A 57,270-nucleotide genomic window follows, 5' to 3' on the forward strand; every position below is an offset into this window, starting at 1 on the left:
GTGCCAAGCAAAGCAAACAGCTGGGGATGGAGAATTAGGACCTTCCCATCAACCTTAAGAGGCTTCGAGGACAGCCGAAGGGTCTGGTGAGGCCACCACAATCGCCGGCCACCATGCTGCCTGATTGGCCTCACCCCAGGCCCGACCGTTTCTTTGTACTTCACCCTAAAGGGTCTGTTTCACGATGGAGAGGCTGGTGACAATAACAGGTTCACGGCTCTCTAGATGCAATGCCAACCATCCCCCAGCTCTGAAAATCAAAAGCCTTTTCATACATTTGGTGCCAGAACTCCTGTCCCAGTCAGCGTGGATATTCATACATTGTGTTGCCTTGCAGAAATACCAGTGTGTTCTGTTATTGGGTGTAACCTCAGACCCTGCGGAGAATATTGCATAATACACAGTACAGGCGACATATTAACGTTTCTATATCTGAAAAATTCAGGATTCTGAATGACATCTGACCTCCAGGGTTTGGTTATAGGGTTCCAGACCTGTAGTAACTAATTTGTTACCCACAAGGCATGGTGCTAAGGGGCTTTATACAGAGGATTTCATGAATGCCTTACACTCCAGCTGTATGATCCTCGCTCTACAGATCAAGAGCCTCAGCTGGGGAGGGAGTACATTGCCCGTGGCCAGACAGATGGAGGTGGCGGAGTCTGCCCACGAACCTGGGGAGCGCTACCTGGCATGAAGTGAATACGGATGGTGGTCTGCACCGTGCAAAGGAGCTGTACTGTGTTCCTCATCGCAAAGCCTCAAAATAACTCCATAAGGTAGGCATTATTGCTCCCATTTGACAGAACAGAAGACTGAGGCTCAGAGACATTGAGTCACTTGCCCAAGGTCACAGAGCAGGTAACGTAGGCTGGGACTTGAACCCAGCCTCATTTAACTCCAGAACCCCTGCTCCCACCACTATAGCATCCTTCCTTCCTTCCTACTGTCATTCATTCACTCATTCAAGAAATCTTAGTGAGATTTCCCACACAGAATATAGAATTTGGAAGGAATCAGTGTGTGTGCTGCATTGTGGTGGCCGCATGTATGCCATTTGGCCATCAGAGCGGGTGTCCTGGCTTTCTGTCGGCAAGCAAGGTCCCTGTCACTGGGGATACAGGAAGTGTGAGGGCAGTGATGTGGGCAAGAGGGGGTCAGAGCTGAGTCGGCGGGGGTGCAGCACAAGGAGATGTGGGAGGCGAGATCTCTGTGAACGCTGCGAGCCAGGCTTCCCGTGGATCAGGGCTTTCAGAGGAGTGGGCGGTCCCCACTGAACCCCAGAGCTCACCCACCAGCTCAGACAAGACACTTCCCACAGTCCCCACTCCTGGGCCACCTGAGGGTCAGGAGCTTCCTCTCCAGGCTTCCTCTCCTTTTCTGCTCCAGGCTTCCTCTCCAATCTGCCTTTCCAGGGACCCTGGCCTTTCGTCCCCTGGAACCTGCCCCTACCCTGCCCCAAGGCCTCTCCAGTGGGGAGGATGGATTACTTATCATCACCCTGAAGGAGTTCTTCCCCTCCTGCCCCTCACCTCCTCCTCTTTGCTTCACGGGCCCTCCTGTCCTCCCTGGCCCACCCCCGGGCCCACCTGTGGCTCTGGTTAGCACTGCTCAGGGGATGCTTATTTGGGGAGTGGGGCCTGCTAGGGCATGTGGGTATAGGGGCCAAAGGTAGAGTAACCTGTGCAACATCTGGTATTGTCCAGCCGATGAGAGAAGTCACTTCATGGAGGGAGGCACAGGAGACAAGATAAATGAAGTCCCTTCATGCTGATGGATGCAAAAATATGGATTTAAAACAATTTTTTTAATGTTTATTTATTTTTGAGAGAGAGAGAGACAGAGTGTGAGCAGAGAAGGGGCAGAGAGAGAGGGGGAGACACAGAATCTGAAGCAGGCTCCAGGCTCTGAGCTGTCAGCCCAGAGCGTGATGCGGGATTCCAACTCACGAACTATGAGATCATGACCTGAGCCGAAGTTGGAGGCTCAACCAACTGAGCCCCCAAATATATGGATTTTTTTAATTTAATTTTTATTTTTTTTTAATTTATATCCAAATTCATTAGCATATACTGCAACAATGATTTCAGAAGTAGATTCCTTAATGCCCCTTACCCATTTATCCCATCCCCCCTCCCACAACCCCTCCCATAACCCTCAGTTTGTTCTCCATATTTATCAGTCTCTTCTGTTTTGTCCCCCTTCCTGTGTTTATATTATTTTTGTTTCCCTTCCCTTATGTTCATCTGTTTTATCTCTTAAAGTCCTCATATGAGTGAAGTTATATGATTTTTGTCTTTCTTTGACTGACTAATTTCACTTAGCATAATCCCCTCCAGTTCCATCCACGTAGTTGCAAATGGCAAGATTTCATTCTTTTTGATTGCCAAGTAATACTCCATTGTATATATATACATATACCACATTTTCTTTATCCATTCATCCATCGACGGACATTTGGGCTCTTTCCATACTTTGGCTATGTTGATAGTGCTGCTATAAACATGGGGGTGCATGTGTCCCTTCGAAACAGCACACTTGTATCCCTTGGATAAATGCCTAATAGTGCAATTGCTGGGTCGTAGGGTACTTCTATTTTTAGTTTTTTTAGGAACCTCCGTACTGTTTTCCAGAGTGGCTGCACCAGCTTGCATTGCCACCAACAATGCAAAAGAGATCCTCTTTCTCTGCATCCTCGCCAACATCTGTTGTTGCCTGAGTTGTTCATGTTAGCCATTCTGACAGATGTGAGGTGGTATCTCATTGTGGTTTTGATTTGTATTTCCCTGATGATGAGAGATGGTGAGCATTTTTTCTTGTGTCGGTTGGCCATCTGGATGTCTTCTTTGGAGAAGTTCTATTCATGTCTTTTGCCCATTTCTCCACTGGATTATTTGTTTTTTGGGTGTTGAGTTTGATAAGTTCTTTGTAAATTTTGGATACTAATGCTTTGTCTTATATGTCATTTACAAATATCTTCTCCCATTCCATCGGTTGCCTTTTAGTTTTGCTGATTGTTTTCTTTGCTGTGCAGAAGCTTTTTATTTTGATGAGGTCCCAGTAGTTCATTTTTGCTTTTGTTTCCCTTGCCTCCAGAGATGTGTTGAGTAAGAAGTTGCTGCGGCCAAGGTCAAAGAGGTTTTTGCCTGCTTTCTCCTTGAGGATTTTGATGGCTTCCTGTCTTACATAGAGGTCTTTCATCCATTTTGAGTTTATTTTTGTGTATGGTGTAAGAAAGTGATCCAGGTTCATTCCTCTGCGTGTCGCTGTCCAGTTTTCCCAGCACCCCTTGCTGAAGAGACTGTCTTTATTCCATTGGATATTCTTTCTTGCTTTGTCAAAGATTCGTTGGCCATACGTTTGTGGGTCCATTTCTGGGTTCTCTATTCCGTTCCATTGATCTGAGTGTCTGTTCTTGTGTCAGTGCCATACTGTCTTGATGATTACAGCTTTGTAGTATAGTTTGAAGTCTGGGATTGTGATGCCTCCTGCTTTGGTTTTCTTTTTCAAGATCACTTTGGCTATTCGGGGTCTTTTCTGGTTCCATAAAAAATTTTAGGATTATTTGTTCTAGCTCTGTGAAGAATGCTGGCGTTATTTTGATAGGGATTGCATTGAATATGTAGATTGCTTTGGGTAGTATCGACATTTTTAACAATATTTGTTCTTCCTATGCAGGAGCATGGAATCTTTTTCCATTTTTTTGTGTCTTCTTCAATTTCTTTCATAAGCTTTCTATAGTTTTCAGTGTATAGATTTTTCACCTCTTTGGTTAGATTTATTCCTAGGTATTTTATGGTTTTTTGTGCAACTGTAAATAGGATCTATTCCTTGATTTCTCTTTCTGTAGCTTCATTGTTGGTGTATAGGAATGCAACCGATTTCTGTATGTTGATTTTATATCCTGCAACTTTGCTGAATTCATGAATCAATTCTAGCAGTTTTTTGGTGGAATCTTTTGGGTTTTCCATATAGAGTCTCATGTCATCTGCGAAGAGTAAAAGTTTGGCCTCCTCCTGGCCTTTTATTTCTTTGTGTTGTCTGATTGCAGAGGCTAAGACTTCAATACTATGTTGAATAACAGTGGCGAGAGTGGACATCCCTGTCTTGTTCCTGACCTCAGGGGGAAAGCTCTCAGTTTTTCCCAATTGAGGAATGATATTAGTGTTGGGTTATTCATATATGGCTTTTATGATCTCGAGGTATGCTTCTTCTATCCCTACTTTTTTGGGGGTTTTTATCAAGAAAGGGTGCTGTATTTTGTCAAATGCTTTTTCTGCATCTATTGAGGGGATCATATGGTTCTTGTCCTTTCTTTTATTGATGTAATGAATCACGTTAATTGTTTTGCAGATATTGAACCAGCCCTGCATCCCAGGTATAAATCCCACTAGGTCGTGATGAATACTTTTTTTTAATGTATTGTTGGATCCGGTTGGCTAATAACTTGTTTAGGATTTTTGCATCCATGTTCATCAGGGAAATTGGTCTATGGTTCTCCTTTTTAGTGGGGTCTCTGGTTTTGGAATCAAGGTAATGCTGGCTTCATAGAAAGAGTTTGGAAGTGTTCCTTCCATTTCTATTTTTTGGAACACCTTTAAGAGAATAGGTGTTAACGCTTCCTTAAATGTTTGGTAGAATTCCCCTGGAAAGCCATCTGGCCCTGGACTCTTGTTTTTGGGCAGATTTTTGATTACTAATTTGATTTCCTTACTGGTTATGACTCTGTTCAAATTTTCTATTTCTTCCTGTTTCAGTTTTGGTAGTGTATATGTTTCTAGGAATTTGGCTATTGCTTCCAGATTGCCCATTTTATTGGCATATAATTGCTCATAATATTCTCTTATTGTTTTTATTTCTGCTGTGTTGGTTGTGATCTCTCCTCTTTCATTCTTGATTTTATTTATTTGGGTCCTTTCCTTTTTTCTTTTTGATCAAACTGGCTAGTGGTTTATCAATTTTGTTAATTCTTTCAAAGAACCAGCTTCTGGTTTCATTGATCTGTTCTACTGTTTTTTTGGTTTCACTAGCATTAATTTCTGCTCTAATCTTTGTTATTTCCTGTCTTCTGCTGGCTTTGGGTTTTGTTTGCTCTTCTTTTTCCAGCTTCTTAAGGCATAAGGTTAGGTTGTGTATCTGAGATCTTTCTTCCTTCTTTAGGAAGGCCTGGATTGCTATATAGTTTCCTCTTATGACTGCCTTTGCTGCATCCCAGAGGTTTTGGGTTGTGGTGTTATCATTTTCATTGACTTCCATATACTTTTTAATTTCCTCTTTAACTTCTTGGTTAGCCCATTCATTCTTTAGTAGGATGTTCTTCAGTCTCCAAGTATTTGTTACTTTTCTAAATTTTTTCTTGCAGTTGATTTTGAGTTTCATAGCACTGTGGTCTGAAAATATGTATGGTATGATCTTGTTTTTGTACTTACTTAGGGCTGATTTGTGTCCCAGTATATGGTCTATTTTGGAGAGCGTTCCATGTGCACTGGAGATTTATTCTGCTGCTTTAGGATGAAATGTTATGAATATATCTGTTAAGTCCATCTGGTCCAGTGTGTCATTCAAACCCATTGTTTCTTTGTTGATTTTTTGATTAGACGAGCTGTCCATGGCTGTGAGTGGGGTGTTGAAGTCTCCTACTATTATGGTATTACTATCGATGAGTTTCTTTATGTTTGTGATTAACTGATTTATATATATGGGTGCTTCCACATTTGGCACAGAAATGTGTACAATTGTTGGGTCTTCTTGGTGGATAGACCCCTTGAATATGAAATAATACCCTTCTGCATCTCTTGATACAGTCTTTATTTTAAAGTCTAGATTGTCTGATATAAGTATGGCTACTCTGGCTTTCTTTTTTGACCATTAGCCTGGTAGATGGTTCTCCATCCCCTTATTTTCAATCTGAAGGTGTCTTTAGGTCTAAAGTGGGTCTCGTGTAAACAGCATATAGATGGATCTTGTTTTCTTATCCATTCTGTTACCCTATGTCTTTTGATTGGAGCATTGAGTTCATTGACGTTTAGAGTGACTACTGAAAGATATGAATTTATTGCCATGATGATGCTTGTAGAGTTGGAGTTTCTGGTGATGTTTTCTGGTCCTTTCTAATCTTTGTTGCTTTGGTATTTATTTATTTATGTATTTATTTCTGTCTATATATACATATTTTTTCATCTTTTCTCCCCTCAGAAAGTCCCCCTTAAAATTTCTTGCAGGCTGGTTTAGTGGTCACAAACTCCTTTAATTTTTGTTTCTCTGGGAAACTTTTTATCTCTCCTTCTATTTTGAATGACTGCCTTTCTGGATAAGAATTCTTGGCTGCATATTTTTCTGATTCAGCACACTGATTATATCTTGCCATTCCTTTCTGGCCTGCCAATTTCTGTGGATAGGTCTGCTGCAAACCTGATCTGTCTTCCCTTGTAGGTTAGGGACTTTTTTTTTCCCCTTGCTGCTTTCATGATTCTCTCCTTGCCTGAGTATTTTGTGAATTTGACTATGATATGTCTTGCTGATGGTCGGTTTTTGTTGCATCTAATGGGAGTCCTCCGTGCTTTCTGGATCTTGATGTCTGTGTCTTTCCCCAGGTTAGGAAAGTTTTCCGCTATGATTTGCTCATGTAACCCTTCTACCCCTATATCTCTCTCTTCCTTTTCTGGGACCCCTATGATTCTGATATTGTTCCTTTTTAATGAGCCACTGATTTCTCTAATTCTTAAATCGTGCTCTTTTTAAAGATTTAAGATTTTTTAAATCTTTTTTTCTGGTTCATTATTCTCTATAAGTTTGTCCTCCACATCACTGATTCTCTGTTCTGCCTCATCCATCCTTGCCACCGCGGCATCCTTCTGTGATTGCAGCTCAGTTATAGCATTTTTAATTTCATTCTCACTAATTTTTACTTCTTTCATCTCTGCAGAAAGGGATTCTAATCTATTTTCGACTCCAGCTAGTATCGTTATTATTGTGATTCTAAATTGTGGTTCAGACATCTTGCTTGTATCTGTGTTGGTTAAATCCCTGTCTGTCGTTTCTTCATGCTCTTTCTTTTGGGGTGAATTCCTTCATTTTGTCATTTTGAAGGGAGAAAAGGAATTAATGAGGTAGAAAAATTAAAATAAAAAAATATTAAAATTAAAAAAATGTTAAAATTAAAAAATTAAAAACACACACACACACAAAAACCAAATAAATGGGGGCGCCTGGGTGGCGCAGTCGGTTAAGCGTCCGACTTCAGCCAGGTCACGATCTCGCGGTCTGTGAGTTCGAGCCCCGCGTCGGGCTCTGGGCTGATGGCTCAGAGCCTGGAGCCAGCTTCCGATTCTGTGTCTCCCTCTCTCTCTGCCCCTCCCCCGTTCATGCTCTGTCTCTCTCTGTCCCAAAAATAAATAAACGTTGAAAAAAGAAATTAAAAAAAAAAAACCAAATAAATGATGCTAGATTCTAGGTGTGTTTTTCTCTGGGTGTTGAAAGTGGTTTGACAGATTAGAGGGAAAAAAGGGGGGGGGAGAAAAAAAAAATCATTTGAGAATTTGAAAAAATGAATACACTGAAGTAGACTACAATGAGATGATGGGAGTAAAATAGAATTTGAAAAAATATACACAAAAGTAAAGAATGAAGTAGAAAAAATTAAAGAAAAGTAATAAAAATTAAAAATAAATATGAATCTTTTCTTCTTCTGTATTCAAGAAAAAGAAACAAGAAAGAGAAAAAAAGATTAAAAAAAGAAAGAAAAAGAAAAGGAAACCGTTTGAAAATCTGAAAAAGTGAATACACTGTAGACTAAAATAAAATGATGGAAGTAAATAGAATTTGAAAAAAGTTACATAAAAGCAAAAAATATAGTAAAAAAATTAAAGCAAAATACTTTTAATAGAAATTGAAAGTAAAAATGAAGTTTTTCTCTCTCATTCAAGAAAAAGAAAAGAAATGAAAAAGGGAAAAAAAGAAAAAGAAAGAAAGAAAAAGGAAATCATTTGAAAATTTGAAAAGGTGAATACACTTAAGTAGACTAAAATAAAGTGATGGAAGTAAAATAGAACTTGAAAAAATTTACACAAAAGTAAAAAATATAGTGATAAAAATTAAAAATATTTTTAATGAAAATTGAAAATAAAAATGAGTTTTTCTCTTTCTGTATTCAAGATAAAGAAATGTAAAAGAAAAAAAAAGAAAGAAAATTGAATAGATGGACCTGCTAACAGATTGAAGTAGGACAGAAATTGCTTCGTTTTCCCCTAGAAGTCAGTCTATGTAGTGCTTTAGAGTCCATAAATTAAGCAGGTGGTGAGACTTGTGTTGAAGAGCGAGGTTGGCGCAGTTGGGTGGGGTCAGTGTAACGGCTCCGCTCTCCACTAGATGGCGCTGCTGGCCTACTGGAAGGAGCGTTGCGGTGCTTGTAGGTGCGCATGCGCATCCGCTGGAGCGGTTAAAATGGCGTCACCCAGCCACCCAGCCTGTTCTCCTGGGTCAGCAATTGTGCATCCGTCCTCTGTCTTCAGCTTTCGTCCACTCCCTGCTCTTTCACTCTCCGTGACCAGGTCCCCGGCAGTACCTCTCTCCCGAGTTTTGTCTCCGATGCGGCTGTTTTCCCCGGCCCCTTACTTCCGAAGGACCTTGACTTCGACCCGTTCCGCCCCTCTGCGGGAGGGTCTCACCGACCAGTGGCCGAATGAGCAAGGGCCGAATGTCGGCCGCAGCCAGGAACGCTTGCTGGGCCCTGCTGCTGCCGGTGCCCTGAGACTGTGGCCAGGTGCCGCCCGCCCCAGAAAAAGTTCACAAGACAGTGTAGCAGCAGCATTTCAGGGATTATGGAAAATCACAACATGCATCCGGCACCAGGCTTCACCCTTAACGACATTGTTCCAGCACCAGCGAATGTGGCCGCCTTCCGGGGTCTGCCGGGACCAGGTGGCTTCAACAGTCTCTACCAAATGTCCTTCCAGCAGTGGAACCGCTTTTCCCCCACGTGGCCCATGAACCTCCCGGACCCCACTCTGCTCCTGGGGATTCGCCCTTCCCACCAGAGCACCGCCAGGTATGGAGCCGCGGAGTTGCAGCTTTTGCGCTCCCCTTGTTTACAGTCTTAATAGAATTAAACCCTCTCCTTTCTCCCCTTTTAGTTTAGTCCCTGCAGCTGTTTCCAATTTTCCACTTTCTCTCCAGCTGCTTTTGGGGAGGGGTGCTTTTCCCGTATTCTCTCCCCCACCCCCCCACCCCCCGCCCCAGTCTCCGTCCTCTCTTGGCTCACAAAAGCACCTCCCTTCCTGCACCTTCTCGCTCCCCAAGTTCACTTCTCCATGCCGCGTACCTGAATTCTGTGGTTCAGGTTGTGCAGATTGTTGTGTTAATCCCCCAATCAGTTTTCTAGGTGTGTAGGATGGTTTAGTGTTGGTCTGGCTGTATTTCATGGACGCGAGACACACAAAAAACTTCCATGCTGTTCCGCCATCTTGGCTCCTCCCCAAGAATATGATTTTTAAAGTTTCTTGTGTGTGTCTCCCCAGCATCATTTTCTAGAGGATCATTTATACCACAGACCCCGCATAACACCAAGGAACAAGGGCCTCACCTCCACATGTCCACGTGACTGACACAGGGCGTAACCAGGGAGGCTAGTGCATAAAGGCAAATCCAATGGTGAATGCTTCTTGCACAATTGATTGCCTCATTCTAGTGAACATTTAAAACACACACACTCACACCAGGCATCTTGCTGACTTTTGTGGTGGGAAGGAATAGATACATTCTTTCTTTGCCCTGCACACATTGAAGCTCTGTCCCCACACAAAGACACATCTAGCCCTGGGGGGTGACAGTGGTGGATGTGTAATTTGGATCAGGTCGTCCAACCCGCCCTCCTAGGAAGGCTTCCTGTGCTGCCCAGGCTGCATATGCTATTACCCAGACTCCCTTGCAGCCCAGCAGGTCTCGGGATGCAAATTAGATGCCACTATTTGGATGCACTCATGGGACGGTTGGAGAGTGAGGTGGAGGACGTCTTCTTGCTCCTCTCGGCTATTTTCGGTCACCGGCTCTGTGGTGACTGAGGTGGCTGCGACAGTGACCGTGGCATCCTGAGCCTCGGACCGGAGCTCAGCTTCTGGCTCCGGAATTCACAGCTCCAGTAGCAGCCTCCAAGGCTGTGCAGTTCCCTGAACTCTTCCTCCAGGCCCAGCCTGGACCCTGCTCCTCTCCTCCTCCCAAGGATTTGGTTTTTTTTTTTAACTTTTGACATAATTACAAATTCATAGTGGTTGCAAAGATAGTACGGGGAGGTCCTGTGTATCCTTCATCCAGTTTCCCCGAGTGGTTACGTCTTCCGTAAGTATCGTACAATACCAAAACCACGAACTTAACACTGCCATACTGTACGTGCATGGTTCCATGTCACTTTGTCACGTGTAGGTCCCTTAAGTCCCACGGCAATCGACACACGAAACTGTTCCAGCACTACAAAGGTCTCCCTCCTGCTACCCCTAGGTAGTCACACCCACCCCTTTTATTCTCACCCACCCTAACCCCCGGCAACCACAAACCTGTTCCCCATCTCTACCTTTTTTGTCATTTTGAGAATGGTATCGAAATGGAATCACACAGTATGTAAACTGTGGAGACTGGCTTTTTTCACTCAGCCCAATGCCCCTGAGATCCGTGCAGATTGTTGCTCTTATCAATAGTCTGTTCCCTTTTTTTTATTACTGTTCCTTTTTATTATTTAGTATCCCGTGGTGCAGAGGGACCACAGTTTGTTTACAGCTCACCCACTGAAGGACAGCTGGGTCATTTCTAGTTTGGGGCTAATACAATTAAAGCTACTCTAACATTCTCATGCAGAATTTTTTCCCTGGGGTAAATGCCCACGAGTGCAGTTTCATGGTGATATGTTTAATTTCCTAAGAAACCGCCAAGCTGTTCCCAGACTACATTTTACATTCCTATCAGCAATGCACACGAGACAACCAGTTGCCCTGCATCTTTTCAGGCATTTGGCTTCGTCCCTACTTCTTACTGGAGCCGAGGCATGTGTGAGGCTTCCCTCCCACCAGTGCCTCTGGTTTCCACTCGGACAACAGGAGCAAGGGGCACAGGGATTATTAACCTTCCCCGCCTCACACTTTCCATCAGTTGGAAGAAGGTAGTGTTGCCAAATATTTGTTCCACGAAATTCAAGTTGGAGTATTTTGTATTTTGTTTGCTACACCTTAGCCATCCTAGAAAAAGGCTGACCTAGCTGAACCTATGAAGTCTGATTGCACAACATCCTGGCACAGGTTATTTCCATAGGATGTAAGCTCCCAGAAGGCAACTGCCCCTTTTCGTGCTTTTTATTCCCCAAGTCAGACAGAATTATCTCAAATTCTAAATTAGCTGTGTGGCTTCATGAGGTTTCCTTTGGGAGGAGAAATGAAAACTCCTTTATTTATTTCTTTTTTCTTTTTTTTAAAATATAATTTATTGTCAAATTGGCTTCCATACAACACTCAGTGCTCATCCCAACAGGTGCCCTCCTCAATGCCCATCACCCACTTTCCCCTCTCCCCCACCCCCCATCCACCCTTAGTTTGTTCTCAGTTTAAGAGTCTCAAGTTTAAGAGTCTCTTGTGGTTTGCCTCCTTCCCTCTCTGTAACTCCTCCTCCCCCCTGGTCTTCTGTTGATTTTCTCAGGATCCACATATGTGTGAAAACATACGGTATCTGTCTTTCTCTGCCTGACTTATTTCACTTAGCATAATACCCTCCAGTTCCATCCACGTTGCTACAAATGGCCAGATTTCATTCTTACACCATATACAAAAGTAAACTCAAAATGGATGAAGGACCTGAACGTGAGACAGGAAAACTTTTTTTAAAGGCCATGGAGTCCGGCAGCCAGTATGGCTCCTGAAGGGAGACGTCACAGCGCCTTTCCGCATGTGGGTGCGGCCTTGGTCTCTGCCCGTGGTGCTGACCAGGAGGGCCTGGTCAGACTGTCACCATCTTCAACCCCGGGGAGAGGGAGAGAGCAGGGCCGCACCCCCCGCGGGAGGAACAGCAGCGTGTCATTGCCTCCCTTCCACTCTCTCCAGCATCTGAAGAGGACTATGTGTGGGCCTGATGCTACCCTCCTGTCTTGGGAGGGGGAGGCCCTCACGAAGACACCCTCCATGGGGCCATACGCGCTGTTGGGAGACGCCTGGGGCAGAGGCAGGTGAACCTAGCCTGCCTGACCACACAGGGGTGGCCGAGAGGGGCGGCCAGGACTAGACAGGGGCTGAGGAGCACCCCTCCGGTGTCTGCTTTGCATCAGGTGTCCAGGTGTGCTCCCCTCCCAGCCTCACACTGGCCTGCTGCCACCCCCTCTCCCCCACAGCCAGCAAGGTGACCTCAGAGCTGGCTCACGGGGTGCGGAGGGAGCCGCTGGTTATTGTGAAGGGCTTGTCGGAGGGGCTTCCTGAGCACCCCAGATCCCAGCTCTCACGCTGCCCTTCCCTTCCCCTGATCCTTTGATGGGCCGTGTTAAGACACAAATTTAAAACAAACAGTAATGACAAAATGTTAATACCCTTAATGTTAAATGCGCTCTTATGACTCCCATATACTAACAAGCAATTCTTGCCTACTAAATCTCCAATGTTTAGAAAAACCACAAATATGGGGCACCTGGGTGGCTCAGTCGGTTAAGCATCCGACTTCGGCTCAGGTCATGATCTTGCGGTTTGTGAGTTTGGGCCCCGCGTCGGGCTCTGTGCTGACAGCTTGGAGCCTGGATGGAGGCTGCTTCAGATTCTGTGTCCTCCTCTCTGCCCCTCTGCCGTTTGCACAGGTTCTCTCAATCTCTCTCTCTCTCTCTCAAAAATAAACATTAAAAAAAATTTTTTAACTGCAAATATGGGGATGATGGAAATAATCTACATCTTGCAAGGGCGTGGGGGTACAAAGAAATATGTATGAGTGAAACTCACGGAACTCTACACTGAAGATTTTTGCACTTCAACTACATGGCAATGGGAAAGAATGAAATATGGCCCTTTGTAGCAACGTGGATGGAACTCGAGAGTGCGATGCTAAGTGAAATAAGCCATACAGAGAAAGACAGATACCATATGTTTTCACTCTTATGTGGATCCTGAGAAACTTAACAGAAACCCATGGGGCAGGGGAAGGAAAAAAAAAAAAAGAGGTTAGAGTGGGAGAGAGCCAAAGCATAAGAGACTCTTAAAAACTGAGAACAAACTGAGGGCTGATGGGGGGTGGGAGGGTGATGGGTATTGAAGAGGGCATCTTTTGGGATGAGCACTGGGTGTTGTATGGAAACCAATTTGACAATAAATTTCATATATTAAAAAAAAAAGATCTATGCACTTCACTGTAAATTAACTAAACATCAATGAAAGAAATATGTTAAAAACAAAAAGAAGAAGCAAAAGAAAAAACAGTCAGTGCTGTCGAAGGGCCTGGGCTGGGCTGTTGGGCACATAGGTCCAGGTTCGTGCCAGGTAACAGATGCTGTGATCTGGGGAAAGGGTATCCATTTTTTTTGTGAGCCCGTCCAATGGAATGGTCTACAGCCAACCAGAATCTTGTTTTCAGAGAATAACTTTCAGTGACATGGTGAAGTGTTCATGTTATAATGTTAAGAGAAAAAAAAAACCAGAGTTATAAATTTGTGAAAAGCCATTTGGACACAGGCAGAAATCCATCATTTCACTGAAACAGTGAACCATTCATGGCACCTCTTCTACATCATGATCCACGCACATAAACACCCACACAGAGCCACTAGCCTGTGGGCAACCCCGTGCAGGAGCAGAGTATCAGGCCATGACGGGGGCACGGCTGGGGTTTGGGGGATGCGGCAGGCCCTAATTACCAAGGAGCTGGAGGAGACACACACTGAATTTTCCAGAAGAGTTGCCCCTTGAGCCAAGGTTGTTTCTTTTTAGTTAAGGTATAATGTACGTAAAGTATATAAAGTGCACGAATCTCAAGTATAAGCTGATGACTGCTTACACGGATAATCGCTGTGTGACCACCGCCCAGCTCGACATTCCCAACCTCCCCAGTTCCCTTGTGTCCATCTGTCTTTACCCTTCCCAGTAGTGATTCTGACTTCTACTGCCATAGATTTTTCTTCTTCTTCTGGCACTTCATGGAAATGGAATCGTACAACATTTATTCTTTCACTCAACATTGTATCTGTAAGATTAACACTGCTGCGTATACCCAGATTTCTTTTTTTTTTTTTTTTTTAATTGCTGTGTCCTTGGCATGAATCTACCTGTTGATAAAACTCTGGGTTTAATTTCTGGCTGTGTAGAGCCGTGAAGATTTTATACATGTCTTTTTGATGACATAAGTACTCGTTTCTCTTGGGTATACTTAGCAGTGGAGTTGCCAAGATACAGGGTAACGATGTGTTCAGCTTTAGTGAAAACCCACCAAATGGTTTCCAAATAATTGGGTCATTTTACCTCCACACTGGCGGTGTGTGAAACTTCCAAATGAACTGAATCTTTCTGTGTGGATGAACGTGGCAGTTGGAGAAGGTGGCATATGGAGGCTACAGTTAGGGACAAAGATACTCTGGGTAAGAGGAATGTCAGGGAGGCACAGGTGGCCGTGAGAATGTGCCACTTTAGATCTCTTACTCTGAACCCACCACCAACCGGCACCGAGGCCATGCTTCCCACAGCAGCCCTCAGCCAGTGACCAGGCTACTCATCTAATTCACTTTGGCTCCAGAACTCCTGATCGGCTTGGTGCGACAATCTGAGAACTGAGCTACAGCCTGGGACTCTACCTCCTGGACCCCCTTTCTGTCCCTCCCAGGAGTCAGACTTGCAACAGGTTCTCTTCTCTCAGGACACAGTTGATCTTAGCTGTTTCCACGGAAGCCAGACAAAGGTGGAATGTCAGGTGTGCTATTTGGCAAAACTGCTCACAGTAAAACTGACGTCTGACAGATAAGCTACATCTGCACTGGAAGGGCTGTGAATGAACTAAAATATCTGGTGGGACGCCAGAGCTGGGGGCTCCCCTGAGTGCAATGGCTTTAGAATCCGGGATGTTCCTTGAGGGCCCTGGGAACTAAGACCGTTGTTTGAAAGAGAATGGCTCCTATGGGGCTTCTAAACCAGTGGCCCCAACTACTGACGTGGGTCTTGCCCCGTCACCCTCAAGCAGGCACTTGCGGAACAGGGCGAGGATGGCCCCGGGGCTGCTGTGAGGGCTCCTCCTGCAGAAGAAAAGTGCTCTACGCTGTTCTGCTGAACGTCCTGTCCTATGTCCTTCTAAGGGGACCCGATGCCAAGTGTGGTCTGCTGTGGTCTTGGGAGTCCTCTTCAGCCTAAGAAAACCCCCTGGTGGACACTGCTCTTGCTCACCACAGCCCTGTCCCTCCCGCTTCCAGCCTCGTTGCCCCACTTAGCCGGAAATGCGATATCCGTCCAGCGATCAAGAGGAAATCCAACCAGCCTGTCTCACGTCACAGTCCTCGGTGCTTTCCCATCACCACGTCGCCTCGGGTGACAGCTGAGGTTAAAGAGCATGTGGGTACCGACTAACAGCCCGCTTCTGCTGTCCAAAAAAAAAAGACTGGACCAAGATGTTTATAATCATTTAATGAATGTTCCACACACACCTTCACTGTGCTACAGGTGAATTTCATGATGACGGAAGCTGATGAACCACCCACCCAAGCAACCACGTGATCTACTCACAGTTTCCAAACACCTGGAGATCAACCAGAAGGATTCCGTAGGGAACGGCACGATTACTCGGCCAGAGGCTCCTTAGGGTTCCTACTTTCCTTCTTCCTCCTCCTCCTCCTCCTCCTCCTCCTCCCGCTAAGGACCTTCTCCACCGTCTGGATGCTCAGGATGGGAGAAGGGGGCTGGGAGGGTCCCATCGTACCAGGGCAAAGAGGACTGTGGACCCCACACTCCAGATGCAGTAAGATGACATGGGGGCACAAGCCTGGGGCAGGCCTGCTCAATAAATAAACAATTCCCAGAAGCCACCACACGGGGCTAGTGGGCCCAGGGCCACTGAGCTGGAGGAGCCACGCCCCCACCCAGGCCTGGCCACGGCACGCTCGCTACGTGTTGCACACCAGCACATCTGCAAAGGGTCCCAGGAGGATCTTGTTGAAGATGCAGCGGACCCACACCAAGTAGGTAGTGAAAGGCTTGATGTTCTCGGTGAAGGTGTGGTTCTGCAGGGCCAGGATGTAAGGCACATAGGTGTTCTCGCCCTGCTCCTGGAGCCACACCTCGTACTTCACCTCCCTCACCTTCAGGTACTTGAGGTTCCACGGGATCTGCCAGGACACGGTGAGGCGCGCCTCGGAGGCGCCCTGCACTGACGCCTGGCACCGCGCATCCCGGACCTTGCCTGGGTAGAGGCCGACAGTCCACTTCTGCTTCCGCGGCCCCGGCCGGCCCTTTACGACGCGCCGTATGGTCTGGATGAGGGATGGGATGTCCACCCTGGTGTCCTGGTAGATTCGGAAGAGCCACTCAGGGTTCCGGCAACAGAGATGCCGCGGGACCTCGCGGCTTTGCAGGATACGGGCCTGCTCCGCCCGGTCTAGGTGAGCGATGCCCCCCTGGTCCCAGGGCCGTTCAGGGTGCGTGACTGTGTTCTCCGACATCATGTTCCGCCAGGCTACGTACTGGAGGTCCATGCCAGGCAGCGTGGCCAGCGTCTTATAGGGCGTATAGTGGTCGGGATTGACAGCATACGGGAAAAGCTCGACCACAGTGGCCCCACGGGGCAGGAAGAGGGCAGTGACCAGCTGGGCCCCGTGCATGCTGACCAGCATGGAGGCGTTGCTGACCAGCCGCACGACATCTGCAAAGGCGTGGTCCTCCAGGGACACCGTCACCGTCTTCATCTGGAACTCCTGGGCCAGGGCCAGCAGCAGCTCTGCCTCGTTCAGGATGAGTCTGTTCTGGGTACGGCTGAAGACCAGAATGTAGTCTTCGCCTAGGGGAGCCCCTGCCCGGCTCACGTTCAGCTTTTCCATCATGAACCGTGCGAACTGCCGGATCTCGTTGCCCGAGACCAGGACGTTAGCCTTCGGGCCCTGGGGCTGGACGAAGCCATACTGGTACCACGTGGTGACCTTGGAGAGACCCACGAAGGCATGGGAGAAGCACAGCAGCCGGCCCAGGGTCCTGAGCTGTGCCCGCAGGAGTGGCTGCTTCGGGCTGAGGAGCTTGTAGAGCTCAAAGTGTGCGCCCTCGCTCCAGCCCTCCATGAAGAAGAGCCGGGCCTCGTGGGCCAGGCCGGGGAACTGCCTCAGGGTGTAGAAGAGAGGCAGCAGGTCGTCGTGGAAGACGTGCATGAGGTTGTCGGGGTTGAACCGGTTGGCGAGGAGCGCCACGTCGGGCACGAACACGGGCTTCGGCATGAAGCGCAGGGCGGCGGCCGGCAGCTCCACGAAGTTGAAGTACTGGGTGTTGTGGTCCTCCACGGTGGACAGGTCGAGCAGGGCCGGCTGGAAGCGCCGGGAGCCCAGGTTGGGCAGCATGACGGACGCGTTGCCGTGGAAGAAGATGAACTCCTCGGCCTCGCTGGAGTAACACAGCCACTCGAAGCGGCAGAGGCGGTCAGTGTGCGTGCGGCCCGTGCACACCATGTGTGTGCCGCCCTCCACCAGGGTCTGCAGCGCCCTGGGGTAGTCGATCCTCAGCGCGGGGCCCGGCTCTGGGGCCTGGCGGCCGAGGGCCAGCTCCTCCTCCAGAGCGGCCGCATGCTCACGCAGCCGCACGTGCTTCCACAGGACCGCTGCCAGCACGGACACCAGGAGGGCGTTGAACACCGCCGACAGGTGCATCCTAATGCCACCACGGGGCCCTAGTGACAGGACAGCCCCCGGGGAGTGCCACAGGCCTGGCGGGCTCCACCCATCTCTGCGGGCACGCTGACGATCGGCAAAAGCCTGCGGGAGACAAGGAAAAGGGAAAGGTGTCGGCACGGTCTGTCTGCGGTCACCTTAGGCTCCTGCGGCGTGTCGGGCACTGTGCCTGCCACAACGCTGGATTCTCTTTTTGTTTTGAGAGCGAGCGTGTATGCGGGCACCGATCAGGGGAGGGGCAGAGGGGGGGAGAGAGAGTCTTAAGCAGACTCCAAGTTCAGCGTGGAGCCCCACCCGGGGCTGGATCTCACGACCCTGAGGTCATGACCCGAGCCAAAGTCAAGAGGCGGGCGCTTCACCGAATGAGCCCCCCGGGCGCCCCGGCACTGGATTCTTGAACCATCTTGCGCGTTCGAAGGTGTGGTAGATTAGACAGCCGTTCCAAATATTCACTGCCTCCCTTCCCCTCTGCCTCCACAGGGGGAGTATACATCCCTGCATCTTGACTTTGGGCTTGACCGCATAACTTGCTTTGGCCAATGAAGTGTTAGCAGAGAAGGCATAATCGGAGCCTTGAAAAGAGCTCGACCTCTTTATACCTATGATATTGCCGTGAGAACGTGTTCAGCCTAACCTCCGGTCCCAGGAGGAGTGACACGCGTGTGGAGCAGCGCTGCTCCGGCCAAGCCCAGTGTAGCTCATCTGACCCCCAGGTTCAGAACCAAGATCATCAGAACCACCGGTCAATGCAGGGACGTCTGAGCTGGGTAAGTGCTTATTGTTGTCCATCACGGAATCCTGCGGCTGTTTATTATGAAGCACCACTATGGCCACAGCTAACCAGAGGACCTGTGATGAGAGGCCACGGGGAAAATCCCGGGTAGGGACCTGGCATTGCTGGACTTTTCCTTACGTGGGACTGAAGGCCTGTGAGTGTCGCTGCCAGGCTGTACCCCAGGACCCCAGTATGCCCCTTCTTAGGACACACAGCAGGTGCACCTGCGAGATACGGGGGACCCTCTGCTCTTGTTTAAAGCTCCCGTTTGGAAATCATGCCTTTCAGAGTCCCATGAAAGGATGGGTAGGTTTGTGCCCCCTCTGTGGTCCAGTAATAGAACTGTGTCTGCACGTCACCACTGACACCCCGACAGAGAGGCCTGGCTGGGCTACACCACCTGCTCCGTTTTTCTGCGCTCCGGGGAAGGGTGACACTTGCTGTGAAGCCCAGGACGGCTCAGACTGACGGATCTCACGCTCAGGCCTCACAGGAGGAGCACGCGTAACACCTGATGCCTACACGGCACTGCGCTGGGGATGGACGGAGCTGCCCCTTGATTCCCTTGGGGCTAGCTTTGGACTCTTGGTGTCCTGCAACTTCCCTCTCCCTGCGATCACAAAGATCAAAGTGCAGTCCTGCTCAGAAAGAGGCAGTGGCTTAGGCTGGGTTCCCTCAGAATTGGAATCAGGGATAAGGGTTGGAGTCAAAATAGTTTGAGAAATTATCCCAAGAAACCTGTGTAGGAGAGTAGGGAATTAAGAGGGACAAGGAGTGAAGCCAACAGAGGGCACATCAATGAGCCCGTCGCTACTCTGCGAAAGCCAGGCTACTCATCTACCAACTCCTACCCAGCATCAGTTGACGGTCATTCCTGGGGACACTGTCTCTTCCAGCCTATCCTCATCTAAGGGTTGAGCACGCACACATTCGTACGTATGCACATTATATTCCCCACCAAAACATTTCACAAAGATTACTCTGACTAGCTATAATGTACTCCAGTGTTTCCTTTTCCAGCCCGATATTCTATTCTGTTTTAAAAGGTGGGGAAGGGGGGTGGGTGGGTGTTCACCTTAATTGATTTTACAGCCTAACAGGGTCGGCAATTTGCTGTTTAAAAAATACTGGTCTAGACCACAAATTCTCAAACCTGCCTGGTTGTCGACATCCCCAGAGGCACTCACTAAAACTGTATATTCCCAGGCACAGATCCTGGAGGTTCTGATTCAGTAACAGGTCTGGAGTATGGCTCAGGCATCTTTTCTTTTTCCTGTCTTCTTGCAGATTATTTGAATTAATTTTTATCTATATATACTGTTTTTGAGTGTATTTCTTGGTACAGATTCTCTAGTGGTTGTTTTAGGCATCATACTATTGACATGCAACTTCGCACAGTCTACTAGTATTGACATTTTACATCTCGACTAAGTAAAGAGACCTTATCTGTGTTGGGCTCTTTTACCCTTCTCCCTTGCAATCATCTTCAACATTTCCTCTACAGACATTAAAATCCACATCAGACAGTATTACAAATTTGGTTTCAACTGTCAAATGTCATTTTCTCGAGAGGGAAAGGAAAGCCTATTACATTTACACATATTTTTATTCTTTCCATTCTTTCTTTGTCCCAGGTTTTCTTTGGTTATCATTTCTTTTCTTTGGAGAACCTCCCTTCGTTACCATTGTAGGGAAGTTTGCTGAGAACAAATTCTTAGTTTTCCCTCAAGTGACAAAGTCTTGATTTCACCTTCATTCCTAAAGAATATTTTCACTGGGACAGAACTCTGGGGTGACAGTTCTCTCTGCACTCTGGCCTCCACATTTCTGATGAGAAATCTACTGCACCTAAACTGCCATTCCCCTGGACATAATGCATCCTTCCTCTCATGTGGCTCTGAAGAGTCTGGTTTTCAGAAGCCTGATGATTATCAGGTGTCCTGGTGTGGGTTTCTTTGGGTTCACCCTGTTAGGGCTTCATTCACTCTTGAATCTGTAGGTTTGTATCTCTCACCAAATTTGGGAAATTTTCAGCCATTGTTTCTCTGATACTTTTTCAGCCTCCAGGTACATGAATGTTAAATATTATATATATATAATTGTAAATATTTATTATATATATAATTATAAATGTGTGTGTGTGTGTGTGTGTGTGTCTTTTTAGGTCTCTAAGGCTCTCTTCAATTTTTTTCCAGTCTATTTTCTCTCTGTTGTTTAAATTGGATAATTTCCATTGTTTGTTTTCATGTTCACTGATTTTTTTTCTTCTGTCATATCCATTCTCCTATTGAGCCATTCCAGTGATTTTTTACATTTTGGTTACTACACTCTTCGGTTCTCAAATCTCCATTTTGTTCTTTATATGTTTCCTTTCTTTGCTGAGACTTAGCCTGGGCATTTGGGGTATAATGTTATGATACTCTGGAGCTTATATTAAACCTTCTATTTTAGCAGGTTTTTGCAAGAACCATGCTAGTGGGGGAAGGAAAAGGACACCGTTGGATGAGAGGAAATCCACGCTCCCCGTGTGGCCTCCACCAACAGCACCCTGGCAGGGAGAGTGAGAGACACAGCAGAACCATGGAGTAGGAAATCTCAGCTCCTCAGCTGGCCTCTAATGACACCCAGGGGGTACCTCATCATCACTGGATGGGGGTTGAAGTCTAGGCTCCAGTGACACCTCAAGGGGACTGTCGTGGTGGGGGGAACATCTTGTTACCTCTGGGTGGTGGTAAAGGTCCAGGTTCTCATCCAGACCCATCGGGGGAGGGTAGGTTGGGGTGCTGAAGGTGGAGGTGGGTACCTGGTTGGTTACCACAAAGCAAGGATGGATGTCTAAGCTGTCCATTCAGCCTTTACTAGAACCAGGAGGGAGGGGAGAAGCAATTTTCCTTGGTGTTTTGCAGGAATAGGGTGTTACTCTCCAAAAGGTTTGTTTCGTTAGGCTGTTCCTTTTCCAGTCCTTTGACGAGACAGAGAGAGCGAGCTTTCCTTGGGGCTTTTTCTGGTCGATGCTCACTGGCATTTCTGGGTTGTGGGCTTCTTTGGCACCCAGTCTGGGATACATAGGAGGCAAATAGAAAATCCAAGGAACTCAGTACTGTGTTCTTCTCTCCACCTTTCAGTCTTCTGATGTTTTATACACAATGTCCTGTATTTTTAGCTGTATTAGTGGATGGGTAGGGATAAATGTGTCTACTCTGTTTGGACCAGCACCCAAAGTCTCATTGGTATCTGCTTTTTTACTAAGCTCCCAGGTGATTCTGGGCGGTACAACCACATTTGAGAAACACCAAGTGGCTCTTAACCAAAGAACTAGGCCATGAATCCCAAGAGCCCCCAAAGTCTTAATGTATTCCAGCATCAGTTCAAAATTGTAAGTCCAAAGTCTCATCACCATGGGATATGGTGAACGAGGGCTTCCTGGAGCCTTGAGTACCTAGTGGTTTGCAGACCCTCATCCTTGGGGGCCGAGGGTGGTGGTAGGCAACAAGGACACGAGGCCAGGGTCATGGGCCCCCACTTACCTCCACACAAAACCAAGCACCTTTAATTTCATATATTTAGAGGTACTCTAGGGGGTTGAATAATGTCTAAATTCAGGTCTACCCAGAACCTCAGAATGTGATGTTATTTGGAAAATGGGTCTTTACACACACAATTATTTAAGGATCTTGAGATGAGATCATAATGGATTAGGGTGGACCCTAAATCTAATGAAAGTGTCCCTAGTGACAGAAAGTGACAGAAAACACAGAGGAACGGAGCAGGCAGCCACGTAAAAACAAAGACAAGCGATTGGAATCATGTAGCTATAAACCAAAGACCACCCAGGACTACCAGGAGCCACCAGAAGCCAAAAAGGGGAAGGGTTCTCTCTTTGAGCTTTTTTTTTTTTTTTAATGTTTTATTTATTTTTGAGAAAGAGAGAGACAGAGTGCGAGCAGGGGAGGAGCAGAGAGAGAAGGAGACACAGAATCTGAAGCAGGGCCCAGGCTCTGAGCGCTTAGCACGGAGCCCCACACGGGGCTCAAACCCACAAACTGGGAGACCATGACCTGAGCCATAGCTAGACAATCGACTGAGTCACCCAAGTGCCCCTACCTCCTCGAGCTTTCAGAGGGAACACGGTCCTGTCAATACCTTCGTTTTAGACTGTTGGCCTCCAGAACTGTGGGAGAATAAATTTCTGTCATTGTAAGCCAAGTTTCTGGTAAATTTGTTACAGCAGCACTTGGAAACTCATACGAGTACCACAAAAATTTATTTAAAAAACGGAGTTCTGGGGGGCCTGGGTGGCTCAGTTCATTAACGTCCGACTCTTGATCTCCGCTCAGGTCATGACCTCATGTTCCAGGAGATCAAGCCCTGCGTTGGGCTCTGCGCTGGCAACACGGAGCCTGCTTGGGATTCTCTGTCTCCCTCTCTCTCTCTCTGCCCCTCTCCAACTCATGCACATGCTCTCTATCTCAAAATAAATAAATACACTTAAAAAAAAAGAATAAAAACAGGGCTCTTTGTTCTTAGGAAGGCATTCCACTGTTATTAATTTTTTTAAGTTTACTTTGAAAGAGACAGAGAGGCGTGAGTCGGAGAGGGCAGACAGGGCAGAGACAGAATCCCAAGCAGGCTCCACACTGCCAGCACAGAGCCTGATGAGGGGGACAGGTAGCACACCTCGGTCTCAGGGCACCGACCGCACCAAGAAGTCTGACCAATTGGTCTGCTCTGTTGGAGACCCCTGATCTCAGGAATTATCACATCACACCCTACACCAACCTGGCTCTGAGTTCCTGCCGCATTACCGGTGGTCGGTGGCTCCCAGAGAAGGATGTGTGCTGTCCAGGCAAGTTTAAGGCTAAAAAGCCAGACAGACTCGGGTTTAAACCCCAGCTCTGTGACTTCACGGCACGGCCTTTCTGAAGTCAGGTTCCCCGTCAGCAAGAGCGAGAGCACAGCACCCACCTCACAGGGTTGTGGAGAAGGTCAGAAATGGTGTATTCGTTGAACCTCATGAATACTGATAGCTGACTGCTTGTCACGTACAAAAACAGCAATTTCACGCAATTAGGGTCAACCTAATAAGTGTCTAGCAGAGGGGAAAAGGGAAAAAATTGAGGCACCAGATGGTTAATAAAGGGCCACAGGGGTGCACAATGAAGTTTGGCATTTTAAAACATTTTGGACACACTTGGCTGCCTTCGTCTGACTCGAAGCAAAAGATGATTGGTGCTGAGGCGGGAACTGTCACTTTTCATTACAGTCATTTGAAACAAAGGATTTTAAATCTAAGAGGATTCCTCCCACAGATGGGGACTGAGATAGGACATGCTGTCCTCTGTTGGCATCTTGGGCCAGAGTCCATCACCAACTCTCTACTTGGGCTTCCAAGTCTAGTGCATTAATAAAGGACAGAGGGGGCACTATTTCTACCCAGGATCCATGCTCCTTTCCTCTTCCTACTAAAACCCCAGGTTTGTTCAGAAAGCCACCCCTCCCCCTGATACCCAGGAGGTGCAGAGCAAGCCAAGACCTACCTCCCACCTCCAGAGGGCTGATCAGCAGAGAACAAGCCTCTGGGGCCAGTTACTGGCCCAGCATAGCATGCTACCTGAGTAGAACCAAGTAGAACGGAGGGAAGGAGTCACACCCCATGTTCCCACCCACTGGACACAAAAGAAGGTGCTGTCCCATGGCCGCTGCCTGCCATCTGCTGACCAGCCTGAGAACAAGGATGGCACGATGGAGGAGAGACAGGAAGGACCCTAGTGACATCTCAGAGCTCTATAACTTGGACTTCCTGCTGTGAACTTTCCTTATTATGGAAGCTGGTTTGGGTCGGGGTTTTGGTTCCTCTAAACTAAGAATAATTCAACTTTGTTGTTGTACATGTTGTGTGGAGCAAACACATGGGGGTCTGACCTGTGCCTTCTGTTTCTGAGCTGTGCTCTAACCTAGTGGGGCTGTTTGGTATCAGTTTCCCCATGACCCTTCTAACTTGGGTAAACAAAGCCCTCCAAGAAACTCTTGTATTAGAAATTAGAAACTATGGGGCACCTGGGTGGCTCAGTCGGTTAAACATCTGACTTTGGCTCAGGTCATGGTCCTGCAGTTTGTGAGTCTGAGCCCCACGTTAGTCTCTGTGCTGCCAGCTCAGAGCCTGGAACGTTCCTTGGATTCTGTGTCTCCCTCTCTCTCTGCCTCTCTCTCAAAAATGAATAAACATTAAAAACTTTTTTCTAAAAAAGAAAAATCAGCGAAGGCCAGAATGTCAATGGCCTTGGTGCTAGGTCAAGAAATCTGAACTCTATCCTATAGGCAATGGGGAGCTACTGTAAGTCTTTGAGCAGAGTAGCCCAGAGATGGGGGAGAACAGAGGTAGAAAACCCAATGACAAGTTCCCAGCCTCAGTGTCCCTCCACTCAGTGTGGGAGAGGCAAGCCTAGGAGTTAGAATGGGGTGCCTGGAGGGGGAGCTTGGCATGAACGGAGTACAAAGAGCATGTTCCTTATGGCAGTTCAAGTCCCGAAGTCTGCAGATGACTAACTTTAAGCAAATTCCTGTGGATTTGAACCCTGTGGATTTAAAGCTACTCCCTTAACAAAGCTCCCACTCATTCAATCCCATTGGGCCTTCTTGGTCTGTAAGGAAGAAGGCAAAGTCACAGCTATCCTGAGAGCCCACAAACTTCATGTCCTTCATGCAGGTCTTCAAGGCTTTTGTGGAACAAAGGCAGAGAACTTCTGGTCCAGCCCCAGAGTGACGGAGAGGACACAAGCCGCTGCCTTCTTAGCTGGGTTTTGCCTGTGCTCCGGTCAGCCCTTTTAATCTCCAGGAGAGGATCTCTGCAAGCCCAGAACACTACGGCCAAGAAATCTGCTTAAACGTCAATGTTTCCCTGTCTTTTCAAACTTAAGTACCCACCAATAAAGAAGAGAAACTCTTTAATGCTCCATACTCAACTGTAAAGTCCAGTATCCCCTTCTTCCAAGAATCCCCTATTCGTCATGACTCTCTTTACAATGTCTACCCCCAAGATTGAAGGATTTCATCAACCTTTACCTCCTGAAGTTGGTATTTTATATCTGCATCTGCATACGTAGAATCATACTGCTGCATATACTTTTTCAAAAACATGTGCCCCCTCCTGGAAATTCCCTACCCAGCCCCACCAGCTAAGAACTACTTTGCTATTAGGCTGAATCACATTAAGTTGCTGGTACTTGACCAATTCTGACCAGTGTCCCTGGTTCTTCTGTGGGAACCAACTATCCTAACCACATGGACAGTGTCCATACCGCTGGACGGACAGTTCCGAGGCTGCTCAGAAGAGAAAACCTGTGTCCTCACATGCCCATAGCAGGAGTTCTGACATCTCTCTAGGGGGTAAGAAGAGAAAAAAAGGACACAGAAAGAGCCAGGGGGAGGGAGAGTTAATTCATCCATAATGTCAGGAGAGGGAAAGAACTGAGAAAGGAAAGGAAGGGACAAAAAAGGGCTTAAGAAGGGAATGCAGAGGCCGATGAGCAGGGTGTCTCACTGGGGAGCTGGAGAGGTGGCCCTGAGGGCCTCAGCTCAGATCTGGGTCAGGGAACTGAAGAGGGACTCAGGCTGGCACAACAGGAGGGATGTGAGCAGAACAGCTGGGGGTGGGGGTGGGGCGGCAGGAGTGCACTCACACGCAGGCAGCTCCTAGTTCTGACCAGCGGGAGAGCCTGGGAGCAGTGACGGCATAGCTGGCACTCAGGTGGCACTCAGGTATTGATTCCTAGTATCATCCTCTACTAAGGAACCAGGGCTCTGTGAAAAATAACTGCGTCCAGGGCTGGGGCAGGGAAAGTACAAGATGAGCTTGGAATATCTCGTAGTGCCAGAATGTAAGGAAGTTCTCAAAAAATGATGAGGACATATCAAAAAGGCACAAGGAGGCCCCAGCGGCTAGATCTGGGACAATGTAACAAAAAGCAATAGGTATTGGGGCGCCTGGGTGGCTCAGTCGGTTAAGCGTCCGACTACGGCTCAGGTCATGATCTCACGGTCCGTGAGTTCGAGCCCCGCATCGGGCTCTGTGCTGACGGCTCAGAGCCTGGAGCCTGCTTTGGATTCTGTGTCACCCTCTCTCTCTGCCCCTCCCCCACTCATGCTCTGTCTCTCTCTCTCTACATATATCAAAAATAAACATTTAAAAAAATTTTTTTAAAGCAATAGGAATGGATTAGAGCCCAGAGAACACAATAAATATTCAAGAGTCAATACTGATATGAATACACAATTGAGTAAATAAATAAGGACAAAGGAACAGATCTTTCTTACAGTAGAATTCCAATTAGTCAATGTAGAAGCAGTGACGGAAACAGAAAATCACCATTTGGCCAACATCACAGTAATAATGGTTCCAGGCAAGATCCACTGCCGGACTGCTAAAATTAGTGCGTGGAAATATGACGAGAACTAGGATATTTGCATAGTCTCAAACTGTCTCCCTGTGAGATACATATCTATTACGAAGGCAAAAATAGAACTTTTACGGCACAGGAGCCTGGCAGACAGCCCCTGAAACAAGTAATCGACGTTACCATCACCAGTAATAACTTACTGACCTCATGTACCCCTTGACAATGATGCACTGAGGAGGGCACCTCACTTCTGTCATCTTCTTACCCAAACACACGACCTCGATCTATAGTTCTAAATAGGGAAATTTGGTCTAGCTCCACTGTTAGCTCTGAATATAATATAGAGAAGTTAATAGAGAAAACATTAAACCCAAATTGAAGGACATTCTACAAAATACCTGACCAGGACTCGTCAAGAGTGAAGGTCACAAAAGACCAGGAATGACTGAGAAGCTGTAAAATACCTGACCAGGACTCGTCAAGAGTGAAGGTCACAAAAGACCAGGAATGACTGAGAAGCTGTCCCAGATTGAAGGAGACTAAGGAGACACGCCAATTTTTTAAATTGTTTTAAAATTATTATTTTTAAATTTAAATCCAAGTTAGTTAACATATCGTATAATGATGATTTCAGGAATAGAATTTAGTGACTCATCACTTACATATAACACCCAGTGCTCATAGACACGACAATTAAACACAAGGTAGGATCTTGCACCAGAAAAAGGACATTAGTGGGAAAACTGGCAGAATTTGAATAAGGTCTGTAGTTTAGGTAATGGTGCTATGTTAATTTCCTGGTTTTGATCATTACACTGTGGTTATGTAAGATTTAACATCAGAGGAAGCTGAGTGAAGCATTTTCTGTAACTTTTCTGTAAGTCTAAAATTACTTAAAAAGTCATAAAAAGTTAGAAAACTTAAGAAACAAGAGAACATTAGTGTTTATAGGTAAAATGACATGTATGTGGTTTGTTCTGAAATACTCCAGCAAAAAAAGCACGGAGGCAGATGGACCAAGATGGTAGCAAATTGATAATAGTGAAAGATGGTGATGACGGCCTTTCTGTGGTCCTCTTTTGTGTCTGACATTTTCCGTAATAAAAAGTCAAAAAGTTAACAATAAAGAATCAAATAAATCCCTGCTGCAAATGACAGAATTCTAAGGAATGGATAAGTAATAAGTGAATATTTAGAAAATATAAGATAAACAGAGCCCTCCCTGGAGAGATGGGAGGCAGATGCACGGGGCAGGCGCTGATGCGGGTTTTGTTCTGATCACAGACGGGAACTTGTCCAACAGCAGCTAAGGCTGCAGCGGACACACCCAGGGAACGTCAGGGAGCAAGAGCTGCAGGGACACGAGGAAAGACCAACCTCTAACCTGCACGGGCACCTCTCTAGGTGGGTGTGTGCCACCTGCCCCTCCGCTAGGCCTCCCTGTGGCAAAATGCGAGCTTGGCAGCAGGCAGGTGGGGAGTGAGGTGGGGCCACAAGAGGAAGGAGGCCGGGGCTCTCCTCTGGACCTGTGTGAGCAGTAGCCAATCCCAGGGAGGCCCTAAGCTCAGAACTGGGATCAAGCTTATGGGAACTGGAAACATGGGGTTCAGGACGTGGTGAGGCAACCAGGCAGAGGCCAGCCTTTGAGCCTGGGGAGGAGAGAGGACTATGTCTAGGTAGATGCTAAGTGACCACCCCCTTCCCTGCCGGGCCAGAAGGATGCTGACAGAAGACAGGACAAATACAGACTGGACCACGGGGCCCTTCAGGCTCGCAAGTTGCCTTCCAAGGAGGAAAATGGGAAGGAAGGTTTGCTGGGGATGGGCAGAGCATTTCGCTAGAAATCGTGCGGTGGTTAAAGCATGGGGCCCAGAGGCCAGACTGCATGGGTTTCTAACTTAACCATGTTCAGGCCAGGCAGCCTGCACCAACATCTGATGAGAAGAGTTGCATAAATACCCCACTCCTGTGGAATTGTTGAATCACTATATTGTATACCTGAAACTAATACAACACGGTATGTTAACTATACTGGAATTAAAATACGAATGAAAGAAAAGAAAGAAAAGAAAAGAGAAAAGAAAAGAAAAGAAAAGAAAAAGGAAGGAAGGAAGGAAGGAAGGAAGGAAGGAAGGAAGGAAGGAAGGAAGAAAGAAAGAAAGAAAGAAAGAAAGAAAGAAGAAAGAAAGAAAGAAAACCCCATCCTCCCCAGGTAGTAGAGTTCGGAGGCACGTTCTACACCGGCACCAGAGTTCCCTGACAGATTAGGCGGTTGCCCACACCATAATCGGCCTGAGGCATGCCCCTTTTCCCTTCCTGGTCTCGGTTCTTCACGCCCTTATTCATGTTTATTGGGATGCAGTTCAAATAATCTACTTCTCCTTGAATCTTTGTCTCAGGATCTGCTTCTGGGGGAACATTAACTAACCCAGTTATTACTGTATTTTGCCACTGTGAAGACAGATGACAAGCCACCCTTGCATTTTCACCTGCTGTGAAGTAGCCAAAGTGCAGTAGGAAAAAACCAACAAGTACTTGGCCAGTCAATGGTTATTGTAAAGTATCTTTCAGTCTGTTTCCCACACTCCCTCTGTGTCCCCTTTCCCCGGATCCCCCAAATGCACTGCAGCAGCCCGCATAAGCCAGGAGAACTCAAGGATCGGGCAAAATGCTCAGAAGAGTTTTCAAAAGATAACAGTGGAGGCACAGAGCATGTCAATCAGACCCCTAGCACTAAACAACATAAAAGAGGCCTTTCTCCATCACCATTTCAAAATGTTTCTGGATGAAAAAACTCCAGGAGGAAATTCAAAGTGGTGGAGAATAACTGGGCCAAGTTTGCTTACCAGAAAACGGAGCCGGTGATGTCCCCTTTCTCCAGGCCAATTTTCAGTGCTCCTGGAAAGGGCACTAGTCTCAGTGACAATAAGGCAGTGGTAGGGAGACCGGGACGGTGAGGGAGAACTCAGGTCACCCTCCTTGGCACTGGGGACTAAGAAAGACACTCAGCCAAGCTGCTGCCTTCTGCGGGACTGCGGCTCGCCAGATGGGCTGACAGGGCGTACTGTGTCCAGTCCTGATGTCTGACCCACTGTTTAGTGCCACTCTGTGCGCCAAGAGCCTACTCAGAATGATGATCAGGGATGAGAACTTCAGACTGAAGGCCTCCATGCCCGACTCTGTCACCTGGCTCTGCTGAAATGGGTGGAGGGGCCAGAATCCCAGCATCACAAGGTACTTGCAGTGACAGGACGCTCCCTCACACGCCGAAGCAGTCCATCCTCCTTTGTACTTACTCTCCTGAGACCTCACGGCTCAAAGACAGAGCTGGAATTCACCCCTCCTTCACCTGCTGTCTCTAATCCTCTCTCTCCGAGTGAACCCGCTTCTGAGCAGGGGGCAGCCTCCACCTCGTCTGCAGTCAGATGTGGAAAGCACCACACACCTATTGGTTCCCGCTGTCCCAGTGCCGTTCGGCGTCCCTTACGTGCATGCACGACCCCACTGATTCTTTCCTCACCACCATGTGGCATGATGGTTCACTCTGTCCCCATTTTTTCTTTCCAGAAACAGTCTCAGTGGCAGGGCCACTGGTCAGGACCTGTCCACAGGTCAGGACTTGACCCCACACATTTCCACCTGGACTACCTCTCAGAGATGAGAGCTGCCCCAGTGGGGTCTTGTCATGAGGCTCCTTGGACAAGGAAGAGGAAAGACGGTAGCCCTCAGAGGCACAGGTCACCCAGGATAGTATATTTTGTCTCCTCCTAGTGCCCCCTGAAAAATGTCCTGTCCATCTAGGATCTGTGGGTGGGTATGAAGGTCCGGTGATCTGTGAAGGGCCAGGGAAACCACCCCCGTCTGAGCAGAGCCTCCAATGGGATGGGATCTGGGGAGGCCGGAGGGTCTCTGACATGGGCCATTCCACACAGAGAATAAGAAAAGAAAAATAAACCCTTTTCCTGCTTGGGCAAGGCTAAGGGCAAGGCCTCCAGCCTGGCCCTTGCTCCAAGCCTGCCTTGCCTTCAGGGGTTCCCAGAGCCTCTAGGTACAACATCCCATTTGGTGCTCCCCTCAACCCTATGAAGTATCATTATTCCCAATTCTCTGGTGAGGAACCTGAGGTCAATGAGGTTCAACGACTTGCCCAAGGCCATGCAAGTGTGAAGTCTAGATATTAACCTAGCGTCCTCTGACTCTAAAGACTGTGCTCAAAACCATCAAGACACAGAAGACCTGGTTTTAATTGAAGTATGGCAGGGAATGAAGAAGAAAAAGAAACACGGCATTCAAAGGACTCAAATCAGGGAGGGGCATGCCCAATTAAAGGCCCACACATCCCACCCTGCTCAAAGGCCACACTCCAGCCTGGGCTGGCTGGGTGGGGCTGGTGGCTAAAGGACTCTGTCAGAGAGTACTCGCCCTCTCTGCTCTGCCTCCCTGGGATGCCGCTTCTCCCCTTGGGCAGCTTCCTCTCACGGTCGTGATGTGGCCACCACCCTCAAATGAAGCAACACGCTTCCCTGGTTTATATCCAGCTACAGGCAGAAAGTTCTCCCTCCCCATGGAATAACTTGTCCACTCAGCCAGCTGATATGGTTAACTCCCACCCAGCCACCTCCTGGACCAATGACGGCTGAGGAGCTGAGAGCTGCAGCAGGGAGGAGGCCAGGGGAGCAAATGCTGGTGGGTGACGAGATGTGTTGCAACTCTTAAAGGAGACAGGCTTCACAGGGCACCCAACGACCTTGGTCCTCGTTTGCTTGTTCTTCCTTTAGAAAGAGGAGAAAATACAACTTGGAAAAACCACCTCTCCCCACTACTCATCTCACCCACACCCTAAGTGAAGATAATGCGGCTTCTCCATCACTTGGGGACCACACGCCAGATGCCCTACGGTGCACTTCCTGTCCCAACACACTAACTACTGAGGATATAACCTGCACTTAAAACCGATCCCCAGATTACTGCCAACCATCAAACATAAACCCACTCTGACCTCAAAACATATGATCAAGTCCACGCAAAACAAAAATCCGCTGCCCGTGCAAAATGGGCACCACATCTCTTTACTTTGCAGAACTTAAAAAGTAACCCAACTTTAGCAAATTTCTCTTTAAACCCACCTTCCTACAAGAGGAGATCTATAATATTTCCGCCCCAGATTCTCCAAGGCCTGTCTGCCGACTGAGGGGATACAACTCTTCCACACGAGGCACGGAGTTGCCGGAAAAGGAGGGCCGCGTCCCTGCTGTTTTCCCCAGTGAAGTCCTGTCAGAGGCAGATTAAGAGCCGTCCTGGCTGGGGGAAAGAAGCCAAACAAAAGGACCGACCCGAACCTTGATTCTACTCCTGAAAAGAATGACCACGGTGGCACCTTCTCTGCTTGTGGGGCTGGAAGGCTGATTACAAACCTGTGTTCTTTGGAAATAAACTCATTCCATGGAAAACGCAGTCCTGATTGGACTCTTAAGGTGTTGCACCGACAGCTTGGATCAGGTTTTCAGCCTGCCTGCTCCGGGCATGAAGGCCTCAAGGAGGGGAGGGGTCTGTTAACTTGTATGGACCAGACCACACTAGTCTCAAGTTACCTGTCAATCACTTTGTCCCAGACAAAGCCTGTTCTGGGGCCGTGGACCCCAGAGGTGAGGGGCAGGAGCAGAAAGCAGGGAAGGATACACACGCTCACACAGCACAAGGCTTTGGGGCTTGCAGCACACGGAAAGAGCCCTCGCCCACATCTTCCATCTTCCAGCAAGGAGGCAAGCTGGGGACACACCCCCGAAGGGAACCCCTCCTGGAAACATCTGCCGAGGCCTGGATCTCTGGCCCATGGTGGAGAGCTGTGCCCTGGAGTCATTCCTGACAAAGGGTCTTAGAATGACCCTTCATTCTCTTAAAAATAGGCTTGGGGGGCACCTGGCTGGCTGTCAGTTAAGCCTCCGACTTCGGCTTAGGTCATGATCTCACAGTTCGTGGGTTTGAGGCCCGCATCGAGCTCTGTGCTGACAGCTCAGAGCCTGGAGCCTGCTTCGGATTCTGTGTCTTCCTCTCTCTCTGCCCCTTCTTCCCTCCCTCACTCTCTCTCTCAAAAATAAATAAACATTAAAATTTTTTTTTTTTTTTTTAAATAGGCTTTGGGGGCACCCGGATGGCTCCGTTGGTTGAGTGTCTGACTCTTGATTTTGGCTCAGGTCATGATCTCACGGTTGTTATGACTGAGCCCCAAGTCAGGATTGGAGCCTGTTTAGGATTCTCTCTCTCCCTCTTCCTCTGTCCCTCCCCGGCTCTCATGCCTGTGCACGCTCGCTCTCGCTCGCTCTCGCTCTCTCTCTCTCTCTCTCTCTCTCTCTGGCTCTCATGCCTGTGCTCTCTCTCTCTCTCTCAAAAAAAAAAAAAAAAAAAAGGCTTTGGTTAGATATAGACAGGCATGACTTATTCAATGACCAATATGGCACAGTCACCGACCAAGCAAAATGGATGCCCACCATGGCCCCTCCCTGGTACAGGTGCCACAGCTAGCCCTTCTTAGCTTCCGGCTGACTCTACCTAAGTATCAGGAAGGTGGGTGGGAGATGACCTATGTTTATCTATATCAGTCCTTATGAATATCTATTCATGAACCTGAGTCCAAAGACTTAAGACGACATGAAGAGAATGGGAGAGTGAGGCTTTGCATCAACCCAAAAGAGAGTAAAGAATGTGCAAGAGATACAAAAATGGAAAAAACAAAAACAAAAACACCTCTATCCTCAAGGTTCTCTCTGTGGCAGAGGGGACAAGAGGCTGTTAAAACCTGACGTGATGCAGCTGTCACAGAGGAAGGGAATGTGTGCTTTGGAACACTACTGGAGGAGGCACCTTCACTGCCCAGGGAGAGGAGGGACCATCACCACAGGATGCTGTCCTCCTGTCCCAGGAATGTCAGGGAAGCATTCTGTACACACCACAGGCTTTCCCAGTTCAGTGGGACCGACCCAACTCCTCATGTGATCACCCCCTGGGTCATCCTGATAGCGGTCAACTAGCCTTGCTTAAAAATCCCTGTCGCTCACCAGTCTTGCCCAAAGGGCTCCCGAGAGGAGGAGCACCATCAGGTGGGTAACAAAAGAATCTGCTTAGGAAGGTGCAAAACCCTGGCAGATCTCCCACATCATGTAAGTGCATCCAATCTGGGCTAAGTGCAGGCATCAGGACACACAAGACTGCAGTGGAGATTTAAATCCCCCTCCCTAGCGGTGGTGGCCAAGAATTCTTCCCAGGCCACACAGCTCATACTTACCTTCCTTTAGATCCCAGGTGTGAGCTGGTTTTATGATCTTGGCAGATTAACGCCTCAAGCCTCAACTTCCTCAACTGTAAAATGGGAATAATAACCTCCTTAGGGTGCTGGGAGAACTAAACGAGCTAATGCACATAAAGTACCTACATAGGCCTCAAAACACATTAGCTGCCAGAACTATAATTCATTAGGGTTCCTCAAATTAACAATGAATGAAACACAGGTACTAAACCAGCCATACAACCCCAAACCACTCCTAAAGGGACTGAACCCCCAATGGCTTTGGTGGCACATTCACGGTCCCTCCCAGGTTCCCCCCGTCTTCCTAATGACTTGTTTCCCTTCTCCTGCGAAGAGGGCCCCCGAGCAGCCAGTTCTCAGCATGAAATTAACAATTTCAACCATCACCACCTCCAACCTTGTATGTCGGCAGCGTACTAGAAACTGCTGTACATTTCCTCATTTCATCCTCAAACCAACAATAAGGGGCTAGCATAGCACTATTAACATGTTCCACATCTGCAAATCAGGACACAGAGGCTAGGAAAAGCTAAGTAAATGTGTCCCAAGCGCCTCAGCTTGTACGGAGTGAAGTCCATACAAGGAGGATTTGAACGTGGAGCCTGTCAACATGATGTATGTTAATAACAGCCCAGGTACCATCTGGCCCTCATCTTCTCGGCCTTCCAGGGCATGGATTTCCAGGGGATGCAACTGTCATCACACTTAACTCTTCTCTGTCTTTTCTACCTCGGGCACCAGATTTGGGGACCCAACTGGTATGGGGCACAAAGCACTTAGCGATTCAGCCAGGAAAAGTGCGACAGAGCACAGTGAGGAAGCAAGCATCTGCGAGCCAAGGACAGGGGCCTCAGGAGAAACCAAAGCTGCCAACACCTCGCTCTTGGATTTCTAGCCTCCAGAAGCGTGAGAAATAAATTTCTGTTGTTCATCACCCAGTCGGTGGCACTTCGTTATGGGGGCCCAAGCTGATACACATAGGTACCACCAGGCCACTTTCCCGACACGACTTCATCAGCTTGACCTTTAAACTGGGCATTAGGTCTCCAGGTCACATGCCCCCCCCCCCCCCGGCTTCACCCTCCCCATTGGCCCCTGGCTCTAGTGAGCATGTGAGTTTGCACCTCTTGCCCCAGGCCTAGAATAACCGGAACTCTTACTCCTTACTAGACCACGAGGCCCCTGTGAGTGGCTTTTCTGTGCCTTGTCCGAAGCTGGCCAGGGCCCCCCAGAAGTGAAGCCTGCACCCATGCTGGGTGACCAGCCCAGAAGATGAACCCCCACAACAGGCAGCCTCTCACCCAGCTGCCCGGCTCTGTGTCTGCAGGCGTGGTGGCATCTTCGACACCTTCCTCCAGTGCTTCTTGGAACAGAGGGGCTCCTGGAAAGGAGGGTGCACTAAGTCTGTACTCTAGGAGCTGAGTGAAGCAGTTTTGGGGGGCAAATTGAAGCATCCTTCTATCTGCCTCAGTTTCTGAAGTGCTTTTTTAGGCATTTTTTTAATCTCGTTTATTTCTCGCCCCCCCCCCTTTTTTTTTTGCGTGACACGGCCTGTACTGGTAATAGCAGAAAGAGGGGCAATTTAGCAGATCAGAGTCTCCAGCACCTCCCTGCGGCTTGGTTCATGGTTGAGTACCCGGTATCCAGCCAGGAAGGGCTCCTCTGTTACGCTTTCAAAATGGAGAAAAGAGACAACTCTTAAGACTGTACCGATGATAGTCTACCAATGGCGGAGTGAAAAGTTTGATTCTCTGCCAGATGCCAGGGCCTGGGTATGCAGCAATGAGGACATGGGAAGCCAAACAAAATGGAAGGATCAATCGCTGTCCTGGCTAGCTCAGGAAAAGAGGATGCTGGCTTCTGGGCAGAGGGTGGAGGTTAATTCTACCACCACCTTGCAGATACTATTATCTCCACTTTCTTTTAATACGAAAAAAATCCAACTTTAGTGACATTAAGAGGCTTGCTATAGGTCTTAACAGCTCAAACGGGGGCACCAGGATACAAACCAATGACTGACTCCAAGTCTTACAGTGCTTCAGACTCGGAGGTACAATCAGTGACACAGAAGCAGGGTAGACGTCAGAGCAATGAGTTTTTTATCACTCAAGGGCAGAGCAGGTGTGAATGGCTGCAGAAATGCAGACCCACAGGCCCTCAACTGTAGCTTAGCAACCCAAGGCTCTCCTTGTAAGATTACTCTCCTCCCCCCCTCCAACTCCCCACCCCGTGCCCACCAGCAGAGACACCCAGCAGCGGCAGGTGGCTCAAGGGAGCTGTGGTCATTCTCTTGCCCCAATGAAAGTCTGTGTTGCACATGGTGGTGACAATTATCCCACCTGCCCTGGTGCTGTGCTGAGAAGGTTAATCCACCAATTTAAAATTACAAAACCACCGCATTTTAGAGCTAAAAGAGCCCTTAGAAATGATTTGCTCTAACTCTTTATAAAAGAGGTCAAGAGAGGCGGCGTGAGCTCTCACAGGCAGCCAAGATTAAAACGGCGGTTGTTCTCAGTCCAGAGCTCCTCTCCTCGCAACCCAGGGCTCTCGGGTGGCCCTCCTCCCAAAGGAAGAGATCAGGCCCAGAGAAGAGGTTGAGCTCTGGAACTCTTCCCAGCCCCTAAACAGGATCACTTCTTCTCCTCATCAAGCTCTCGAGGCCTCACCCTCATTGCACCCTTCCCCAGCCGTGTGGTCCGGGGATGAGAGCCACTAGGGGCCACGGGGCTGCCTCTTCCTCATCCCCAGGCTCACCCAGTGGATGCCTCCTCCAGCCTCATCCAACATCACACGTGGAGAGAAAGCACAAGCAGCCAGGCTGCGGGGTCCCACCACCTCTCCACGTGGTCGGAGAAGACCCCTGCTGTGACCCTGGAGGCTGCCCTGGGTCACAACGGGGCTTCAAGAACCGCAAGAACCACGGGCAGCAGAGTAGAAGTAAATGGCACTGGTTCTGGAGCTGAGATGCCAGAGTGAGCTCCTGTCCTGTCATTTAGCAGCTGCATGGTGCTAGACCAATTCTTCCGTTTTTTTTTTTTAACAGACAAAAAGTTGTGCATAATTAACATATATCAGTTGATATTTAGAGACAGGTATGTACTTGTGAAACCATCACCATAATCTATGCCATAAACCCATACATCGCCTCCAAAAGTTTCCTCCCACCCTCTTGTGACAGACACACTTAATATAAGATCTACCTCCTTGGCAAATTTTAAAGTATATTGTTAACTATAGGCATTATGCTGTACAGTAGAGCTCTAGGACTTGGTCATCTTGTATACCTGAAACTTGATACTCTTTGACTAATGCCTCCCCGTAACCCCTCATCCCAACCCCTGGCAACCATCATTCCACTCTCTGCTTCTGTGAGTCTATTTTAGATTCAACCTACATGTGGTATCATGTAGTATTTGTCCTTCTGCGTCTGCCTGGGCCAATTCTTAAGCCTTCATGTCCTGGTCTGAAAAACAGACACAATTACACCTACTTCACAAAGTGGTTTTGCGAATTCAAAGAGACAACACAGGCAAAACACAATGCCTGACAATTATTTTTATAGTATTATTATTATCGCAATAATGCTTTACCTCCCATTCAGTGGCTCTGACATATGCCCGAAACAGTGCTAAGTGCTTTAGAGGAACGATCTCATTTATTCCCTCCTACAAATATAAAATAGGTGCTATCGATTTCATCCCACGTTTGAAGAAGTATGCTCAGAGTTGTTAAGTGAACTGCCCAGTGGCACACAGCTATTAAGTGGTGGGGCTGGGATTCAAACCCAAGTCTAACTCCAAAGTCTATGATGACATTTGTTGCTTACGCCTTTCATGTTCATTATTTTATCCAATTTAAAAAACCCGTCAGGTGTTAGGCAGGTCCTGGGGGAGAGTATCCACTGACAACCAACCCGAGAGTGACGCGGACCCCTGGGGAATGGCGCATCTGGTAATTTAATTTTCCAGTTAGCTCAATATTCACTAGAAGCCTCTCTTCATTGCTAAATATTTTCTAAAGCCAGGCCCAGAGCGAGAACTTACCAATCAGAAGGAAAGTTCAAAACCTGGTGTAGCTGCTCTAGCACTCTGACACATCGAGCCCACCAGGACGTTCACATGGCCACGGTGTCATGTGGGGGAACTCAGTAACCAGCACCCCATCCGCCCCTTGGCTGAGGATCTCCACTCTCTGCTTCTCCCTGCCCTCCTGAGGGCCAAGGCTCAGGAATTGATGTGCTGGCCATCCCTGGGGAAAATGGGACCTGTATTCTTTTCTGGCTCTGCCACTAACTGGGACTCCCGATTCCACATCTGTAATGGGAAAGGATGAACTGGGTTCCAATCTCACCTCTACCATGTTTTATCTTAGCAACCACAAGTGCTAAGATTTGCTGCACATTCACTGTGTACCAATCCTGACTGAAGACTTGCACGGCATCATCTCATTTAACCTTCCCCAGCAACACTGTGATGAAGGTACTTTTATCTCCACTTTGCAGAGAAACAGAGGCTCAGAGAGGATAAATGACTTGCTCAAGGGCACACAGTTAGTAAACGAGAGCCAGGATTTGAATGCCCAGCACATGTAACAGTAAACATTTGGTGAGTGAACATTTGGTGCTCCAAGCCTCTAAGTCCTATCAAACTCACTCCATAACCTTTCCCATTCCAGGCCTTGCTTCCTCCAAGAGTAGGCTCTGAGAGTTGGTTGGCATAAAGTAAGCAGACCCTAGCCTCCCAATACCAAGTGCAGGGCTCTGGCCTAAGGACCCCTCGATCTCAGCAGGTTTTCATCAGTGCCCAGGAGACAGGGTCCTACACACATGGAATGGGTCAGAAATTCACTGGGTCCCTCCAGAAGCTACCCAGGTACTGTGAAGCAGGCCGTGGTGGGTTTTTATCACCAGGCACACAAAAGATACCCTACCAAGCCCCAAAGAGCCCGGGGATCAGCTGCAGGCCTGCCCAGGTACTGCCTTCCAAAGGAGCCCAGGAGGCCCAGGTCCCCTCCGCGCACCTCGCTGGCTCCCCGCCAACCGCGCCTCACCGTCGCGCAAGCAAAGGGGCGTGAGGACCCGCTGCCAGCGCCAGCTGCGAGCTAAGGGCTTCAACCCGCGCGCCTGGGGGCGCCGCCCCGGCCCGGGCGGCGTCTGGACCCCAAGGGTCCATCGCCCCTCACCTCCGCCCCCATCGCGCGCCTCCTTCAGTGCGCATCACACTCACTACTCGGTTCTGCAAACTTCTCCGGGCTTCCCTTCACCCCAGGGCCCGACGCTCTCGTCGATCCCTCCCGAGGGAAGTCCGGGGCCGATCCCTCAACTCCAAGCCCAGCCGGATCGCGAAGCCCTCGCCAGCCCCCAGAGCGCGCGTCTCACCTGCAGCCCGCAGGCGGGGCTCCGTGGCGTTGAAGCGTCCCGGTGGGCCCTCCGCGTAGTCGGCTTTGGCTGAATCAGCCGCCGCTGCCGCCTCCTGACCCCGCCCCGAGCCCGGGAAGACCAGGCATGGAGGGCAGGTCCCGCGGCACCCACCCCACCGCCGCCGCCGGGGCTCGCGGGTGCCCGCCTTGCGCCTGCTTGGCTGGCGAGCCCGGCGCGGCAGCCAGTGCACGTGCGCAGGCTCGCGAGCTCAGCTGCTCGGACCCTAGGCCAGAACCACCCCTTGGTTAACGGAATTCTGGGAATTGTAGTTTGCCTCCGAGAACAGCCCAAGCCTTCAATCCGCGGAACCCTGGAAGTTGTAGTTTCTCCCCGGAGAGGCGCAGTTTTACTTCGTGTTAGATTTGTACGATTATGGAAGTCCTGGTAATAAATGTAAATGCAAGTTAAACCAACAATTAGATGTCACTTATAAAATCAAAGTAATCAAAACTTTCGCATATTTTAAAATATATCTATTACTACAAGTACAAATAAATACAAAAGCACTATTCCTCTGGGGCGCCACTCCAATTCCCCACGCCCATCCCATTGGACTTTCCTCAAGGGCAAACATTCCCAAATCATGGCTGCTGCATCCGGCATTTACTGCCCACTCTCGAAATATACATATGCCCTATTTCTTGATGTATTAATTTTAGATCTCTTGGCTTTTTACTAGGATAGATGAGGATTTCATTCATTTAAATATGTGCACCAACGATGACTACCTTCACTGAGTTATGAGACATTTCTTTTTTTCTTTCTCCACATTTTTATTTAAATTCCAGTTAGTTAGGGGCGCCTGGGTGGCGCAGTCGGTTAAGCGTCCGACTTCAGCCAGGTCACGATCTCGCGGTCCGTGAGTTCGAGCCCCGCGTCAGGCTCTGGGCTGATGGCTCGGAGCCTGGAGCCTGTTTCCGATTCTGTGTCTCCCTCTCTCTCTGCCCCTCCCCCGTTCATGCTCTGTCTCTCTCTGTCCCAAAAAAAATAAATAAACGTTGAAAAAAAATTAAAAAAAAATAAATAAATTCCAGTTAGTTAACATACAGTGCAATATTAATCTCAAGAGTAGAATTCAGTGATTCATCACCTACATACAACACCCCGTGCTCATCACAAATGTGATCATCACTTTTTGATACCCATCACCTATTTAACCCATTCCTCCATCCACTCCCCCCTGGTAACTATCAGTTTGCTCTTTATAGTTAAGTCTGTTTCTTGGTTTGCCTCTCTTTTTCCCCCATGTTCAATTGTTTTGTTTCTTAAATTCCGCATATGAATGACATCATATATTTGTCTTTCTCCAACTGACCTCTTTCACTTAGCAGAATACTTTCTAATTCCATTCACATCACTGCAAATGGCAAGATTTCATTTTTTGCTATGGCTGAGTAATATTCCATTGTGTATATATATCACATCTTCTTTATCCATTCATCAGTTGATGGACATTTGGGCTCTTTCCATACTTTTCCTATTGTTCAAAATGCTGCTATAAATAAACATCAGGGTGCATGTATGCCTTCGAATCAGTATTTTTGTATACTTTGGGTAAATACCTAATAGTGCATTTGCTGGATCCTGGTAGTTCTATTTTTTAACTTTTTGAGGAACCTCCACACTGTCTTCCAGAATAGCTGCACCAGTTTGCATTCCCACCAATAATGTAAGAGGGTTCCCCTTTCTCTGCATCCTCGCCAACATCTGTTGTTTCCTGTGTTGTTAATGTTAGCCATTCTGATAGGTATGAGGTGATATCTCAATGTGGTTTTGACTTGTATTTTGCTGAGGATGCGTGATGTTGAGCATCTTTTCATGTGTCTGTTAGCCATCTGGATGTCTTCTTTGGAAAAATGTCTATTCATGTCTCCTGCCCATTTTTTAACTGGATTATTTGTTTTTTTGGATATTGCATTTTATAAGTTCTTTATATATTTTGGATACTAGCCCTTTATCAGATAAGTCATTTGAAAATATCTTTTCCCTTTCCATAGGTTGCCTTTTAGGTTTATTGATTGTTTCCTTCACTGTGCAGAAGCTTTTTTTATCTCGATGAAATCCGAATAATTTATTTTTGCTTTTGTTTCCCTTGCCTAAGAAGACATGTCTAGTAAGAAGTTGCTATGCCCAATGTCAAAGAGCTTACCATCTGTGTTCTCCTCTAGGATTTTGATGGTTTCCTATCTCACAGTTAGGTCTTTCATCCATTTTGAATTTATTTTTGTGTATGTTGTAAGAAAGCAGTCCAGTTTGCGGCACCTGGGTGGCTCAGTCGGTTGAACGTCGGACTTCGGCTCAGGTCATGATCTTGCAGTTCCTGAGTTTGAGACCCTCCCTGGGCTCTGTGTGGACATCTCAGAGCCTGGAGCCTGCTTCAGATTCTGTCTCTCCCTTTCTCTCTGCCCCTCCCCCACTCACGCTCTGTGTCTCTCTTTCTCAAAAAAAATGAATAAACATTAAAGAAATTTTTTTTTAATGAAAGTGGTCCAGTTTCATTCTTTTACATGTTGCTGTCCAGTTTTCCCAACACCATTTGTTGAAAAGACTGTCTTTTTACCATTGGCTATCCTTTCCTGCTTTGTCAAAGATTAATTCTTTTTACGTTTATTTCTTTATTTTAAGAGAGAGAGAGAGAGAGCACGTGAATGGGAGAGGCAGAGAGAGAGGGAGAGAGAAAGAATCCCAAGCAGGCCCTGCCCTGCCAGTGCAGAGCCTGATGCGGGGCTTGAACTCACGAACCGTGAGATCATGACCTGAGCCAAAACCAAGAGTCAGACGCTTAACTGAGCCACCCAGGCACCCCAAAGATGAACTGACCATAGAGTTGTGGGTTCATTTCTGGGTTTTCTATTCTGTTCCATTGATCTATGTGTCTGTTTTTGTGTCAGTATCATACTGTCTTGATCACTACAGCTTTGCAATACAGCTTGAAGTCTGGAATTGTGATACTTCCAGCTCTGCTTTTCATTTTCAAGATTGCTTTGCCTATTTGGGGTCTTTTGTGGTTCCACACAAATTTTAGGGTTCTAGCTCTATGAAAAATGCAGGTAGTATTTTGATAGGGATTGCATTAACTGTGTCGATTGCTTTGGGTAGTATCGACATTTTAACAATATTTGTTCTTCTATTCCATGAGCGTGGAATGCTTTTCCATTTCTTTGCATCATCATCAATTTCTTTCATCAGTGATTTATAGTTTATGAGACAGCATTTCTATCAAACTGGTTAAACCCTGTCATTTATAATTATTTTAAGTGATAATGCTTAAGTGCTGAGACAGTAAAAGTTAATAGATTTATGCAGGGCAATTTGACACTAGAGTCAAAATCCTTTAAAAACATGCGGACTTTCAACCAAGAAATTCTCATGATTGTGGATGAGTACAAAAGCTAAAAACAGTGTTGTTTGTAATAGTAATAAATGGCTGGGCTGGCTATATTAATTTCAGATAAAGTAGCATCAAGAACAAGGAAAATTACTAGGAATGAAAAGGGATACTATGTGGGGCGCCTGGGTGGCGCAGTCGGTTAAGCGTCCAACTTCAGCCAGGTCACGATCTCGCGGTCCGTGAGTTCGAGCCCCGCGTCGGGCTCTGGGCTGATGGCTCAGAGCCTGGAGCCTGTTTCCGATTCTGTGTCTCCCTCTCTCTCTGCCCCTCCCCCGTTCATGCTCTCTCTCTGTCCCAAAAATAAATAAACGTTGAAAAAAAAAATTAAAAATAAAAAAATAAAAAAAAATAAATGTATGTGAGAAGTAATTAAATAAATTAAAAAAAAAAAGGGATACTATGTAATGACAAAAGAATCAGCTCACCAACAAGACATGATAACCCTAAATGTGAATGCACCTAGCAACAGATCCTTAGAGTAAATGAATCAAATACTGATGGAACGAAAAGTAGAAACAGACAAGTCTGCAATGATAGGCGGAGACCTCAGCATCCCTCTCTCAACAACTGACAGAACAATAAGACAGAAAGTCAGCAAGGATATAGAAAAAAGCTCAACCCCACCAAAACCAGAAGGAAACTAATGGACATTTACATAACACTCCACTAAACAACAACAAAACACACATTCTTTTTAAGCACCCACAGCATATATGTTAAAATAAACGGTATCCCAGGCCATAAATTTAAAAATTAGCAGAACACATAAACAAATATTTTACTGAAAACATATACATATAGCAAATAACCATATGAAAAGACGTTCAACATCACTAGCCATTACGGAAGTGCAACTTAATGAGATACCACTACACTCCTATGAGAAGAACAGCTAAATTAAAACATAGTGGCAATACCATGGTGAGCAAAGAATTGGTCTCAGTTTCCACACTGCTGGTGGAAATAGTTTGGTAGTTTCTCAAAAACTAAACATGCGCTTGCCATAGGACTCAATTGCACTCCTGGGCATTTATTCCAGAGAAATGAAAACTCGCGTCCACACAAACCCTTGTATCAACTGTTCGCAGATGTTTTGTTTGTAATACCCCAAAACTTGAAAGATAGATAAATGGTTAAACTCAATAGATAAGTGATTAAACAAGATAAATGAACGAATAGTGTATTCATATCATAGAATACTATTCAGCAATAAAAAGGAATAATACATTCAACAACTTGTGTGGATATCAAAGGCATTCTGAGAAATGAAAAAAGTCACAAAAGATTCTATGCTCTAATTCCAGTCATCTAACATTCTTGAAATGACAAAACTATGGAGATGGAGAACAGATTAGCGACTATCAGGAGTTAGGGATGGGGTAGAGGGGAAAGTGGCCTATGACTGTACAGGGACAGCAAGAGGAAGGTCTTTGAGAGGATGGAATAGTTCTGTATCTCTTTGTGGTGGTGGTTACGTGAACCTACATGTGTTAAAATGACAAAGAACTACGCAACTTTATACCAATGTCAAATACCGGGTTTTGCTATTGTACTATAATCATACAAGATGTACCAGAAGGGGAAACTGGATGGAGACGTTCCATGGAAAGAAACTCTCTGTACTATCTTCGCAACTTCTTGTGAAATCTATAATTATTTCAAACTAAAAATGTTCAAAAGAAGAAACAAAAGCATGGAAATTGCTTAATTCCTCAGCCATACAGGATGGCTTAAATAAAGCCATGAACCATCTAAAAAGTCGTTAAAAGGATGTTGTAAAATAATATTTACTTAATGCTGTGAAAGATGTTTCACACTGTATCATATTTAATGAAAAAAGTACCAAAGCATTCAATATAATCTCTTTTTTAAAAGAGTGTTATTTGTGGGGCGCCTGGGTGGCGCAGTCGGTTAAGCGTCCGACTTCAGCCAGGTCACGATCTCGCGGTCCGGGAGTTCGAGCCCCACGTCAGGCTCTGGGCTGATGGCTCGGAGCCTGGAGCCTGTTTCCGATTCTGTGTCTCCCTCTCTCTCTGCCCCTCCCCCGTTCATGCTCTGTCTCTCTCTGTCCCAAAAATAAATAAATGTTGAAAAAAAAAAAGTTAAAAAAAAAAAAAAGAGTGTATTTGTGCCTAGAAAAGATATCAGCACAGAGAATGGTAAGATTACAGGTGATTTTTATTTTCACCATAAGTATCGTCAGTATCCGTCACCATACAATGTTGTTACTATATTCTCTATGCTACACGTTTCATCCCCATGACTTACTTTATAACTGGAAGTTTGTACCTCTTAATCCCCTTTATTTTGCCTGCCCCCCCTCCTCTCTGGCCGCACCAGTTTGTTCTCTGTATTTAAGAGTCTATTGTGAAACAATCCTAAAATTTATATGGAACCACAAAAGACCCCTAATAGCCAAAGTAATGTTGAAACAGAAAAATTAAAGTAGACTTACAGTATCCTGGGGGATCGGGCTAAGGTTGCCTTTTGCCCTTAGCAAACTGTCATCATCCGGGCAGCTGAGCTCCTAAAGGAATGTCACTCTGCCTGTCTCAAGGACTTGTCAGTGGGCTGCAGACAGTACGGAAATTTAATTTTTCATTTGCCTTTGTTTCCCACATCAAAACTGCTTGAAGAGGTGGTGTTCTGGTTTGCAGTCAGTTGGTCTTTTTCTTTCAGAACCTTCTGGATCTCGGCGTGGCCAAGTTCCTTCCGTTTCTGAGCCTCCTCCATCCCCTGCTACACGATCCCCTCAAACCTGACCATGATCTTCCCCATCTCCAGGTGTTTCACGTGGAGCGCCTCAAACCTGCTCCCCAGCAACAGGTTCTCCCTTAGTGTGGCTTCCACGGCCGCGTCCAGATCATTCTGCCTGTACTGCGGCACGTCCACGATGGGCCGCATGGGGAGCAGCCGGAACCTACGGTGTGGTGAGAACACACCGAGGCAGACCCAGCAGGGGGAAGCCCCGGGAGCTCCCAGAAAGTCAAGTACCACGAACTTCCGCTCAAGTGGGCTGCTGGTGGAGGGCGCATGCGCGCCCTGTGCCCTGCTGGCCTCCTCGTTCGTGTCACCTCGTTCGTGTCCGAGGGCTGTCAGATTTTGAGGTATAAGGGCCAACTCCTTAACAAGGAAGGCCCATACTGACAGAACCCGCCTTGCCCCCGTGCCTGGAACCTCTGCTGGGTCTCGGAAGCGCTCCTTCTCGGGTCTGAGGGGGGCTCTGCCCCCGCTGAGGAGGGTGCATACCGCCCACCTTCCCCTTCCGCGTGCGGTGGGGCCTCCAACGGCCTGCGGCACCTGCGGTGAATTTCCGCCCGCCGCCTCCAGGGCCTCCAGGGCCTATGCAGCCACCGGCACGGGCGTGACATCCCCCAGGTTGGAGGCACCTGTCCGCGTCACGTGAGTACCCTGCGGCCAAGAACCCCACCGGCCTGCCCCGGTGCAACCCTGGGGGCCCGGCCTCTCTGCCACCTCCTATCCCCTGGGGATATACTTCTTCCCTGCAATGAACATGTCTTGTTTTGGCGATTTTTAATTTAGAGTTGTTTTAATGTGTTTTCTACAAGAGAGCTAGCGATGGTCAGCTGATGGAGAGAAGCACCAAGTGGCCCGAGACCAACCCGTTTACTAGACAGGGGAAGGGGGCGGGGGTTCTGGTCAAAGCAGTGTCTTACGGTTAGGATCCCAAAGGACATGGCCTATGGGTCCCCTAGGAACCGGTGTTCAGACAGTGATGTCTCATTTTATGAGCCCAACATGGTTTTAAAAAACTATTCTGGCTGTGGAGCGTTAGGTAGTGTTTTATTTGCTGATACGAAGCTTTAATAGACTGGAAAAAAGTACTTTCCTTGCAGTAAACTCTCAGGTGAACCGGGTAGCTGGCTTTTTGAGGTCCAGCCCAATACTTCCAATAAATCAGCATTTATACAGCACTAAGCTGGGTTTGCCCCCAAGGCTGAAACCTCTCCCGTTTTCTGGGGGTCACATTCCTTTCTTTGCTCTAGATGACTCCCAGATCCATATCTGTAGCCCTGAGTTCCAGACCCACATTCTAGGCATAGCTCTACCTGGCTGGGAGCTTGTCTTAAAATCTATGTGATGTAGCAGTTGTCAGATGTAAATGAATGATCCCTAAGGTGATTCCAGCCTCCGGCCTTCAAGCCACCTCAGTTGATATCCTAGACATCATAAAGCAGAGATAGCTGTTCCTTCTGTGTCTTGTTTAAATTTTTTTAAGTATGTTTTTTATTTAAAAAAATTTTAAAGTATGTTTTTTTTTACTAATTGCTAAATACGTATACATAAGAGTGTATAAAAATGTATACACAAAATTCAAAGAAAAACATAAAGTAAACATTGGAGTATCTACTATTCAGGTTACCAAAAAAAAAAACACTTTTGTCAATACTTGGAGGCTCCTAGTGCTTTTTGCCTGAAAATATCCTTTTTCCCTCTCCCCAGATGTAACCTCCATATTTACTTTTATCAATGTTCTCTTGCTTTGTTTTATAGTTTTACAACCTATATATGCATCTCTAATGACATACTGTTGATTTTTGAACTGCATGTAATGGAACCATAGTCTTGTGTATTTTGTTTTTACTTGCTTCTGTCACTCAACAATATTTTGTGAGATTCCCTCATGTTGCTAAGGGTCTATTTTCATTTCTGTAGGGTATTCAGTTGTATGACTGTATCACAATTTAGTCACTCCACCATAATGGTCCGTTAGTCATCTCCCGCTTTCACATATCATAACTTCTTTTTCCCCTTCCCCTCAGGATCCACATGTGAGTGAAAACACATGGTATCTGTCTTCTCTTCCTGACTTATTTCACTTAGCATAATACCCTCATTTAATTTTTGACCTAGGGAAACCACAATAAGTAATAAATGATTTTTGTTATTTTTAAGCCACTAGTTCTAGAATGTGGTTATATAGTAGCATCAGATAATTAATAACTTTTTAAAAAATTTTTTAATGTTTATTTATTTTTGAGACAGAGGAGACAGAGCATGAGTGGGGGAGGGGCAGAGAGAGAGGGAGACACAGAATCTGAAGCAGGCTCCATGCTCTGAGCTGTCAGCACAGAGCCTGATGCGGGGGCTCGAACCCACGAACCGTGAGATCATGACCTGAGCCGAAGTCGGACGCTCAACCACTGAAGCCACCCAGGCGCCCCAATTAATAACTTTTTAATAATAGTTATCTACTGCTGCCTAACAAACCGCCCCCAAATTTAGTGGTTTAAAACAACAGTAATTGTGTATTGTATCTCACAGTTTCTTTGGGTCCAGAATTTGGAAGTGACTTAGCTGTTGGTTCTGCCTCGGGGTCTCATAAAGTTGCTGAAAGCTGACTGAGACAGGAGGATCTGCCTCCCAGGGGCTAGAAAGTTAGTTTCTCCTACCTGTGGGCTTCTTCTATGTAACCTCTTGAGCAGCCTCATGGTGGAGTGGTTACTTCCCCCAGAGCAGTGATCTGAGAGACCGATGCAGAAGAATGCCTTGTTGTGACCTGGCTGCAGAAGCCTCACACACTGTGTCTTCTGAAGGTAGTCCTGTTGTTCACATAGGTCAGAACTGAATCCGTGCGGGAGGGGACCGTGCAAGGGGTGTGAATACGAACAGACAAGGCCCTTGGAAGATCTTCTTGGAGGCGGGCTACCCACCGCAATAATGATGTGTCATCTATTCAGTACCTATTATGTGCTTGGCTTTAGATGGGAATGATCTCACTTCATCCTCACTACAGCCTTATGTGCTAGGTTATGTTTGTCCCTAGTTTATAGATGCGAAAATTGAGGCTAAGGGTCCTTAAATATCTTGCCCAAGGCCATGTAGGTAGCAAATGGAGGAGGGAGATGAGACCTAGCTTGAGGGGACTCCATCCCAGCCTCTCCGTTCTCTCCCAGGCCACTTTCACCCCTTCTGCTCCCTCTCCTTCCTCACCATCAAGTTGTACAAATTCCTGCAATGTTTATCCCCTCTCCCCCTACCCTCTTCTAACCTTGCTTCTACTGTCCTCATTCAGGGTGGTCCTCCAGAAACCTGTTATAATTCTACCCCGTTTGAAAGCTATGCGTCTGTTAGGATCTTTAAAAGGAGTCTTTACACTCAAAGCAAATGGAGAAAAAGGAAGCCAGATCATCTCAATGGAATCTGTGGCCAGACCAGAAAATGAGGCAGGACCCGGGAGAGCTGAATTGAGAGAAGAGGCAGAGAACAAAAGTCCTTCCAGCCAACCATTAATCCAGGGCTGCTTTCTCTGGATAGGCCAATAGAAAGAGGTTTTGAAGGGCTTTACAAATATGCTTTCTAAAGTTTAATAATTACTTTTAAGAAAATTTAATTTCTGTAAGATTTATTATATGTTTTTAATTCTAGGTTATATATGCCCATCTCACTGTTGGCATGATGGGCAGTTTTGCTAGCATTTGAGCTTACCAAGTCCGCTCGCCTCCCGTGGTGAGCACTCCCAGCCAGCTTGAGCAGGAGGTGTAAATAGGGCTTTCCGAAGGCTCCCTGCTGTACATTGGCTTGTATAGATAATTAAGTGCTACCTAGGGAAGAGCATAATTATAAAAGACACATTCATTTCCTGAAACTAAAGCTTAAATAATCGCATTGCCTTTAACAAATTTTAAGTTGTGGAGGAAGAGTGTAAATGTGCATCATTCAAATCACCCCATTCCTTATCTCCTCTTCCCCAATACGGTTCTTTCTCTTTTTAAAAATTTTAGGGGCGCCTGGGTGGCGCAGTCGGTTAAGCGTCTGACTTCAGCCAGGTCACGATCTTGCGGTCCGTGAGTTCGAGCCCCGCTGATGGCTCAGAGCCTGGAGCCTGTTTCCGATTCTGTGTCACCCTCTCTCTCTGCCCCTCCCCCGTTCATGCTCTGTCTCTCTCTGTCCCAAAAATAAATAAACGTTGAAAAAAAAATTAAAAAAAATTTTTTTTAATATTTTTTTACTATTTTACATTTTTCTCATGTACTATTTTACATTTTTTTTAATTTTATTTTTATTTTTAAAAATTTACATCCAAAGGGGGCGCCTGGGTGGCGCAGTCGGTTAAGCGTCCGACTTCAGCCAGGTCACGATCTCGCGGTCCGTGAGTTCGAGCCCCGCGTCAGGCTCTGGGCTGATGGCTCAGAGCCTGGAGCCTGTTTCCGATTCTGTGTCTCCCTCTCTCTCTGACCCCTCCCCCGTTCATGTTCTGTCTCTCTCTGTCCCAAAAATAAATAACGTTGAAAAAAAAATTTTTTTTTAAATAAAATTTACATCCAAATTAGTTAGCATATAGTGCAACAGTGATTCCAGGAGTAGGTTTCTTAGTGCCCCTGACCCATTTAGCCCATCCCCGCTCCCACAACCCCTCCAGTAACCCTCAGTTTGTCCTCCATATTTAAGAGTCTCTTAGGTTTGTCCCCTCCCTGTTTTTGCATTATTTTGCTTCCCTTCCCTTGTGTTCATCTGTTTTGTCTCTGAAAGTCCTCATATGAGTGAAGTCATAGGATTTTTGTCTTTCTCTGACTAATTTCACTTAGCATAATACCCTCCAGTTCCATCCACGTAGTTGCAAATGGCAAGATTTCATTCTTTTTGATTGCCGTAATGGAGTAATAAGTTGTATATATACCACATTTTCTTTATCCATTCATCCATCGATGGACACGTGGGCTCTTTCCATACTTTGTCTATTGTTGATAGTGCTGCTATAAACGTGGGGGTGCCTGTGTCCCTTCAAAACAGCACACACGTATCCCTTGGATAAATACCTAGTAGTGCAATTGCTGGGTCATAGGGTACTTCTATTTTTAGTTTTTTGAGGAAAGTCCATACTCTTTTCCCTCTTCCCCAACACTCTTCTATTCCATTTGCTCCTGCCAGTGACTGTTATTTGACTTGTCCTGCCTGCGCAGGTTTGTGGAAGAAGATTTTATTCTAAATGTGAGAAGAAAGCAAGACACATCCTTTTTGCCTTAGTGGCAAATGCTCAAGTTATATTGAAAAAATAGCCCATTTAGTCTACATAAATGGGAAATACATGACTGAGGATGCCATTAACTGGCCTCCCCAAACCCTACAGGGCTGTCCTGAGTCAGTTTCCTGTCTCTCTCTGGTGGTTCACTTGCTCAAACAGATGCAGCCACCCCTTGAATACAGCCGCTTCTGAATCCCTCAACTCAGTAAGTTACTCTCTCCAGCCTCGCATCTTGAATTTCTTGGAGGATAATTTCACTGGAAACTTTGATGGTCAAAAATAGAATACATTGGCTAAGTAAAATAAGCCAGAGAAAGACAAATACTGTATGAGCTTACATATATGTGGAATCTTTAAAAAAAAAAAAAATCATAAATAAAGAGAGCGGATTGGTGGTTGCCAGAGGCTGGAAGTAGGGAGTGGGCAAAATGGGTGAAGGGAGTCAAAAGGTGCAAACTTCCAGTTATAAAATAAATAAGTCACGGGGATGTAATGTACAGCATGACAGCTACAGTTAATAATACTGTATCACATATTGGAAGTTGCTAAGAGAGCAGATCTTAAAAGTTCTCATCACAGGAAAAAAATTCTGTAGCTATGCATAGTGATGGGCATTAACTAGAGTTATTGTGGTGATTATTTCACAATATATACAAATATCAAATCATGTTTGTATCACTGGTATATGAAACACATACAAATCATGTTGTACCCATGAAATGCTGTATGTCAGTTATACCTCAGTGAAAAATAATTGCTAAAAAACATAGGGTACGTCATAACACCTAATGCTTGTGAGGATATGAGGGAAAAGGTGCGTCACACACCATAGGTGAGAATGTGAACCAGTGTGAATCAAGGACTGTGTGGAGCTGTTGGCGTCAGAGGGCTGCCTGAGGCAGCTTAGATCAGTTAGGACTTTGTGTGCTTGTGTCTGAGAAATAGCCCAGAGCCCTCTAAGAGGGCTTTCAAGGACCCAGAATTAGCTGGCCTTCTTGCTTCCCCCTATCTTTAGTGCATGGCTTTCATCCTCAAGATCACAAGAAGGCTGCCACAGCTCTTGCCACACAACAGAGACCCATGTAGGAAGTGCAGGAAAAGGAAATTACAAAACTTCTGCTTGCATCTTATTGGCCATCTCTATCTGCAAGGCAGTTGCAGAAATGAAGCTTTTTTATTATTAAGGGAGGAAGGGAATCCTGAATATTGGGTACATTACTGTCACCCTCTGCCATGAAGTGCAGCCTTTTTGAAGGACAATTCAGATATAGCTATCAAAATTTAAACTGTTTTGTTTTTTTTTTTAAGTAGGCTTCACACCCAGCATGGAGCCCAAACCAGGGCTCGAACTCACAACCATGAGATCAAGACCTGAGCACAAGATCTTACAACCATGAGATCAAGATGAAAAGTCAGATGCTTAACCAACTGAGCCACTCAGGTGCCCCTCAAAGTTTAACAATTTAAATGCAATTTACCTCTTGACTCAGAAATCCCCCTGCTAGGAATTAACCCTGGAGATGTGTTCTCACATCCGTGCATATGCTTACACACTACAAGCTGTTACGTGCAGCAGGAGAGAATTCGTGGAAATGCAGTGTCTGAGTGCAGTGTCTCAGTCAATGTCAGACTGTGACCCATCAGATTCCCAAGGAGTAGGTGGGTGTGGGTGGGGTCTTTAAAGCCAGAGAACAAAAGTAGGGAGAAAAGCATAGGGAGAAAAGGTGTTTCCCTGCAATGCCCCAAAATAACCACTCAATAAAGTGAGAGGTAGACAGATCATCTCTGAGACCAAAGAGGGTTGCTTCAGTCTCTAAATAACTACATTCCTTTTGTACTTTCCCGGGTAGAGGTTGCAGGGGAGGCAAGGCTCAGCATATGGCTGTTAACACCCAAGACTTTGAAAGACAGCCAAATCCACTCTTCATCTTCAGAGGAAAAAGCTGAGACCCAGAGACGTGTAGGGGCAGCAGTGATGGAAGTTTTCTGGGTCTGCCTGTTGGGAATTGGGAATTGTCTGCTTTATGATAGATTCTCAGACACTTTGAGGTCCCTTAGTGTCATGCTCCTGACTCAGAAGGGCAGCCGGTGGCACTAAATTGGCATTTCGTGAATGGAGGCTGCCCAGCCCTCCAGAAACTTGGGCTGAGTCTTGAAGGGCCCCTGCCCTACTATAAAGTCACAGAACTAATAGCTCAAAGCAAAGGGCTTCCCTGGTGGCTCCATTTACCAAAGACTCCTTCTAAGGGAAAACCTGAAGAGACCCCTGGAAAGGATTGTTGGAGATCTGTATGGGAACGGCTCCATCTATAAGGAGGAATACGGCCTGAGTTATCATCTAACTACAGCTTTGTATCTTTTCTAAATTAATAAGGCATTTGGATAAGAGGGGTTCAAAGTGTGATATTATAGATAGTGCGGGAAGGAAGGACAGAAGGACAGGAATGGTCATTTTTATAGCCCCGCCTGTTCGAATAGCCACTTTAGGATGGAGACTTTCATTTGAGAGTCATCCTGGGGAAGATTACGTTTATACTGTGCTATGCATTAGTGGCAGGGAACATACATACTGAAAATGATTGGCGCCTCCCTCGCCCTCCTCTCCCCCCGTGAAAACACGGAAGGCCTCAGCAGGTAGGGGGAGGGAACCATCACCTGGGACATCTTTCCACCTTTCCTTTCTATCTGACTCTCAAACAGAACCCACTCTGACTTCTCTCCCCACCTTTCCTGGATCCTGGCTCTGGGGTCTTTTTCAGCTGAGGGTGGAAGCAGGGATGCTTTGGAAATCTTTTGGCATGTGTTGTGGTGAGGAATTTCAACAACTTGAAAGAAGCAGAGCCGAGTGAAATTCCAACACAGATGGTTCTGTCAGACTGGAATCTGGGGGCCTTTCCCCTGGCGGTCTCGGGACAACACTATGAGGTTGTTCTGGGTCCACTCCATCTACGCAAAAGAACCTGCTGCCCTCTCCACTTCCCTAGCACGTTCGTACCACAGACACTGTCCAAATACTGTATCTGTGCCAGGCACTGTGCTGAGCACGGGGGATCAAAATGAGGCAGGACTGAGTAGGTATGGCCAGCGAGTCCCGGCTTGTCCCTGGCAGAGTCACGACCTGGAAAGTTCTGCCGAGAAAGGCTGGGAACATTTAGAAAGACTCCAACAGAATGCAGGAACAATGCCTTGAACAGAATATGGGCGAAATAGGCCAGGGATGAAGGAAGGCACTTGTGATGAGCACCAGGTGATGTATGGAATTGTCGAATCACTGTCTGTACACCTGAAACTAATATAACACTGTATGTTCACTAACTGAAATTAAAATAAAAACCTTAAAAAAGAAAGATTCTTAGTTGCAGACTATGAAATCCCTCTGGTTGGCTTAGGCAGAACGGGATTTATTAAGGGATATTAGGTGACTCACAGATTCACCGGGATGATGAAGGAGCAGACTCTGAACGGGGATCCTAGGAACAATGCCCACACCGCGGTGTCTGAGAACTGAACTGCCAGGGGGACTGCTGCCTCCCCGCCTCCAGGATCATGCTGCCCCGCCGTGACACAGAAGCTACCGCTGCCCCTGCCAGCCACAGAGAACCACTCCTCTGCCACCATTGCCCCATGCAGGGGTGCTACCTGATGGAGTTCTCTTCCTTCTTGCAAGTTCTATAGGGTGTGCCTGCCTGATGGAGCCCAGGTCCCACGTGGATCCCTAGCTGCAAAGAGTGTGGGATATGGAGTTTGTAGTTCTCCATCTCCTGCGGACAACATAGGAGGAAGGGGTTAGAGTGATACTGAATGAGATGTTGGCGAGATGTCTTTGGTACCTGCCACCCCGTCCCCCAAGCACCTCTCGTAGTTGTTTTTCAAAAGACAGTCCCTTTCATGAGAGGAATTCTACTGCCAGATCTTTAAGACCGTTTTTCCCACCCTATTACATGGCAGTATGAAAATGAAGCAGAATAAGGCTGTGAAGCTATTAGCACAATATGTGTCATGGAGTGTTTAATACATGTTAACTACTAACCAGTAAGGCGGCACCTTCCAGCTGACCCCTCAAGATTAGGGAGAAGTTGCAACTCAAGGCACTTAAGGAGAACAGGCGAAGAGGCAGGACGGGCATAGGATCCATTAATGAACGTGTTGATCTTTGCATTTATTTTCCCCCTGTGGTCCATCCCACTCCTCCCAGAGTGTCTTCACTTAGTACAGCTATACCTGTTGAAACCTCTGAACAAGCCAGCCCTTCACAGGACTCCAGGGTTGTCTGTCATCCCTGACTTGGTTTCTGCTGTGTATCTCCATGAGCCTTCACCGATGTTTAGTCTCTTGGCCAGAGGTGGCATGGCTGGAGAATGCCCCACATCCAGGTGGCCCTCTGAGAGTCAGCGAGATGGGTGATGCCCCTGCCTTGCACGATGCCTGGATGAGCTTGGAAGATACTAGTGAATGCCTAGTTGTCTAGTTGCCCAATGGGACTCTGTTTTTTTCTAACAGCCTGAACAATCTGCTGTGTACCACATGGGAAATCTAGCAAGAGAATAAGCTGATGGTTGGGGCATTAGTTTGCAGAGGCCCGGCTGTGGGCCCGTTGACTTTCCCCCAGATGCTGTGTAGAACAGCAGTGCCCACTGCTAGAAATCTCCCCACTCAAGTCAAGGGGAAGCTCTGGGCTTCCACTTCACACAGGAGACACTGCTTTTCAATAGCTTCCTTGCATCAGCAGACACTGTGCAGTATATCATTGCAGGTATTTATCAGTATCTTGGGAGATCTTCAACGTATATTTTCAGACTACATAACCTCAGAGAAGGCATTTGGGCCAAATTACATCATCAAAGACAAGACTGAAAGCCTGCTGGCTTTGTTTCCTTTATTTTGGAAAAGCTCTTCTTGTCTGATTGAATCTACCTGGTTCATAGCCAAGCTGGATGGAGGCCATCATCTGACAGACATTCTAGATGATTCTAGAGGAAAGAGACATCCCCTGTTTGTCCTGCTCTCATCATATTGTCATCACCCCTTCCCTAATTCACAGGAAAAATTGCCAGCCCTTGGCCTGACTTTGAGGGGTGTGGGAGGAAGCTATGCTCTGGAACTGGCTGTGGCCTATATTTGGTTCTTTGATCCTGACTTGTGAAAGAGATATTTTGTAAAAGCAGAAATAGTAATAAGGCTGATTTGGGCGATGTGACCTAAAGAGCAGATGATCTCACTGGCACATTAAGATTCACCAGTTCAGAAGAGGAAGATTATTCCTGAAGATGAGGGAGAAGTTTCTTTTTCAGATTATTTTATTTAATTTCTAGTTAGTTAACATACAGTGCAATATTGGTTTCTGGAGTAGAATGCAGTGATTCCTCACTTCCATACAACACGCAGTGCTCATCACAACAAGTGCCCTCCTAATACCCATCCCCCATCGAGCCCATCCCCCACCCACCTCCCTCCATCAACCCTCAGTTTGTTCTTTATCATTAAAACTCTTATTCTCTCTCTCTCTCTTTCTCTCTCTCTCTCTTTCTGAGGGAGGAGATTCTTAAACCAAAAATAGCTTGTTAGAGCAGAAAAGTCATTCCTTCCCCAGGGCAGGGAAGGAAGTCCAATACAGGCTGCTCATTTTCCACATCTGCCCTATGAAGGTTTGCACGTAGAGCTTCCTCCACATTCCTTCCCCGATTCCAGGCCTCCAAAGCCTGATTAACACACTAGATGGCGCATAAACACTGTTCAGATTATCCACACCTACAGGGACCTCTCACCCATCTGTGACTTCCATTTATTATATCATTCTCTTAAGTTGGGTTTCCCCAAAACAAGAATGTGAGGGCAAACAGATTATTTCAGAGGTGGTCCCAGGAAGATCCCAGCAAGGAGTGGAAAAGTAAAACAGGGAAGGGAAGGAAGCCAACATAGGGTGAACTGGGAAACAGTGGCTCAGTCCCACTGGAGAACTCTGGGGACTATATAGAACACTCAGCAGAGTTATCTTCCACAAGTTGGGGAGGAAGGGAGGATTTCACCCTCCAGCTCTTATCCATTTTTGCAGGGGCTGTTTCTAAGAGTCTCATCTTCTGCCCCACACATGTGGGCAAGCTCTCAGATGGAGAATCTCAGGTACTTTCCCTAGGAAGCCTTCATTGTA

The 57,270-nt window shown here is 46.9% G+C and overlaps 1 protein-coding gene across 3 annotated transcripts; it reads right to left on the minus strand.

Annotated features, from left to right (window-relative positions):
- Positions 1-14,853: 14,853 nt before the first annotated feature.
- Positions 14,854-40,102, minus strand: POMGNT2 (protein O-linked mannose N-acetylglucosaminyltransferase 2 (beta 1,4-)). Of its 3 annotated transcripts, none has more exons than XM_030329564.1 (4): positions 39,703-39,764; positions 35,627-35,706; positions 34,305-34,378; positions 14,854-17,935 (listed from the first exon to the last, which is right to left on the minus strand). In XM_030329564.1, exon 4 carries the CDS (start codon positions 17,828-17,830, stop codon positions 16,088-16,090), a length of 1,743 nt encoding a protein of 580 aa, XP_030185424.1. In that variant the 5' UTR covers positions 17,831-17,935; positions 34,305-34,378; positions 35,627-35,706; positions 39,703-39,764; the 3' UTR covers positions 14,854-16,087. The 3 variants fall into 3 exon arrangements, 2 of the variants coding, with proteins under 2 accessions (XP_030185424.1, XP_032450549.1); XR_004344076.1 differs by lacking the exon at positions 14,854-17,935 and adding an exon at positions 31,174-31,794; XM_032594658.1 differs by lacking the exons at positions 34,305-34,378; positions 35,627-35,706 and having other exon boundaries at positions 39,703-40,102.
- Between the last annotated feature and the right edge of the window lie 17,168 nt (positions 40,103-57,270).

This window comes from Lynx canadensis, chromosome C2 (genome assembly GCF_007474595.2).
Source record: "Lynx canadensis isolate LIC74 chromosome C2, mLynCan4.pri.v2, whole genome shotgun sequence".
NCBI lineage: Eukaryota > Metazoa > Chordata > Mammalia > Carnivora > Felidae > Lynx > Lynx canadensis.

What these genes read in the sequence shown, in the direction of transcription:
- POMGNT2 (XM_032594658.1), bottom strand. Translation starts at nt 17,830, where the DNA reads ATGCACCTGTCGGCGGTGTTCAACGCCCTCCTGGTGTCCGTGCTGGCA.